The sequence below is a fragment of the Aquarana catesbeiana genome, linkage group LG01, assembly GCF_042186555.1.
Source record: "Aquarana catesbeiana isolate 2022-GZ linkage group LG01, ASM4218655v1, whole genome shotgun sequence".
Taxonomy (NCBI): domain Eukaryota; kingdom Metazoa; phylum Chordata; class Amphibia; order Anura; family Ranidae; genus Aquarana; species Aquarana catesbeiana.
The window spans coordinates 803,924,664-803,996,752 of NC_133324.1; the positions used below are offsets into that span (position 1 = coordinate 803,924,664).

The 72,089-nt window shown below is 42.0% G+C and overlaps 1 pseudogene; it reads left to right on the forward strand.

Moving 5' to 3' along the window:
• The first annotated feature begins 37,218 nt into the window (after positions 1 to 37,218).
• LOC141124355 (U2 spliceosomal RNA) lies at positions 37,219 to 37,321 on the forward strand (annotated as a pseudogene).
• The last annotated feature ends 34,768 nt before the right edge of the window (positions 37,322 to 72,089 follow it).

Here is a 72,089-nt window from a genome sequence, read left to right on the forward strand (position 1 = left end):
CAGGAGTAAGCTGGGTCAGCAACCAAGGAAACACATTGGAAGAACACAGAACTCAGGGAACAGCTGAAGACCAGTCAGCATTAAAGCACAGACAGAGTCCTACTTCAATAGTCCACCTGGTGCCAAGATACCTCGTGCATGCGCCCATTTGTGTGAGTGCATTCCTGCGCACCCTTCTGCGAAGATTTGTGTGCGCATGCGCATATCTGTTAGCCAAACGTCTTACAGGAATTCCTTGACAGTAAGAAAGCAGTCGACAATGAATGTGAATTTCCAGACTTGTGATGTCACCCATAGGTTCCCATGGGTCAGCAAGTGTCAGTGGTCTCTCCACTCTCCTGTACCAGCCACCCAGGACCTAACTTCAAATATTTTGTAAGACTAATTCCAAACGAAGTCCATTTAGTTATTTATTTATCTATTTTTCTGTTGTATTGCCCAGGCGGCTACACTTGGGAGATATATGGAGATTTTGGGGTGCAATTTGAGTGTCTGTGTTTGCGTGTGTGTTCCAGGCAATGCACTAATTCTTGGAGTGCACATCCACATGTTTTTTTAGTCTCACCTAGTCTGTACTTTACTCTCTTATACAGGTAATCATTTTACTCACACATACAGTTCTCAGTGCTGTAATTCAGTTCCTTCTTGCCACTTCTTGAAAAGTACATGATTGCTGAAATTCAGTAAGCATTTGTAGGCTATGTTCACATGGGTCATACTACAGTGTATGCCCATGTTAGGGCTGTGTTTACCAACAGGGGGATGCAAAGGAGTCCTTGCACCTACATGGATATCAAATTGGGAGCAGTGGCTGTGTCCATCTCAATGGATATACATTAGATTGCCTCCACAAGGATCCATGAAACACATGCGCATCCCCATGCAAGTAAACTTTGTCCTCACACAGGTATATGCTTTAGTACACCCAATGTGAACAAGGTCTTACCATCTTCCTTGTTTCTTAGACATCTGACATAGCTGACAAAGGCTTTGGAAACTGGTCTTACAGTGCAGTTTTGCATGTCCACACCAATAGTCTAAAAAGCACATCTATTCAACACATTTTGGACTGCTCATTACCCTTTCAAGCAGAAGACTAACTAATTATTTTCTTTTTATTATCATAATAGAAATAAAAATCCTTACTCTTTTATAAGTAATGCAACACACATACACACAGATATAGGCATGATATACCTCTTATAAAAAAACAACTATGTGTTTATCCTAAAACATTTATCTTTAAATAGATCTGGATAAACTAGGGAATGCACAGAAAAATGAAACTGAAGAAATCTCCTCAAAGTGTGGGAAAATCCCTTTTCTAGAAATTTGGTACTAAAACTGGTCTCCCCATAGGAAGATTTCCCTTCTAGTGACTGACAACCATAACATTTTTTATCCCCTATAATTTTTTTATCCCAGGAACAATGACAACTATGACAAATAGAGAGGGTGAATATCCCTAACTGGCACGCAGACAGCAATACACTCAGACAGATTCTGAACCTTTCCCACTCTATCCAAGAGTAACTAAAATTTCTATTCCTAAAAGTTCATAAAAGATTTGCCTAAAGGAGCCCAAGCTTTCAACTCATTGCAAAATGTTATTCTGTCTCCAAAACTCCTGTTTGAATCATAGTGTTGTTTAAACAAATCTGCTACAAGGTTCTGGGAAATGTGTTTTTTTCCAATGATAACTGGTATTATTCCATGTAGCAGGTACCTCTCCAGGCTGATTGAATCTACGAGGGTAAGGGCTGCCTGCTAGCAGCTGCATGGGTCCCCCCCCCCCCCTTTCCTCTCCTCTCAGACACACAGAACTGTTTACTTTGTAGCCTCCCTATTGGAAGAGACTGAGAGCCAATTATCAGGGAACAGCAGCAAAGAACTGTGGAATATGAAGTCCCAGCACAAGGCAGCCTGACTGAATGTGTGAGGGGGCAGGACTGCAAATCCCAGGCTGCACTGCAGAGAGTCAAGAGGATTGTGGAAGAGACTATAAAAAGCTGATAGGCCTTGTTTCCTGGATCCCATCGGGAGAGCAACCCTCTGTTGCTGTGTGAGGGGATTGCGGCCTACCAAGGGGCACAAAGTCTGCAGCTCCAGCCCATAGGAACAGAACCCGCATGCTTCCAGAAGGACGTGGAATGTCACGGAATCGGACGATTCAACAGGTTAAGCCATCGCAACACATCTGCAGCCAGGAGAATCGGTTGATCTCTCTTTGGAGGACCGCTGAATGCATAAAGGATTGGAGAGGGGGCTTTGCCCAGGAATCGTATTGCCTTCCATAAAACACCACACCTGAATACTGTGCACAGACACCTGTTACCTGGCTCATGTAGAGGAGTGCTATATCACAGCACCAGCTATTTTACATTCCTTCTCCTTACCCTGTTACCCTGTTTGTTGAACAAACGCAAAGCTTTGCTCCTAGAACATTATTATTGTTGCTCTTAAAGGGGACACGCCACTGGTGTTTGTATTACTTCATTGTGTGTGTATTGGAGGTACTATAGGCCGGCCATGGGGTTCCCCTTTAGCCATAGTATTCTACATTAATCAATAGCTTGTTTGGGGAGTTCATTTATTCTGTGTATGTTGTTGTTATTCTTTTATTGTTGCATAGTGTTATTGACTGTTTTGAGAACTGTTTCTACCAAATCCTGGCTACTTATACAGGACTTGGCTGACTAATATTACTTTAAACTTTTCTCTGGTCCAAGTAAACTTGGGAGAGCAAAACTGAGTTTGTATGTTATTACTGGGTTATTCCATTAATCACATTGCTAGGTGTGCCAGAGGGGCTGGGACAGTTCTTTGGATTTGAGAGGCAGAGTAACAAACTGAACAAACAAAAGCAGCTCCTTCGGGGGTATCACTATATGATAATATTCCTTAATTAAACAATGGATTGTTTTAATCTTTATTCGTGGTCTATATTAGTATTTAATGATTTCATGTTACAGGAAAAAAAATAGTTTTCTGCCAACTAAGTGGGCTTAGAAAGGATAAAACATCCAGTTTGTCATAACAATATGACAGCAATTTCTGCAGAGATGTCTAAAGATATAGGTCCACTAATTCAGGTAATTTCGAAGTCAAAGTGATTGATTTAACCTTTTGCCTACCGCTCCATGTACATTCCTGCGGGGCGGTGGCTCCTCTGCGCAAAATCACGTGCAGGTACATGATGTTGCACTTCCGGGTCTGGCGAAAGCAATTGGACACAGCGGGAGCCAATCAGCGGATCTGGCAGACCCGATGTCCGCTGGGACCCACCGATCATTCCCAACAGAGGCAGAACAGTGGTCTGCCTATGTAAACAAGGCAGATTGCCGCTCTGTTAGTAGAGAAAACAGAGATCCTGTGTTTCTGCTAACTGCTTCCCACAGTTAAAGCATCCCCACACAGTTACAAAGCACTTCCTATGAACACATTTAATCCTTTGATCGCCTCTAATGTTAACCCTTTCCCTGCCAGTGTCATTAGTACAGTGACAGTGCATATTTTTTAGCACTGATCACTTTATTGGTGTCACTGGTCCCCAAAAGTGTCACTTAGTGTCTGATTTGTCCGCCACAATGTCGCAGTCCTGCTATACATCGGTGATCACCGCCATTACTAGTAAAAAAATAAATAAATAGCAATTGCATGAAAAAAAACATAGTTTGTAGACCCTATAACTTTTGTGCAACCCAATCAATATACGCTTATTTCTTTACCAAAAATATGTAGCAGAATACATTTTGGCCTAAATTGATGAAGACATTGATTTTTTACATTTTTTTATTAGATATGCTTTATAGCAGACTGTAAATTTTTTTTTTTTTTTCAAAATTGTAGGTCTTTTTTTGTTTATAGCGCAAAAAATAAAAACTGCATAGGTGATCAAATACCATCAAAAGAAAGCTATATTTGTGTGAAAAAAAAAGACATCAATTTTATTTGGGTACAGCATTGCACAATTGTCAGTTAAAGTAACCTAGTGCCGTAGATCAAAAAATGTCCCAGTCATGAAGGGGGTAAACCTTCCTGAGGGCAAGTAATGCAAATAGGCTGTTCACTTTGCAAGAGAATTTCCTTTGGAGTAGTGACTATGGTGAATATGTACTTTGCAAAAAATACCCAATCATGTGCAAAGAAAAAAAAACAGTATAATTATTTGCACATGATGAGATGATGAAAGAGCTTCATCAGAGCTTTACCTTATTCACTAGGTTAAGAGAAATTCTCTGGCAAAGTGAAACACCGATGTGTTTTAGTAAATCAGCCTCACAGAGTCTAAGCCTAACAAAACTGTAATGCCCCGTACAAATGATCGGACATTGATCGGACATTCCAACATCAAAATCCATGGATCCATGGATTTTTTCCGACGGATGTTGGCTTAAACTTGTCTTGCATACACACGGTCACACAAAGTTGTCGGAAAATCCGATCGTCCTGAACGTAGTGACATAAAACACGTACGTCAGGACTATAAACGAGGCAGTAGCCAATAGCTTTCATCTCTTAATTTATTCTGAGCATGCGTGTGTGTCGGATTTGTGTACACACGGTTGGAATTTCCGACAACGGATTTTGTTGTCGGAAAATTTTATAGCAAGCTCTCAAACTTTGTGTGTCGGAAATTCCTATGGAAAATGTGTGATGGAGCCTACACACGGTCGGAATTTCCGACAACAAGGTCCTTTCACACATTTTCCATCGGAAAATCCTATCATGTGTACAGGGCATAATACAGTTTACCATATTCTATGCTGCTCTCTTAACTGCTTGTTGCCCATCCACAGTACATTTACTGTGGACAGGTGGCACAACCAGGCTAGGTGTCATACTGGTACATCAACTAGCACATGCGCACTAGACGCAATAGGCATGATCCAGTGACTGCTGTGTCCAGTGGACTCAGCAGATCACAGCGCTCGGGTATCATGTGATTGCTATGGTTGGTCATAATGATCGCATGATTACAATCTGAACAAAACAGCCCTGAATGGATTAAATTCATGGCTGTTTTGATTACTATTGTGATGCTATGATTGGCTCATAGCTATCACCTGGTACCTGGGCCAATTACAGCACCCTGTACCATGTGATTAGCCAGTCACAGCATGACAACAATAAGCAAGCTGCCATGAATTTCCATTCATAATTTAACTACTGCTTATAACATTATATAAGCAATATCAGTGTAAAAAAATAATTCCTTGATCACCCTCCTGAGAGTAGTACAGTGCCACCATGGTGACAATTAGGGATGAGCCAAACACCCCTCGGTTCGGTTCGCATCCAGAACATGCGAACAGGCAAAAACATGCGAACACCGTTAAAGTCTATGGGACACGAACATGAAAAGTGCTCATTTTAAAGGCTTATATGCAAGTTATTGTCATAAAAAGTGTTTGGAGACCTGGGTCCTGCCCCAGGGGACATGTATCAATCCGGCAACACACATAAAAGTTAATTGATAAAAACGGCATGGAATTTCCCCACAGGGGAACCCCCCACCAGAATTTAAAAAAAATGATAGGAAGATCCGACATTGAAGGATCAAAAAGCGACGTCGCCAAGAACGCTTGGCCGCCACGAGCCAGTTATCCCTGTTTTTTTTATTTTGGCACAGGGTTCCCCTTAAAATCCATACCAGACCTGAAGGGCCTGGTATGGAATTTAGGGGGACCCCATGCATTTTTTTTTTTTAATCTTGGTTTGGGGTTCCCCTGTGGGGAAATTCCATGCCATTTTTATCAACTTTTATGTGTATTGCCGGACCGACAATTCATTATAGCCAGCGCTAGCGATAGTTTTACATGACTTTTTTTCCTTTAGAAATGTAATTTTGCTGTCAGACTGTTGTAAACACGGGAAACATGTGCCCCTTTACAGGCATACTATAGACACCCCCCAGGTACAAAATTTAAAGGAATATTACACCTTTATTGTTTCACTTTAAGCATTATTAAAATCACTGCTCCTGAAAAAACAACCGTTTTTAAAACTTTTTTTGTATTGATACATATCCCCTGGGGCAGGACCCAGGTCCCCAAACACTTTTTATGACAATACCATGCATATAAGCCTTTAAAATTAGCACTTTTGATTTCTCCCATAGACTTTTAAAGGGTGTTCCGCGGCTTTCGAATTTGCCGTGAACACCCCAAATTGTTCGCTGTTCGACGAACGGGCGAACAGCCAATGTTCGTGTTGAACTCATGTTCAACCAGAATATAAAGCCCATCCCTAGTGACAATGAACTACTCTGATGAAAGTATGTAAAAAAAAATTTTGAAAAAATGTAATAAAAAAGGATAATTTGGATGGTATTTGTACAGTTCTGGTATTTTAGGGCCACAAGAAATGGCATAGGTCAGCCGAACTTAAAGTGATTGTAAATGATCACCTTGTAAAACAACCCATTTAGTTTAAAATATAAATGAAAGGCAAAACATTTGGGTAGAGATATATAAAAAAACCATTATCAATACCTTTTTTTCCTTTTTTTTATGTGATCACATTTCCTCTAGTCTCAGCTGCATACAAGCTGGGGGGTGGAGAAGCAGCAGCACACTGAGCTTGCCAGTGAATGGCTGTGCAACAGGTGCATGTCAGTACAAGTCTGATGATTGGAGGGGGGTACACTGAGTTCCCAGCACAGCTAGAGTACTGACCACGTTGTGCTATCCATCTTAGTGTGGTCAGTTTTTTTATAGTAAAGCAAAAGGACTATCAGGAACACTGGGGATGTCACATAAAGGCAGCAATACAAAAAAAACAGAATATTTTCTCATGCAAGTACAAGGTACAGCAGGCACATATCAGGAATATGAAGTGTTGGGGCAACAAACGCTTTAAAAGAGAAGTATAGGGTATGGATTTTTTTTCTGAATCATACTTACCTAGGTGGATGCAGCATCGGTCCGATGTGTTGATAGGTGTGCTGGAGTACATTATTATTTTTTTAATTCTTAGCAGACATATCCTAATGATTATTTCTCTACATACATCCATATTTGTTTTAAAATCATAATATGATTTTACAGTACAGAAACTAAGCATCCGTTGCTTACAAGGTGATGTGTTTTTTAGAATTTAAATCTGTTTTTGCCACCAGCTTGAACATTCTTGAGGAATGGGGGTGGCACTGCGTTCAGTACAAGTTGCCTATTCTCTCCACACAATTCATATTTCATCAGACCTCATTATTGTCAAAAAGAGGACATGAAGAACCTATTTTGCTTTGTTCATTTCATTTTTACATTCCACTTTTTGAGGTAATCTAGTTAATTTTACAGTGAAAGTCTGTAAGACACACCTAGTTTAATAATGTATCATGGAAATAATAGACATCCAGAATTTTAACGTATCTTCAGTTCCCTGACATAATCTGTATTCTCTTAAATATGCTTTTTCAAGTGTGTCACCTTCTCTGGCTGACACCATGAAAATGACATTTAAGTCAGACTGTTTTACCACTGATTGTCAGTTTTTGAAGAAATTAGTGTGGTACAGTGTTCAGTATAACCTCCCCCCATTCCCACCTTACAGCTTAGAGTTCATCAGGCTTCATTATCATCAAAACTAGCACATGAGGAACCTACTTTGCTTTGTTCATTTCATTTATACATTTCACTGAATTGGGTTGATTATATACTTTGAAGGGGTGAATCTTTATAAGACTCACCAGGTTAATAATGCATTGTGGCAGTAAAATACATACAGTACAGATGTTTAACTCTTCTTCAGTTCTTAGCCTTAATATAAATGTGCAGAAAGACATTATATCCAGTAAAATAGAAATACAAAGTGGTATCAAAAAGTTTCAAGACTAGCTCTGTTTACAATAAATAACTTTATTCATCTATGTTTACACTCCATCACTTTCAAAATAGTCCCCTTGCACAGCAATACAGCTCTCCCAGCATTCCTGCCACTTCTGGAATGTGTCCTGGAAGTCTTCTTTTCGAAGCGTGTCAAGAACCTTCTGCTATTAGCGCTGTATCTCTGCAATGGTGTCAAAATGGCAACCTTTGAGCTTGGTCTTCAACTCATTGCAGCATTGCCATAAACTTTCCGAATCATGTCATATGTCTCTGTGGCAGATTTGCCCAGTTTCATGCAGAATTTCCCCTTGTTTTTTGTTCTAACTTGCTGTCCATGATGAAATAGCAGAAGTGGTAATGCACATGGTCAGAATAGCACAAATTTCAGTGCTCCCGATGTACACAGGACGAAATCTTTTGGCACACTGACTTATGAAGGTCCTGTGACTGTACATGCAGCCTTGTGCTGCCATCTGTTGGCGTGTTACAAAACTTTTGATACCACCTCATAAAAAAATTACTGAACACTATTAGTACCTATATTAACTCTTTTACTGCCAGGTCCATACGGCGTATGGACCTACAGCACTGCTTTCAGCTGGCCAGGTCAGTACGCTGTACGGACCTCATTCCTCCTACTGCTAAAAGCTCATGGACACTTGTTTAACCACTTAAGCCCTGGACCATTTGGCTGCCCAAAGACCAGAGCACTTTTGCGATTCGGCACTGCGTCATGTTAGCTGACAATTGCGTGTGTGACGTGGCTCCCAAACAAAACTAACGTCCTTTTCTCCCTTCAAATAGAGCTTTCTTTTGGTGGTATTTGATCACCTCTGTGGTTTTTATTCTTTGCACTATAAACAAAAAAATAGCGACAATTTTGAAAAAAAAACACATTATTTTTTACTTTTTGCTATAATAAATATCCCCCAAAAATATATAAAAAACATTTTTTTTCCTCAGTTTAGGTCGATACATATTCTTCTACATATTTTTGGTTAAAAAAAATTGCAACAAGCATTTATTGATTGGTTTGTGCAAAAGTTATAGCGTTTACAAAATAGGGGATAGTTTTATGGCATTTTTATTAATATATATTTTTTTGCTAGTAATGGTATTACTAGCAATTTTTATCATGACTGTGACCTTATGGCAGACAGATCGGACACTTTTGGTGTGATTTTGGTACCATTAACATTTATACAGCGATCAGTGCAATTAAAAATGCATTGATTACTGTGTAAATGTGACTGGCAGTGAAGGGGTTAACCACTAGGTGGTGCTGTAGGGATTAAGTGTGTCCTAGGGAGTGATTCTAACTGTAGGGGGGAGGGGCTATGTGTGACATGACACTGATCACTCCACCTGATTACAGGAAGCTGTGATCAGTGTCAGTGTCACTAAGCAGAACAGGGAAATGCTTGTTTACATCAGCATTTCCTCGTTCTTCCTCTCTGTGAGAAGATCGCAGGTATCCCCGTGGACATCGAGTCCGCAGGACCCGCGATCACACTCACGGAGGTCGTGACAGGTGCACACGCGCCCACAAAAAGCTTCTTAAAGGGCAATGTGCAGGTACGTTAATCTGCCTGTATGTGCCCTTCTGCCGACGTATATCGGCGTGAGCTGGTCGGCAAGCGATTAAAATTTATAACAGATTTGTTCAGCAGACTCTGCTGAACAATCCCAAATCTCTGATCAGTGTATGAAGCCCCATACACACTATCAGATTTTCAGCTGATTTTTGTCTTCAGATTTACCAAAACCATGTAGTGCAAGGGCCTGCCTGATTGCATACAAATTGCTTGACCTCATATTATATGGTTTTGGTAAATCTGAAGGAAATAATCAGCAGAAAATCTGATAGTGTGTATGGGGCTTTACAGTCCGTTGATCAGAGTTATTCACCTCAAATGTGACTGCCTACCCTACCCCATGCTGCCACTTCCCTGTATAAATTCCTCTCCACCTCCCATCACTCCCCTTCCTCTACAAAGGCTCACCCCCTTCTTTTCTATGTCCTTTATCCCCCTTCTTTCCTGCTTGTCGCATCTCTAATCCCCCTCTGCTCTGAGCGGCATTCTTCCTTCCCCCTTCTGCCGCTTGCAGCTGCTGCCCGTCACTCAGCTCCGGCCAGCTGTCAGGCTGGAGCGGGGGGGGGGGCTGGAGGCGGCAGGTGAGGTTGGGGCTGGGGGGGCTTGGTAAACATGTGTTTACCAGCACCCTTCCTGTACTACAATGGACCCAGCCAGCGATCACTACAGGTGGCTCCTGTGTTCATTTATAACTGAGCATAGTAAACCGAGCTTACTATGTGTCAGTTTATGAATTAATAAGAAGTCTCTATACAGGCTCCTTATTTATGTAATGTGCTGCGGAGAAAGGGACTATCTTCAGTCCCTTTTTCTGTCTCAAAAATAAGACATCAGGTGTTTGTTTAGACCTCTGGTATCTTACCAAAGACAAAAAAAGTACAAAATAATAAAAATATAATTTTTTAAAAAATGTAAAAGGTTAAAAAATATAATAAAAAAAACATAGTAAGGCCCCTTTCACATGGACCAGACTCCATCAAGCAGATCCACCTGCTCAGCAGGGGATCTGTTTGCTGATGCCTGCTAAGCACGTGGATGACAGGTCTGTGCCTGCTCGGCTGATGCAGAGCGGACACAGCCCACTGTTTTGTGTGGGGCGGTCGGATGGAAACAGACTGCCTGTCCATTTTCATAGGATTGACATCCGATGCGATCTGCTGACATCCCATCCATCTGTTTTTGGCAGACCAGGTCAAATGCAGTCACATGTCTATTTACATCCGCCCCTCCATAGAGAACAATTGGTGGTCCGATTAGATCCACCTGAAAAAACAGGCAGGTGGACTCGATCGGTCTGGTTGCATGAAAGGGGCCTAAGGCCTTGTTCACACAGGACATACACAGTGTACACATCTGCAAGGCCGTGTTTACCTGTACACGAATGCACAATTGTTCCAGAGTTCTGTGCCTCTCTGTGCAGGCAGTCCCTGGTGGCCACTCCATAAGGCGCACAGGGGCGCCACCCCCCATCCATGCGTCCACCCCCCTCATCTACATGCAGGGCATGGACGCATGAATTCCAATGTGTTTTTTTAAGCACTTGATTAGAGCTCTAATAGGCTTGAAATAAGAGTGGGCTCAGATGCAGTGCTCACTTGTGTGACAATAGAGGATGAATATTCGCTATTGCCACACTGATCCTCCTCCTAGCCAATCAGGAAGCCTGTATTGCCTGGCCAGTCGTGTCTCAGGACATACTTCCTGAGGCCAGGATGAGAATGTCCCACTATGTGCTCGCTAGAGTCGTCCCAGCTCTTTCTTCCCCCTAGTCCATATGGTAAGGCAGCATTCACAGTGTCTAGTGTCTTGTATTCCCCTTCCCCTGCAGGGGGTGGTGGGTAATTGCCGCCATTCATCTCCTGCAACAGGGGGTGGCCGGGGGTGGGTCATTGCTGCTGTTTGTCTCCTGCGAGGTGGGGGGAGGTGACGGGTCATGACCGCCGTGTGTCTGCCGGGGGGTGATGTTTGTTAGTGCCGCCCCCCTGAAATTTTGAGCACCAGCTACCATTGGGGTGCATTTCCATGAGTTCACACTGTCTGCGTTCGGAGTCGTGCACCAACACCTACACAGATGTCAGATTGGGAGCAGCAGCTATGTCTGTGCAGCCATTGCATCCCAATTGAAATAAATGGGACTGCCTGTACAGGAATGCACGGAACACCTGTGCATACCCATGCAAGTAAACATTGCCCTCCAAGGGCATACACTTTAGTATGCCTCATATGAACAATGCTTTAGTAGCAATTTAGCAGGAATTTTGTAAGTTATGTTGTGTTTGTGTGCACTAATAATGATTTTAGTGTATTTTTAGTGAAAATAGGGATTTGATGAACATTTGCACAATTATTGTGGGGCCCAAAAAATCAGTAGCACTTTTTTTTTATTCTATAGGTCACGTGTTTTCAGAAAATCTATGGTTTGAGGGGTCTTTCACAAATTCTGAAAGCTGTAAGTGAAAAATGGTAACCTCCAACTTTTTTTTGTTTTTATTTACTGTTTTGCGCACCTTTAGTTTTCACCATTTCACAAAAAGGTGCAATTTAAAATGTACAAATATTTGTTATTTATTAACACAATACAGTTTTAACTTTTATATTTAGTAGGAAATTAGCAGGAATTTGGTCATTTTTGCCATGTATGAATCCATTAATAATGATTTTAGTGTATTTTCAGCAAAAATATTGTTTTGGTAAACATTTGTGCTAATATCACGGGGCCTTAAAAATCAGTAGCATCTTTTTTTTCTACTGGCCTACTGGCCATGTGCTTTTAAAAAATATATGGTTTGGGTTTTTTTTTTTACAAAACCTCCAGATTTCTAGGAGAAAGTTTTGCATATGTCCGATCTTCACCATTTCTCAAAAATTTAAATTTACAAATATTTTGTTATTTGTTAACTCTATACTGGTTTAGCTTTTATATTTAGACAGGATTTTGTAACATTTGCTGTGTTTGTATCTGCTAATAATGATTTTAGTGCATTTTGGTGAAAATATTGTTTTGGTAAACATTTGCGCAAATATCGTGGGGCCTTAAAAATCAGTAGCACCTTCTTTTTATTCTACTGGTCCTATGCTTTCATAAGATGTTTAATTTGGGGGGTCTTTTACAAACTCTGAAAGCTGTAAGTGAAAAATGAAAACCTCCAGATTTTTAGAGAAAATTGGTTATTTATAGTTTTGTGTGTTTCATTTTGACTATTTAGCAAAAAGGCGTAATTTAACATTTACAAATATTTGTTATTTATTGACTCAATACAGGTTAAGCTTTTATATTTATTAGGATTTTTTTTTGTTTAATATCTTTATTAATTTCAGTATATATCAGATAAAAATTTGATTTAATGAACTATTTATACCATGGAATAAACATACCCATGGGTCTTCTAGCACCTCAATATTTTTAATTTATTTTATTTGTTCAAGTACTTCCTTCCAATTTTTGTTTTAATTTTTGGGCACTCCCACCATATATGGAACACATTTCCAACTACCTTACAACCTCTCCAACAGTATGGTGAATTCCCAATTTGATATTAATGTGCTTTATCTGGTGTTATATACCATCTTGTTAAGCATTTATAGTTAATTTCTATGGTTTCATTTTCCCATTTACCTATAGATGGCGGCACCTCTGGTTTGGCCACTGTCACAAGTATCTTGTAAATCCGGGAGATACCATGATCTATATTTGTTATTGTATACAGTTTCTCAAAAGGTAATAAATTTTCTCTGGTTCTTATTGGTTGTAGTAATGTTGTGACAAAATGCCTCATCTGAAAATACCGCCATTCATCTATCACCAACATATCTTCCTTGTGTTTAATTCTTGTAGTTGTACAAATCTTCCCTTTTTTCACTATATCTTTCCTTTGTGCATTTTCATCTTTTATCCAGTCACCAAGTGTACCTTTCCCTGGTGAAAAATAATTTGTTTCTCTTAACGGTATTATAATTATATTTCCATTTTGCTTTTTTATGAATTAAATCCAATATTCATAAAGCATTTAGTGTGAATTAATGCCTAACATTCTATATTGTGTCAGTATTCATATAATTTTACTGAACGGTGCATTAATAAATGTGTTATCTATTTTCAGCCCCTCTTGTGGCTTTTTTTTACTTAAAACCGAGAACTGTAATCTCTGCTTTTTATTTTGCCATATATATTTTGATATCATTGCTTTTAATGTTTGAAATTATGTCTGTGGTAAAGAGATCTTTAACATTTGAAATTTGTACATACTTTTTGGTAATATCACTATTTTACCATATTTACCTGCCCTATCCAAGAGAGGGGTCTGGTTGTTCTTTTTATTTCCATTTTTATTTCATTTGATAAAGGTATATAATTTCTTTGATAGATCTTCCCCAGGGATGGTGTTAGTCTTAATCCTAGGTATTTTAGTTCTGTTTTCCTCCATATAAAAGGGAATTCCTGTTGTAGATTCTGTTCTTCTTGCTTACTCACGTTTATATTCAAAATCTCTGACTTTGATCAATTTAATTTTTAGATTTGATAATTCTCCATAATTTTTCATTTTCATTACATTTGGCAATGTTCTAGCATTGGAGATGTAGAACAAGACATCATCCGCATATGCAGCTACCTTATGCTCCTCATCAACAACTCTAATGCCTTTTATATCTATACTATTTTCCTTGTCAAAAGAAGTTTATTGAGTATACAATGTTATAAAGATACATAAAGTAAGTTTACAAGGATCTATAAAGTAAGCTCATTGTTTTACAGTAGGGTTTATATAGGTAAATATCATGAAATTTCAAATATTAAACATTGGGTTCATGTAAACCTAAATTAAAGATATATATCATTTCCTTAGTTACTTTTGTAGGTATTTAAATGATTTATACCTACTATACATATTGGTTACAAGTAGAGTGTATATAGGTCAAATAAATTCTGATAATGAGCTTTAATCGTAAGGTGGAGAAAAGGAAAGAGAAAGAAGAAAAAGGGTTGAAAGGTAGAGGTATGGTCCACAAGGTTGTCCCGCTCGTCAGTTTATTATTCTTTTTAGTTCTCTTTGAAGCCTTAGAATGGGTGTCTCTGTAAGTCATTTAATCTGTTACCATGGCAACAGGACAGAGTCATTGAAATTTGACAGGAACTGTTGTTTTATCCAAGGATGCCAAAGTTTTTCAAATTTTGGAATTTGATTTTGATCGATGGCTACCATCTTAGCATGGGACATTGTATTATTCATTCTGTGAATTGTTTCTGCTAGTACCAATGTAGGAGATTTCCATGCCTTGGCCACTGTTTGTTTTGCAGCCGTTATTAGTTGGATCATAAGTTTGAATTGAGAGAGTGTTAACCATTCCGGTTTTAGATTAAGTAAAGTTAAATATGGATCTGGTTGTATTATTTTTTTAAATATTTTAGATGCAATCACGAAGACTTCCTTCCAGAAGGTTTGGATTACTGGGCACGTCCACCATATGTGTAAATATGTGCCTATTTCTGGGCATCCTCGAAAACAAAGAGTTGAGGTATTAGGTGAATATTTTGCCACTCTAGCGGGTACAAGGTACCAGCGAGTTAGGACTTTATAATTTCTCTCCAGTGCTAAGATGTTGGGTGAAGATGACTTAGATGTGAGCCATATATTAGACCAGTCCGTGTCTTCTAAAGTTCGTCCCAGGTCCTCCTCCCACCTCTGAACGTAAGAGGGTCTATTAAGATTTGCTACTCCATATAATTGATTATAAAGTGATGAAATTGTACCTTTAGCAAATGGATCTTTTGTACAGATTGATTCAAAAATGGATAATTGGGATAATGGTGTATCCCCCTTTAGGAATGGTGTATAGAAATTTTTGATTTGGAGATATCTAAATATCTCAGAGTTTGGTAGATCATATTTTTCTCTAAGCGATGGGAATGAAAGGAATGATTTAGATGCTATGAAGTCATTTAGTGTCTGAATGCCTGATGTTGTCCAAGCTTTAAAAGAATTTGGGTAGATCCATGCCGGATAAAAGGCCGGATTTCTGATAAAAGAAAGGAGAGGATTGTGTGGAGATTGTAACTGATATTTGGTTTTTAGTTTATCCCAGAGAGATAAGAAGTGTTTAGTTATGGGATTATGAATTTTAAAGCGGTCTTTAGGATCAAGCCATAATGAATTTGATATTAATAGAGGGTCATTTTCTGAAGCCTCTATAAATACCCATAATGGGATTTCCTGTTTTGCATGGTATTTGGACAGACTGGCCAAATGTGCTGCTCTGTAGTAGTTAGTAAAATTAGGGTATCCCAGGCCTCCTTTATTTTTGGGAAGATGTAGTGTGTGTATAGGTATACGTGGTTTAGAAGAGCCCCATATAAACGAAGTTGCTCTTTTTTGTACTATTCTCAAAAAATAGGAAGGGATTGGAATAGGGAGGACTCTGAATAGATAAAGCAATTTGGGTAGAATAGTCATTTTGATTACATTAATCTTCCCTATCCAGGATAAAGGAAGTTGCGACCATTGTTTTATTAGATTTGTGATCTGTCTTAATACAGGAGGATAATTGGTTGAGAATAAGTCAGAATGAGATGCTGTTAAATGAATTCCAAGATATGGGATTGATTTTTCTGCCCATGTGAATGGGAGTGCAGCCCTAGCCGGGATCAATTCCATGTTTGTGAGTGAAATATTAAGCACTAGGCATTTCTTAGGATTAATCATAAGGCCGGATAGGGCTGCAAATCCATCAAGAGCTGGTATTAAGTTAGGACCAGAGACCTGTGGTGATGATAGAAAAAGTAATATATCGTCTGCAAATATACATAATTTGTGTGTAATACCTCCTACTTCAATGCCAGTTATAGTTTGGTTTGTTCTGATGTATTGGGCCATGGGTTCGAGTATAAGGGCAAATAATAAGGGAGATAATCGGCAACCCTGTCGGGTACCTCTTTCGATATTAAAGGCTTCATATTTGTATCCAGCATATTTTATATAGGCTTTGGGTTTAATATATAATGCTTTGATCCATGTTAAAAAGTAGGGTCCAAAACCCCATTTTTGTAATGAATATTGCATATATTGCCAGGATACTGTGTCAAATGCCCTCTTAATATCGAGAGATAGAAAACATAAAGGGATTTTCCGTTTTTTAGCAATATGTGCCAATAACACTGCCCTGCGTATATTATCGCCTGCCTGTCTATTTGGCATGAAGCCTACTTGATCTCTATGTATTAATTTTCCTATAATGCTATTGAGGCGTTTTGCTATTATTTTTGCTAATAATTTAATATTGAGGTTTAACAGAGAGATAGGCCGATAATTCACACAGGAAGTATCATCAGAAAGGGGTTTTGGGATCATACAAACAATTGCCATTAGTGTTTCTTGCCGAAAAGAATGTCCATCTAGAAGTTTGTTAAAAGTTTCAGTGAGAATGGGAGAGAGTATTTCTGAGAATGTTTTATAGTATAAAGCCGAGTAGCCGTCTGGGCCTGGTCTTTTGTTAAGTTTTAGGTCTTTTATGGCGTTAGCAACTTCATCTATAGTTATAGGCTCATCCAAACTGCTTTTTTGATTCTGAGATAACTCAGGTAAGGTTATTTTTGAGAAGAAGGATTCCGCCTCTGTAGGATTAAATTCATTGTTTGTCTTGTATAAAGTTGCGAGATGTGAGTGAAATTTATGGACTATTTTAACTGGATTACAAGTGTAAACATTTTTTGATAATTTCAAACGTATTGGTTTGAAAGATTTGTTAGTTGAATTTAATGCCCGAGCTAAATATGTACCTGGTTTGTTTGTATTCATGTAGAAATTGTGTTTGGAGCGTTTGAGGGATTTATCAACTGACTCAGTGAGAAATAGATCGTATTCCAATCTAGATTTTTCCAGATGAGATTTTGTACTCTGGGATGGATTATCTTGAAATGATATGTAGGCTGCATTAAAATTGAGTTCTAGTTTTTTTGCTAGATTTTTGCGTTCCCGTTTAAATAGTGCCATTTGTCTTTGTATTGTACCACGCAAGACAGGCTTATGAGCTTCCCACAGTGTTATTGGGGAGATGTCTGTTGTATTATTAATTGATATGTATTCCTTTAAAGCTTGTTCAATGGCCATCTGATGTAGTGGGTGTTTGAGCATTATGTCCGGTAAGTACCACGTTGGGTCATACGCTTTTGGTATGGCTGAGGCTATAGTAGTGTATACTGCATTATGGTCAGACCACGGAATCGGAATTATATCTGATGCAATAATTTCTGGTATCATTCCTATTGTTAGAAAAATATGATCTATTCTGGTGAAGGTTTGATGAGGGTGCGAGAAATAAGTGAATTTCTTTTTCATTGGGTTACTTTCTCTCCATGAATCTACCAGATTGTATTTGGAAAGAAGTTGAGAAAAAGGTAATCTAGAGGTTATTTTGGATGGTGTAAAAGGTGATTTATCTAGAAATGGGAGGAGGACCTGGTTCGAATCCCCACACATTATCACTGTTCCTATTTTGTGTGTATTAATCACTTGTAATATATGTGAGAGGAATGGTGTAGGTTGTTTGTTAGGAGCGTAGTAGGAAATCACCGTGATTGCTGTATCCATTATATAACCCATGAGTATCAGGTATCTACCTTCTGGGTCTTTAATTTCTGATGATAAGGTGAATGGTGTGGATCGGTGAAATGCAATTAGAGTTCCCCTTTGCTTGGTACAGGCAGAAGCCGTGTAAATTTGTTGATAAAAAGGAGAAATATATTTTGGAGTAGAATCTTTGAGGAAGTGTGTTTCTTGGAGGCATACTATGTGAGCCTTCTTGTTATGGAAAGTACGGAAGGCTTTGGTCCTTTTTTGAGGGACAGTTATTCCCTGAACATTCAGGGAAAGTATATTCAGTGGTGCCATGGCAATAGATCAAATAGTTTTGACTTACTTTTTGTTATGCAGAGCTGACTGCGCAGATCAACCTGTGTGGACTGAAGAGATGAATAGATAGAAAAGAAACCAGTGAATTCTGGAGTAAAGAGTAAACAAAAAACATATGAGATTAGATGATACATTGTATAAATTATTTTTTGCAAGTAATCACAATTTACCCATGAAAGAGAATAAATATCTCTCTCAGGGGAATAAGTGCCTTTGTCACACTCCCACATAATATGGTTGGGAGAATGAGGAGGGCTAATGGGGGTACACGGATCTTCCGCTTACAGGAGAGAAGTGCTATGTCAAAAGACATCAAAATGATGTTTCATTAATTGGAGTGCAGAATATAGTTTTTGTTGAAATTATTTATTCCAGGGTGGTTGTATATGGTTAGTCTTGCACTAGGCTAAATAATTCAGTTAGAAAGGTACTGTTAATAACTTTGGTATTGATGAAGATAGTTTGAATTATTTTGGGATTTTAACCCTTTTAGAGTAAACAATTACATATTTTATTCATATGTAACTGTTTAGATATGTTAACTCATAAAATTGAGGTTGTATTGCTTCAGATTAGAATAAACAAAAACATAATTCTAGGAACTAGTTAGGTAATAATATATTTGTTTTAAGAAAAGAAAGAAAAAGCTTCCATTACTTCTGGATTATTGAACATATTTGTCCTAAAAAGTAATACATCTATTGTTATTACCTGATAATATATAACTGAACAAGAATTTCCTTATTTCACTTATATATTCTAAGGCTATATGAATCAGAAGTAAGAAGAAATATAACTGGAATGTAACATGATCCCACACAGTGTGTGACTATCAGAATGCAGTTACATTCAGTTATAAATACAGGTTTTTTATAGAGAACCATCTCTTAGTATAATAAATGAAGAGATATCAGGAATTAGGATGTCAGTCCATTGAATCTTCTTGGTCCATGGATGATGTGGCATAACGGCCTCTTTTGTGAGAATGATGATTCCTATTTTGTTCTGAAATTTTCTGGGTGCTGCCTGAAGGTGAGGATGACGCCATTCTTCTGCGTGTGGGAGTGTTGCTGCTTGTGGGTTCTGTCAGATTTAATTTTAAAAGGGTTTGTTGTAGTTCATCTGCTGATCTGCTTCTGTAAATTGTACCTTGGTAGTTAAATCTGACTGAAAAGGGGAAGCCCCATTGATACATAATGTTGTGGCGTTGCAGTTCCATTAGTTGGGGTTTCATGGATCGTCTTTTAGTAATAGTAAGTTGGGATAGGTCAGCAAAAATTTGATAATTGTGTCCTTGAAAATTAAGTTCCTTTTTTTCTCTTGCAGCAATTAGTATTTGTTCTTTCGTTCTGTAATAATGAAATTTTGTGATTATATCACGTGGGGGTCCATCTTTCTTTTTGGCTGTGAGGACTCTGTGTACTCTGTCCAGTTCTAAACGTTCAATAGGGATATCTGGCTTTAGTTCTTGTAATAGAGCAGTAATAGTAGATTGCAGGTCTGTCACAGTTTCAGGTATTCCCCTTATGCGCAAGTTTGAACGTCTGGCTCTATTTTCGTAATTCTCGAGCTTAGTTTGAAGTATTAAATTCTCTTTTTTTAATTGTTCCAATTCTGTTATATTTTCTAGGGTTGTCATTTCAATTTCATCCATTTTTATTTCTAAGGCTGCGGTGCGGTTTCCCAGCTCTCTTATTTCTTTGGTTAGGCTTTTTGTTATTTGGTCTGAGGTTTGTTTTAAAGCCTTATGAAGCATCTTTTCAAATTGTAATAATATTACTGGGGATACTGAGGAGGCTTGTGGAGAAGTTTGTGAGAGGATTTGTTCTGTATCTGACTCAAATGGAGAGTCTTGCTGTGACATTTTCTGTCTGTGAGAGCGCCCTGATGCTGTATCTTGTGAGGTGACTGGAGCTGCTTCAGCTGCAGTGAGTGCCTGTGAGCTCTTTGTGAGGTGATTTTTATTTCTACCACGGTTTCCTCCCAGTACCATATTTCCTGCCCAAACTTTCACAGTTTGTTCCCTGGGGCAAAAAGGTTCAAATGGATACCTTTTGAGCCTGCAGGCTCCGCTTTGTCCTTCTCTTCTCTCCTCAGCGGTGTGGAGCTCTAACAATGCATGTCTGCTCTGCTAGGCTCCGCCTCCTGCCCCCCATCTATACTATTTTCAAATGGTTGCCAATAGAGGTTCTAACTTTAGAACAAATAACAGGGGTGAAAGCAGACACCACTGTCTTGTTCCGTTGAAAATTTCAAATGGTGTAAATGAGGTCCCGTTAATCTTCATTATTGCAAAGGAGTGATTGTATAACATTTTGACCCACTGAACCATCCTTGGGCCTATTCCCAACGTCTCTAATGTACTCATCATAAATCCCCAGTCTACCCTGTCAAATGCCTTTTCGGCATCTATTGACAGGAGTAGAACTGGGGATCTTCCTTTGTTAAGTTTGTGCAGCAGGAGTAATGTTCTCACTCCATTATCTCTTCCGTCTCTTCCAGGGATGAACCCAATCTGATCTGCATGCTCCTATTCAGTGCCCTCCTGGACAATTCACACTCCCTGCCTTGCTCTATATTTTTGTAAAAATGTTAAAGGTGTGTATATACACCCTCTTCTTCCTCTGTTCCTTTGTTCCTTACTTCTATATTATCCTTTATATATGGAAATGTTTTGCTATTGATTATGATGGGAGTGGTTGAGAGGTAATCTCATCTCCGCCCTAGAAACACCCAATTTTGGGAATTAGTTCAAATATTGTTCCCTTTCTATATATATTTTTTTCTCTTTTTGAAATAGTGTTTTACACATCTTTATTTTACCTGGTTCCCACACTCACCTGGGAGATTGCCTTTACAAGCTTTGTGATGCCTAAGCATCTTGGTGCTGGCTATTTGGATGAGTCTTTTTTTGCTCCCACAATTGCATTCCTTTTGGGCCTTATCTATACTAATGGGGGGGTTCTAGGGGGGTTATCATGATCTCTATATATACTTCAGGTCACGGATATATGACGTCTCACTATGCTGGTTGGTGACCCGTTATTTGATTATTATATTTCTTTACATGTTGGTTTATTTTATGTTTTCTTGTAGATCATTATCTGACAGGTATACTCCTGAGGAAGCGGGTCACCACAAAACATGTAGAGTTTGCAACTGAAGAATTGTTTCCATTGAAATTATTGTGCAATTTGTTTGATCTTTCTTTTCCCAGATTGTGTCAGAGAATTGGGTGCCTCTAATGAGTAGCATCTGGTGTTTAGTATACACTTGTCTATGTTTTTAACCAAATATTTTTTGTATAATAAATTTATATTTTTCTAAATCCATTTTGTAAGTCTATACTGTACCATGAAAGTCCATATTGCCTCCACTTTCTTTGGTTTTTCTAACTTAGGCTTTAGAATTTATCAGAATACATATGATACAATTTGCACAGCATACTTTCTTATGGCAGACTTACTTACTAGTGTAATCTCCTCCAGTAATGCAATATCTGTAATCCCCTTCTCATCATTCCCTCTACCACAGCTGCCTTTCTCCTGCATCTGGAGTCTTCTCACTTTGGTCATTGGGCAGCAACTAGCACTGTAGCTCCTGCACATGCAAGCTGGAGTAATATCATCCCTGCACCCAGTCCATTCGCCAACAGATGCATAGAATTGGTTATGAGTGTACACTGCACTGTGAAAGTACCACTGGCACTGTAAGAAAATTTTTCATAACAGACTGGTGAATAATTTTTTTGCAAAAGAGTTATAGCGTCTTTCCTGAAAAAAAAAAAGTTTGTTTACTTCAGCTTTAATGTGGACCTTTTAATTCCCCAACATGCTTGAGGAAACAAAATATCACTGTTCCAGTATTGTGAAAACATTTCCTGTTTTCTACTTAGTTTATACATGTTTAGTTGCCAAAAGTTTCATTACACACCACCGTTTTTATAAATAATGCATACATTTTTATTAGCTTTACTCAGAATGTGATAAAAATGGATCTTGAAGTACTGAAGATGTTTGAAGGTTTATGTCCCCATGTGCTTAATAGTCAGTAGAAATATGTGTCATGTTTTAAGTACATAACTGCCAAAAGAAATTAACGCCATGTAACAAACTCAACTTTCCTGATACTTTTGCTAGTTATTTTTGTAACTCATTATAATATTAATGGACCTATTTATAAGTAAAAAGCTATTTGCTATTTATGTCATTGCTAGAGATGAGCCGAACACCCCCCCGGTTCGGTTCGCATCCAGAACACGCAAACGGACCGAAGGTTCGCGCAAACTTTCGAACACCATTAAAGTCTATGGTACTCGAACGTGAGAAATCAAAAGTGTGAATTTTAAAGGCTAATATGCATGTTATTGTCCTAAAAAGGGTTTGGGGACCCGGGTCCTCCCCCAGGGGAAATGCATCAATGCAAAAAAAGTTTTAAAAACGGCAGTTTTTTCAGGAGCAGTCATTATAATGATGCTTAACCACTTCAGCCCCGGAAGGATTTACCCCCTTCCTGACCAGAGCACTTTTTACAATTCGGCACTGCGTCGCTTTAACTGCTAATTGCGCGGTCATGCAATGCTCTACCCGAACGAAATTTGCGTCCTTTTCTTCCCACAAATAGAGCTTTCTTTTGATGGTATTTGATCACCTCTGCCGTTTTTATTTTTTGCGCTATAAACGGAAAAAGACTGAAAATTTAAAAAAAAAATGATATTTTCTACTTTTTGTTATAAAAAAATCCAATAAACTAAATTTTAGTCATACATTTAGGCCAAAATGTATTCGGCCACATGTCTTTGGTAAAAAAAATGTCAATAAGCGTATATTTATTGGTTTGCGCAAAAGTTATAGCGTCTACAAACTAGGGTACATTTTCTGGAATTTACACAGCTTTTAGTTTATGACTGCCTATGTCATTTCTTGAGGTGCTAAAATGGCAGGGCAGTACAAACCCCCCCAAATGACCCCATTTTGGAAAGTAGACACCCCAAGGAAATTGCTGAGAGGCATGTTGAGCCCATTGAATATTTATTTTTTTTGTCCCAAGTGATTGAATAATGACAAAAAAAAAAAAAAAATTTACAAAAAGTTGTCACTAAATGATATATTGCTCACATAGGCCATGGGCATATGTGGAATTGCACCCCAAAATACATTCAGCTGCTTCTCCTGAGTATGGGAATACCACATGTGTGGCACTTTTTGGGAGCCTAGCCGCGTACGGGGCCCCGAAAACCCAGCACCACCTTCAGGATTTCTAAGGGCATACATTTTTGATTTCACTCCTCACTACCTATCACAGTTTTGAAGGCCATAAAATACCAAGATGGCACAACCCCCCCCAAATGACCCCATTTTGGAAAGTAGACACCCCAAGCTATTTGCTGAGAGGTATGGTGAGTATTTTGCAGCTCTCATTTGTTTTTGAAAATGAAGAAAGACCAGAAAAATTTTTTTTTTTTTTTCTTTTTTCAATTTTCAAAACCTTGTGACAAAAAGTGAGGTCTGCAATATACTCACTATACCTCTCAGCAAATAGCTTGGGGTGTCTACTTTCCAAAATTGGGTCATTTGGGGGGGTTTTGTGCCACCTGGGCTTTCCATGGCCTCCGAAACTGTGATAGGCAGTGAAGAGTGAAATCAAAAATTTACGGCCTTAGAAAGCCTGAAGGCGGTTCTTGGTTTTCGGGGTCCCGTACGCGGCTAGGCTCCCAAAAAGTCCCACACATGTGGTATCCCCGTACTCAGGAGAAGCAACAGAATTTATTTTGGGGTGTAATTTCACAAATCCCCATGGCATGTTTGAGCAATATAACATTTAGTGACAACTTTGTGCAAAAAAAAAAAAAAAAATTTGTCTCTTTCCCGCAACTTGTGTCACAATATAAAATATTCCATGGACTCGACATGCCTCTCAGCAAATAGCTTGGGGTGTCTACTTTCCAAAATGGGGTCATTTGGGGGGGTTTGAACTGTCCTGGCATTTTATGCACAACATTTAGAAGCTTACGTCACACATCACCCACTCTTCTAACCACTTGAAGACAAAGCCCTTTCTGACACTTTTTGATTACATGAAAAAATTATTTTTTTTTGCAAGAAAATTACTTTGAACCCCCAAACATTATATATTATTTTAAAGCAAATGCCCTACAGATTAAAATGGTGGGTGTTTCATTTTTTTTTTTCACACAGTAATTGCGCAGCGATTTTTCAAACACATTTTTTGTGGAAAAAACACACTTTTTTAAATTTTAATGCACTAAAACACACTATATTGCCCAAATGTTTGATGAAATAAAAAAGATGATCTTAGGCCGAGTACATGGATACCAAACATGACATGCTTTACAATTGCGCACAAACGTGCAGTGGCAACAAAATTAATACATTTTTAAAAGCCTTTAAAAGCCTTTACAGGTTACCACTTTAGATTTACAAAGGAGGTCTACTGCTAAAATTACTGCCCTCGATCTGACCTTCGTGGTGATACCTCACATGCATGGTGCAATTGCTGTTTACATTTGACGCCAGACCGACGCTTGCGTTCGCCTTAGCGCGAGAGCAGGGGGGACAGGGGTGCTTTTTTTTTTTTTTTTTTTTTTTTTTCTTTATTATTTTTTTGCTTTTTTATCTTATTTTTAAACTGTTCCTTTCATATTTTTTTTTAAATCATTTTTATTGTTATCTCAGGGAATGTAAATATCCCCTATGATAGCAATAGGTAGTGACAGGTACTCTTTTTTGAAAAAATTGGGGTCTATTAGACCCTAGATTTCTCCTCTGCCCTCAAAGCATCTGACCACACCAAGATCGGTGTGATAAAATGCTTTCCCAATTTCCCAATGGCGCTGTTTACATCCGGCGAAATCTAAGTCCTAAAATGCTCGTAGCTTCCGGTTTCTTAGGCCATAGAGATGTTTGGAGCCACTCTGGTCTCTGATCAGCTCTATGGTCAGCTGGCTGAATCACCGGCTGCATTCTCAGGTTCCCTGTTGAGACAGGAGAGCCAGAGAAAAACACGGAAGACGGTGGGGGGGGCATTCCCTCCCACAGCTTGTAAAAGCAGTCTAGAGGCTAATTAGCCGCTAGGATTGCTTTTACATGAAAGCCGACCGCTGGCTGAAAAGAATGATACCAAGATGATACCTAAACCTGCAGGCATCATTCTGGTATAACCACTCAAAGTCGTGAATGGCGTACCTGAAGACAAAAAAATGGTTAACAATAAAGCACAGTAAACGGTAAAGTATAAAAAATTGCATACCTGAAAAGCAAACATGATAAAACATAATAACAATAAAACATTGCAGAATAGAATACAGTAAAAAAGAGCAGAACACCAGAGAGAGAATAGAGAGAGAGAGAACAATAAAACGACAACTATTTTTTTTTATTTTTGTTTGTGTTTTTTTTTTTTTTTACACTTTTTTTTTGTAACTGTAACTTTTATAACTGTAACCGGTTCCAGGTTCGGGTCTCTCAAAATGCGATGGCATCTTGGGAGACCCTGTGAAAGTGTGCCTAGTCTGTGCAATGCTGTACCCTACGCTAATACTCAACTAGTGTATGGTAGCGTTCAAAACATTCACCAATGCAAAGACCAGGATTATCAGGACAGGAGGGACAATAATAGAGGGTGTCACGCCTATATCCGCGCTTGCTGCAGACACAACATCTTTTTTGGGGGGGTTCGTTGGGTAGGGGTACTTGGGAGGACATAAAGAAAATGCCGCTCATGCAGCCGACTGCATTTGGTTGGGGATGTGAATGAGGGAAGTACGGGCGCTGCAGAAGTGGTGGGTTCCCAATTAGGATTGGCGAATGCAGCAGGAAGGGCATTATGGGCACGACGGGCCTGTTTGTCTTCTTCTTGGTGGCAGCGGGACACTACTTGTGCTTGCCACCTCACCAGCTTGAACTGCACTTATGGGACTCGCCACGTCACCAAGTGTTACTGCAGTGCTGGTATGACTACGACCGGGGTGTACTAGGCCGCTGGCGCTTGCCAGTTCACCAAAACGCTACAAAAAAAAGTGACAGTGATCGATCGATACTGCACTTGGGTGGGCTGGGCTGGGCCGGGCGGAGGGGCAAAACGCAGGTGCTAGCAGGTATCTGGGCTGATCCCACTAACACTGCGTTTTTGGGAACGCTAAACTGCTGGGGACGCTAGTATAGATCTGATCGGATCAGATATTGATCCGATCAGATACTATACCACTAAGGGAGGCGTACGGTGCGTGCGTGGGTGTTAGTGGTACTGGCGCTAATCTGACGCTGCTTGGGGCTGGTGCTTGCCAGTTCACCAAAATGCTACCAAAAAAACTGTTAGCGATCGCAGGGATCAGGCCTGACTCTGCGAACGCTGCAGTTATGCGTTTAGTGTTTTGTAAGTGACAGTGATCGATCGATACTGCACTTGGGTGGGCTGGGCGGAGGGGCAAAACGCAGGTGCTAGCAGGTATCTGGGCTGATCCCGCTAACACTGCGTTTTTGGGAACCCTAAACTGCTGGGGACGCTAGTATAGATCTGATCGGATCAGATATTGATGCGTTCAGATACTATACCACTAAGGGAGGTGTGCGGTGCGTGTACGGTGCGTGCGTGGGTGTTCGCGGTACTGGCGCTAATCTGACGCTGCCTGGGGCGACGCATATCACCGCCGGGCGATCAGGGGGCTAAACCTTTATTCGGTAATAAACGGCGGGTGCCCTGACACTATAAAAAATAAACGAACTAACCAGCGTCACCCGTAACGGTTATACGGTGATCAGTGGTGAAAGGGTTAACTAGGGGGCAATCAAGGGGTTAAAACATTTATTAGGTAGTATATGGGGGTCCCTGTCGCTATAAAACGCTGACAGCGAACCTAAATATTTACGTTCCTAACTAGCGTCACCAGCGACACTAATACAGCGATCAGAAAAATGATCGCTTAGCGACACTGGTGACAGGGGGTGATCAAGGGGTTAAAACTTTATTAGGGGGGGTTAGGGGGGTACCCTAGACCTAAAGGGGGGTAATACTAACTGTCCCAACACTGCTAACTGTCACAAACTGACACTATGCAGTAATCAGGAAAAAAACAAAACAAAACAAAAAAACCTGCTTGGTGTCAGTTTGTGACAGGGGGGGGGTGATCGGGGGGGGATCGGGGGGCGATCGGGGGGGGATCGGGGGTGTTTAGTGTGCCTGGCATGTTCTACTGTGTTGTGTGTGTGTGTTGGTGCACTTACATGTCTTCTCTCCTCGGTGCTGGAACGGAAACTGGCCAGCCGAGGAGAGATGACATCACATCCTCTGCCTCTGTGTACTATACAGAGGCAGGGGATGTTTCTCATTGGCTGGGAGCGATCGCGAGGGGGGGGCCACGATCGGATGGCCTCCCCCTCGTCTCTCAACTCTCCCAGCCAAACGTCGACCGCCGATGGCACCGGGGGGGGGTCCGATCGGACCCCCCGCCCGCGGGAAGGCAATCACGTACCAGGTACGTGATTTTGCCTGCCCGTGCCGCTCTGCTCACGTATATATGCGTGAGGCGGTCGGCAAGTGGTTAAAGTGAAAAAATAAAAGTGAAATATTCCTTTAAATATCGTACCTGGGGGGTGTCTATAGTATGCCTGTAAAGTGGCGCATGTTTCCCGTGTTTAGAACAGTCCCTGCACAAAATGACATTTCTAAAGGAATAAAAGTAATTTAAAACTGCTTGCGGCTGTAATGTAATGTCGGGTCCCGGCAATATGGATGAAAATTATTGAGAAAAACGGCATGGGTAACCCCCCAGCCCATTACCAGGCCCTTTGGGTCTTGTATGAATAATAAGGGGAACCCCCCACCCAAATTAAAAAAAGAAAAGGTGTGGGGCCCCCAGGCCCTATATACTCTGAACACCAGTATACAGGTGGTTCCAAGAAAGACAGGGACGGTAGGTTTGTTCTTAAGTTGAATCTGTTTGTAATTTGGAACAGGTACACTTTGTAAGTGTAGCTTCAGCCAAAAAATCTATTTTTAAGCTTTTTGGAAAACATAGGGAAGGGTTATTACCCCTGTAACATTTGTTTTGCTGTCTGTGCCCCATATTCAGAAGATTTCCTCACTTTCTGTCTCAATGACAATTGGATTTTGAAAATTTGGGGTTTTTAGGGAAACAAGGATTTGTGATAAAGCATCAGTGAAGGAGACACCTTTTTCCTATATTAACTCTTACAGGAGAGAATTTCCCTTCCTAGGGGTAGGTTTCCTCTCACTTCTTGTTGTCTCCCTCCGTTTGTAAGTAGGAGTCGTTTGTAAGTCGGATGTTTGAAAGTAGGGGCCGGACCTATATACTCTGCTGAAATTTGGGCCTTAGGTGTTGGTGGTACCAGAACACTGTAAGCCCTCACAGTTACTCTTGGTGGGCTCTGGAATGGGCCCTGCTGTGAAATATTATATCAAGAATTGTAATTACATGCCCCTGTTGAACAGGATCAGAAAAATTGGGCCTTTGGTGGTGGTGTTGCCACAACACTGTAAGCCCTCACAATTACTCTTGGTGGGAGTGGGAACAGGCCCTGCTGTGAAATATTAGATCAAAAATTGTAATTACACACCCCTGTTAAACAGGGGCAGAAAAATTGTGCCTTAGGCACTGGTGGTGGTGCCACAACACTGCAACCCCTCACAAATACTCTAGTTGACCGCAGGAACAAGCCCTGCTGCAAAATATTACAGCAAAAATTGTAATTACACGCCCCTGTTAAACAGGGGCAGAAAAATTGGGCTTTAGCCACTTGTGGTGGTGCCCAGAACCAATAATGTTCTTCCAAGCTATCAACATGAACATTGAGGATAAATAGGATAGTCACTCAGCATAACAGGATAGTCACTCAGCATCAGTATAGGCAGTCTTCAAGGGATCTCACATTCATAAAAAAGTTAGTCGGTTACATCAGTAGCTGGTGATCCATGACTGATTCATTTTTATGAAGATGAGCTGATCAACCAAGTCAGTGGACAGATGCACTCTGTGATCGGTCACAAAGCCTCCAGAAGCACTGAATGTGCGTTTCGAAAGAACGCTGGATGCAGGACAGGCCAGTAGCTCACTTGCATACTGTGCAAGCTCTGGCCAGTGATCCATCCTCAAGACCCAGTAACCCAGAAGATTTTCGGTTGGAAAGGTCTCCAAGTCTTATCTTGCCCCTAGGTATTCTTGCACCATGTAAATCAGATGATGGCGATGGTTGCTGGAACCGATCAGACCTTGGGGCTGCGGACTAAAAAGTTGTCTGAACGCATCTGTTAGACGGCCACCTTCTCCACCGCTCCTTTTGTGACTGACCGAAGCCTCAGCAACACGTTGTCCAGGACCAGGAATTTGTAACCTCCCAGGCTCTGGAAACGTGTTGCACAAATCTTTCTGCAAGGCCTCCTGAAGATGTTTCATCCTCTACACCCTCTGCGACAGCTGGATATGTTCCGCAACCTTACCCTTGTAACGTGGATCAAGGAGGGTTGCCAGCCAATACTGATCCCTCTCCTTGATACCATGAATCTGAGGGTGTTTTCGCAGGCTTTGCAGGATCAGGGAGGCCATGCAGCATAGGTTTGCTGAGGCACTTGGTCTGGAGTCCTCTGGGTCACTAAGGATGACCTGATCCGCAGCCACCTCCTCCCAGCCACGTACAAGTCCATGAGTCTCTGGGGACTGTAAACGATCCCTTTAAAACTGCTGCTGATGCTGAGTGCTAGGCTCCATCTCCATGCTGACACAATCCTCCTCCTCCTCTTACTCTGTGATTGGCAGGCCTGCAGAAACACTGTCTGGATAAAGGGGGCCTTGAGAGGTAAGGAAGTCCTCCTCTTCCTCCCTCTCTTCTGCCTCAAGTGCCCATTATTCCACGCAGCGTGTGCTCCAACAGGTAGACAAGAGGGACAGTATCACTGATGCATGCACTGTCACTGCTCACCATCCTAGTGGCCTCCTCAAATGGTGACAGGACAGTGCATGTATCCTTGATCATGAGCCACTGGCATGGCGAAAAAGCCAAGCTCCCCTGGCCCTGTCCTGGTGCCATAGTTGCACAGGTACTCATTGATGGCCCACTGCTGCGTGTGCAGCCGCTGCAGCATAGCCAATGTTGAGTTTCATCTGGTGGGTATGTCACAGATTAGGCGGTTCTTGGGCAGGTTGTATTCCTTTTGGAGGTCAGCCAGCCAAGCACTGGCATTATATGACTGGCGGAAATGCACGCAGACTTTCCTGGCCTGCCTCAGGAGATCCTGTAAGCTTGGGTACCTGCACAAGAACCGCTGCACCACCAAATTAGGGACGTGAGCCAAACAGGGAACATGGGTCAAGTGTCCCTGTCGGAAGGCAGAGAGGAGGTTGGTGCCATTGTCGCAAACCACCATTCCTGCCTGAAGCTGGTGTGGCATCAACCACCTCCGAGCCTGCCCCTTCAGAGCTGACAGAATCTTTGCCCCAGTGTGGCTCCTGTTCCCTAAGCACACCAGCTCAAGCACTGCGTGGCATCTTTTTGCCTGAGTGCTTGCGTAGCCCCTTGAACGCCTACGGAGCACCGCTGGTTCCGAGGACAAATCTTTAGAGGAGGAGACAATAGAGGAAGAAGAAGAGGAGGGGGTGGAGAAGAGAGGTGTGTCGGAATCACTACTAGTAGCATTTTGGAGGAATGGTGGTAGAACAAGCTCCAACAATAGTGCACTCTGTCCTGCATCCTTCCCAGCTGCCAGCAGGGTCACCCAGTGTGCCGTGAAAAATAGGTAACGTCCCTGTCCATGCCTGCTGGACCATGAGTCAGTGGTAATATGCACCTTACCGCTGACCGCCCTGTCCAGCGAGGCCAAGACATTGCCTTCCACATGCCTGTAGAGAGCCAGAATCGCCTTCCGTGAAAAAAAGTGGTGTTTGGGAACCTGCCACAAATTCACGAAAGGGGGCAGAGTCTACCAGCTGAAAAGGCAGCAGTGGGAGTGCTAGCAATTTAACCAAGCTAGCATTCAGCCACTGGGCATGTGAATGGCTGGGACCAAATTTCTTTCACCGGTTTAGCAACTGGGGTGGGGAAATTTGCCTGCTACAATCGGACGTTGGTGTAGTGATAGCAGATTGCCCGCAAGTACAGGTTTCTGACAGAACTGAAGGTATAGTGGGGTTGGAGATCCCAGCTGATGAGGAGAAAGGAGAAGTCCGCCTTGTTCTTTGGTGTGGGTCTTTTAAGTACGCTTGCCAACGGACTGCATGGGAGTTCGACATATGTCTGGTCAAGCAAGTGGTGCCCAAGCGGCTGCTGTTTTGGCCACGCTTGATACGCTTCAGACATATGTTGCAAACAGCAATGGTGCGATTTGTTGCACACATCTCAAAAAAGGCCCACACCAAAGAACTTTTGGAGAAACGTGCGGAGTCAGCAGCACCCTGCACATGCGGAGCTCTGCGGTGTGATGCAGTCGGTTGGCTGCCCTTAATCTGGCCCCTGGAGGGCATCCTGCCTCATTGGAGATGTGCCTCCTCCTCCTCCCCCTCTTCTCTCCTATCAGGCACCCACGTAGAGTCAGTGACCTCATCACCCCCTCCCTCCTCGTCACTGGAGCAAACCTGTCAGTAAGCTGCAGCTGGGGGAACATGACTGCCAGTTTGTTGTCCTTTTTGGGCACCCCCTCTCTCTGAGTTCACGTTACTGCCTCCCTCAATCTGGGTACCATCATCGGAGCCTTCAAAACGCTGCACATCCTCCTGCAGCATGTACCCAACACTGTGGTTAAACAAATCGGGGGACTCCTCAGGGCATGATGGTGGGGCTAGGGAAGGAGTGACTGATGACATTGAGCCGATGGAAGAGGCCACTTTGGCAGCTGCATTGGCAGCCAAAGTACACTGAGCCTGGGTGACAGAGGATGAGGAGGATGAGGACAGCTTGGTCATCCACTGTACCAACTCTTCTGCATGTCGTGGCTCAACACGGCCAGCTGCTGAAAAAAAGAACAACCGTGCCCCATGGCCACGTGCTGAGGATGCACCGTGTCCACGACCAGAAATGTTGGCTGTAGAAACAGAGCCTGCTTGCCCTCTTTTAGTGGCCTGTGAGTGTCTGCCTCTCCTTGTTGGCCTTCCAGACATACTGTATTTGATGTATTTGTAATGTATTTGAATAGGTACACCAGGAATGGCCCACAGTGAGATGTAGCTGCACAAAGCTGAGATGTATATATATATATATATATACTGAATATACTGCAGCTAACTGAATCAACTGCCTGCCTGTATTATATTAGGATGAGAACAACAGGAATGGTCTGCAGTGAGATCTAGCTGCACAGGATACAGTACTGAATATACTGCAGCTAACTGAGTGAACTGCCTGCCTGTAGTATATTAGGAAGAGAACAACAGGAATGGTCTGCAACAAGATCTAGCTGCACAGGATACAGTACTGAATATACTGCAGTTAACAATGAATTTGCTTGCCTGTAGTATATTAGGAACATAACAACAGGAACGGTCTGCAGCGAGATCTAGCTAAACTGGATACAGTACTGAATATACTGCAGCTAACTGAATGAACTGCCTGCCTGTAGTATATTAGAAAGAGAACAACAGGAATGGTCTGCAGCGAGATCTATCTGCACAGGATACAGTACTGAATATACTCCAGCTAACTGAATCAACTGCCTGCCTGTAGTATATTAGGAAGAGAACAACAGGAATGGTCTGCAGTGAGATCTAGCTGTACAGGATACAGTACTGAATATACTGCAGCTAACTGAATGAACTTGCCTGCCTGTAGTAAATTAGGAAGAGAACAACAGGAACAGTTTGCAGCGAGATCTAGCTGCACAGAATACAGTACTGAATATACTGCAGCTAACTGAATGAACTGGCTGCCTGTAGTATAATAGGAAGAGAACAACAGGAATGGTCTGCAGCGAGATCTAGCTGCACAGGATACAGTACTGAATATACTACAGCTAACAATGAACTTGCTTGCCTGTAGTATATTAGGAACAGAACAACAGGAACAGTCTGCAGCGAGATCTAGCTAAACTGGATACAGTACTGAATATACTGCAGCTAACTGAATGAACTGCCTGCCTGTAGTATATTAGGAAGAGAACAACAGGAACGGTCTGCAGCAAGATCTAGCTGCACAGGATACAGTACTGAATATACTGCAGCTAACTGAATGAACTGCCTGCCTGTAGTATATTAGGAAGAGAACAACAGGAATGGTCTGCAGAGAGATCTATCTGCATAGGATACAGTACTGAATATACTGCAGCTAACTGAATGAACTTGCCTGCCTGTGGTATATTAGGAACAGAACAACAGGAATGGTCTGCAGCGAGATCCAGATAAACTGGATACAGTACTGAATATACTGCAGCTAACTGAATGAACTGCCTGCCTTCAGTATATTAGGAACAGAACAACAGGAACGGTCTGCAGCGAGATCTAGCTGCACAGGATACAGTACTGAATATACTGAAGCTAACTGAATGAACTGCCTACCTGTAGTAAATTAGGAAGAGAACAACAGGAATGGTCTGCAGCAAGACCTAGCTGCACAGGATACAGTACTGAATATACTGCAGCTAACTGAATGAACTGCCTGCTGTAGTATATTAGGAAGAGAATAACAGGAACGATCTGCAAAGAGATCTAGCTGCACAGGATACGGTACTGAATATACTGCAGCCAACTGAATGAACTGCCTGCCTGTAGTATATTAGGAAGAGAACAATAGGAATAGTCTACAGCTAGATCTAGCTGCACAGGATACAGTACTGAATATACTGCAGCTAACTGAATGAACTTGCCTGCCTGTAGTATATTAGGAACAGAACAACAGGAATGGTCTGCAGCGAGATCTAGCTAAACTGGATACAGTACTGAATATACTGCAGCTAACTGAATGAACTGCCTGCCTGTAGTATATTAGGAACAGAACAACAGGAACGGTCTGCAGCGAGATCTAGCTGCACAGGATAGGGTACTGAATATACTGAAGCTAACTGAATGAACTGCCTGCCTTCAGTATATTAGGAACAGAACAACAGGAACGGTCTGCAGTGAGATCTAGCTGCACAGGATACAGTACTGAATATACTGAAGCTAACTGAATGAACTGCCTACCTGTAGTAAATAAGGAAGAGAACAACAGGAATGGTCTGCAGCAAAACCTAGCTGCACGGGATACAGTACTGAATATACTGCAGCTAACTGAATGAACTGCCTGCCTGTAGTATATTAGGAAGAGAATAACAGGAACGGTCTGCACAGAGATCTAGCTGCACAGGATACAGTACTGGATATACTGCAGCCAACTGAATGAACTGCCTACCTGTAGTATATTAGGAAGAGAACAACAGGAATAGTCTACAGCTAGATCTAGCTAAACTGGATACAGTACTGAATATACTGCAGCTAACTGAATGAACTGCCTGCCTATAGTATATTAGGAACAGAACAACAGGAATGGTCTGCAGCAAGATTTATCTGCACAGGATACAGTACTGAATATACTGCAGCTAACTGAATGAACTTGCCTGCCTGTAGTATATTAGGAACCGAACAATAGGAACTGTCTGCAGCAAGATCTAGCTGCACAGGATAGAGTACTGAATATACTGCAGCTAACTGAATGAACTGCCTGCCTGTAGTATATTAGGAAGAGAATAACAGGAACGGTCTGTAGTGAGATCTAGCTGCACAGGATACAGTACTGAATACACTGCAGCTCACTGAATGAACTGCCTGCCTGTAGTATATTAGGAAGAGAACAACAGGAATGGTCTGCAGCGAGATTTAGCTGCACAGGATACAGTACTGAATATACTGCAGCTAACTGAATGAACTTGCCTGCCTGTAGTATATTAGGAACCGAACAACAGGAATGGTCTGCAGTGAGATCTAGCTAAACTGGATACAGTATTGAATATACTGCAGCTAACTGAATGAACTGCCTGCCTGTAGTATATTAGGAAGAGAACAACAGGAATGGTCTGCAGCAAGATCTAGCTGCACAGGATACAGTACTGAATATACTGCAGCTAACTGAATGAACTTGCCTGCCTGTAGTATATTAGGAACCGAACAACAGGAATGGTCTGCAGCGAGATCTAGCTAAACTGGATACAGTATTGAATATACTGCAGCTAACTGAATGAACTGCCTGCCTATAGTATATTACGAAGAGAACAACAGGAACGGTCTACAGAGAGATCTAGCTAAGCTGGATACAGTATATATAGATATATACAAAGCCTGGAATGTATATATATATATATATATATATATATATATATATATATATTAGATATACTGGAGCTAACTGAATCAACTGTCTTCGCAATCTATCTAAATGAAATTAAATGTCTCTCTCTCTCTCTCTGAATGTCGGAACACACTACACAAGGCCGACGTGTAGTTGGCCTTATATAATGTGGGGCATGTACTTAATCCCCTGAGCCATAATTGGCCAAAGGCGCCCTGCCTTTGGCCAATTATGGCTCTGTTTGCTTATGGCGCTGTGATTGGCCAAAGCATGCGGGTCATAGTGCATGCTTGGCCAATCATCAGACAGCAAACCGCTGTGATGACGCTGTGCATTGTGGGCCATGACGCGCCGCTCAAATTTGGCGCGAACGGCCCATAATGTTCGATCTTTGTCGAGCGATTGAACAGCCGATGTTCGAGTCGCACTCATGTTCAACTTGAACTCGAAGCTCATCCCTAGTCATTGCTAATGTAGGCCCACTACAAACACAAAATTAACAAATTAAGCTGTATTCATACCATACTCTAACATGGCTTCTTATTATTTGGTGATATTTATTCTACATAAAATGTATCATAACTTCCCTTTTTTATTGAAGGGAAGGATACAAAATATTAGTATAAAAAGCTGTTTACCTATTTTAAGAGAGGCATAGAGAACAATTTGATTTGTTATTAGTACATACTACAATATACAGTCTTTATTTTATGCAGATCATTGCATGGTCATGCAACACTGTACCCATATGGCATTTTTTTTCACACAAATAGAGCTTTGTTTTGGTGGTATTAAATCACCACTGTTTTTTTTTTTTTGCTAAATAAACGAAAAAAGACAGAACATTTGGGAAAAAAACAATAATTTTTTTCATAGTTTGTTATAAAATTTTGCAAACAGGTAATTTTTCTCCTTCATTGATGTGCACTGATAGGTACTGATAAGCTGCACTGATAAGGCGGCACTGAAGGGCACTGATAGGAGGCACTGATAGGCACCAGTAGGCGGCACTGATGGACACTGATAAGCATCACTGATAGGTGACACTGATGAGGAGTCACTGGTGGGCACTGATTGTCAGCACTAGTGGGCACTGATTGTCAGCACTGGTAGGCACTGTTGTGACTGTGCTCATAATCAGGACACTGATAACCAGTGCCCTGATCATTAGTGTAGATGACCCTTTCACACAAGCTGCTGTGATTGTCCATTTACCCTGATCTGTGATCAACTGTGTCCTAAGGATACAGCAATCAGAGTGTGTTGCCCCCACACTGCAGTGGGCATGCGGCTGGTGCAATCATGGGAGGACGTCATATGACGGCATCCCAGAACTGGATGACCACACTGTAGCCGTCATTCGGCTATAGCATAGTCGGAAAGTGGTTAATAAATGCTAACATAAAATGCCCATCTCACCCCAACCCCACCACCCTTCCTTATACGGCACATTTAGAGCCTGGAGCCTTTAGATGAAGATTTGAAACTTTCTGATATTTAAAGTAAAAGTTGGGTCATAATATTCTGAACTAGTTTCAGCCTTGTCATTACATCATTATTTAAACAAAAAACACTCTGGTAAAGGTAAATGAAATTATGTTTCCCACTGCTGAATCCTTCTTGGCCTTTTGGCTAAGATCAAGTGTAGTATCTGTTCTTATCAGTTTCCAGAGGAGGCGCTGTGCTACTCTTAAAGGGGAGAGCCAGCAATTCCAATGGTGTTATAGTGCCTGGAAAGGTGGTTTCAGCAGGGACTATGCCACGCTGCCCGACAGATACTGGGGGCTGGCCGATGGTTGAGTCTGAGCCATCCGGAAGGGTGCTCCTGGTGAGGATGAGTGCTGCATCTGGGTCTGGCTGGAGGGTCAGGTCCCTGGCCTTCTGGCCTAGATTGTGGTAGCTCTAGCTAAGGACAGTTATTTAGGAGAGAACACTTACTCCCTTTTTGAGGGAGGGAGTGGTTAGTATTTCCCGAATGTAATTAGGAGGGAGTGATGGGAGCGACGGTGGAGCCTGATGGTAAAGGGCTCTCAGCAAGCTCCCTGAACTTCATGCCTTTCTGCTTGGAGTGGGGGCGGCTGTGGTCTGGGCCATTGGTCAGGGTTGGTCCTGAAAGCCTATGGAGTATGTGCCCCTGGAGTGGCAGTCCAGGGGTGCCAAAAAATCACTGTGAGTGAGAGTAACTTTGGTTTGAGGCACCACGGTCACTGCACCATAGAACACACTTTTTTTAGCACCTGCCTCTTGGGCCGGGCCTTTTGGCTGGGACCAAAGGAATTTTTCATTCCTGGCTGGAGGGCCTGATCATTGTTTAACACAATGGCCACTTTTTCACTCTCCTCTTCACTTATTCCTTTCCCATTTTATTTATTAAGCTTGTGTTTGTCACTTTTTGTATTTTTATGTTTGTTGCACTGTGTGATGAGTAGGGTTGCAGGTCCTCGGGCCAGCCCTGAAAATCTTGGGAGGGGGTGGATAATAGGCCTTTTGCTTGGTTCACCCTCTCTCATGGGGTCTCCCTTCGGGGGAGCCTCACCTAGTACTTGGGTGGGTCTGTTTCTGCAGGCCCTCCAGAGAATGGGGTCCATCTGGTTTTGGCCAGATGGACCAATTGTAAGTACTCTTGTCACTGCGTGATGAGTAGGGTTGCAGGTCCTCAGGCCAGCCCTGAAAGTCTTGGGAGGGGGTGGATAATAGACCTTTTGGCTTGGTTCAACCTCTCTCATGGGGTCTCCCTTCGGGGGAGCCTCATGGACCAATTGTAAGTACCCTTGTCACTGTCTGGAGCCTAACGCCCCAGGGGGATTCAGGGCAAGGCACACTTGTGTACCCGTTTGCTCTTTTTTGTGTTATGCACGCCATAGGCTTTCAAAAATTCTCTCTACCTCTCCCCCCTCCTCTCCTCCCACCTCTTCCCCCTTTCCCTTCCTCCTACTTTCCCATCTATCTTTCCCTCCTATTCCTATCTCTCCTCCCCCTTCTGTCTCTCTCCCTCCAACCCTCTTCCTATCTTAGTTTCTAATAGGAGTTTCTGTCATTATTCAGGTTATCAATAAAAAGGTTTTCTGTGGGTAGATTTTTAATGTTTTGGCATAAAAAATGGGAAGTTTGATACCCTATCAGGAAGGAGCCGCGTGGGAGCCAAACGGCCACACAAGGCAATTAACCTCTCAGTTATCGGCATCTTTACTGTACTATGTAACCTGCAGGCACTACCTACAGCCCCCAAAAACCACATCCAAAGTTTGCTGCAGTGCGCTGTGTGCACCGCACTCCTTTCTCTGGTAATAGGACCCAAATTATGATCTCGCACACTGGCCGACTGCTTTCATTGCTTGCTTGCCTGCGTCATAAAAATAGCTGCCACAGGGAAAGAAGTCAGGAACTTCCATGCAAGCTATGCTGCGGTAGATATTTTAAATTACCCCTCTATTCAACTGAGCTGCAATATGTAGGTGTAGCTTGGTGTGGGTGTGTCTTGAGTATGGACACAGAGGGCCCCATTATCTCCCTTTGCCCAGGGGCCCCATGGGTTGTCAGTCTGCCAGTGGGAAGGGCCATACATTTTGCACAGACACACTTCACATTATTTATGCAGTTTTACTGGGCTGAAATGGCAAAGGGAGAGACAAGGCAGTTTTTATCATGAAATAAAGATAATAATTTATTATGTCAGGGACAAGATCCAGAAATATTGAACAGACATGCTGCACATCATACAAGTGGTTTACTAGGCCACAACAAAGGAGGGTGAGATGAGGCAGTTTTTATGAAGAAACACAAAATGACAGGGTTTTATTAGACAAGAGCCAGACATTTTACATAGATAAGGTTTTTTAGCCAAAACAATCAACATCTAAGTGTATAAATATCAAAGAAAAAGGGAAGAAATAGTGTACAGACTACATACTGTAGACAACATTGCAGCTGCATTTTTAAACTGACACAATGCATGCAGATGTTCAGGCCCACTTTACACAATAAGGTTTAGTTCACACCTGTGACATTTATTGTGCATTTGCTTTGATTTTGACAAAGTAGCAAGCACTTTATTTGTTGAAAAGTTGTGTGATTTGGGGTCAATAGACTTTAATGGAAGCATGCCAAAAATGCATGCATATGTGTTTTTATGTTATGTGTGCTCTAACAACATCTACTTTACAGGCTTTGCCTAACAAGGAAGTTAGGCCACATCATTTTTGATACAGAAGAGCTAATCTAGCTGGAAGGGCAAAACCTTTCCTGTATAATCCCACAATGCCCACAAAGGTCACACCAAGCATAAGAGGACATGGGGTGTATGAGGACTGGGGCAGTTACTTGACCAGACAGAAGGAAAGCAAACCTAAATTCTTCTAAATGCGTAAACTAATGTATGCTTATTAAAATGAAACTTTTTATACAAACATTCTTGCACTATTGTCACTATGCAAAATAACCTTTTGTGCAGCACTGCAGTGTCTTGCATGGCAAGGGCAGGAAGTCTAGAATGTAGCTATAGGGCAAACTAGAGTATTGTAAAAAAAAGAACTTTATTGCATATACAACCCCAAGACAAAAATTGATAATACTGCAGCTTACTGGTCATTAGATGTGATGGCTGCATTAATTTTCTTTTTTTACACACCTATTTATTTTATTTTCACCAAGCATTCCTGACATTAACATACTTCCTGTTCTAGGGTTACAACCGAACTGAGCAGTTTTGTCACCCTAATACATAGAGTGTGTTAGGACTATATAACAACTCCATATCCTCTCCCTAACAGGGAGAGGTGTTTTGTAGTCCACAGAGATAGCAGGGAACATTACTAACTGGTTACTTGTCTAAGCAAAAATTTGCCAACATTTTGGTCAGACTACAAAAAAAGTCCCAAAACAACAGGGACAAATGAGGGCTCTGATTATCCAGTATGTTGTTTGTTTATTACCCCTTCTCTACCATCTGACACACCTGCTTCTGTAGCTTCTCCATTCAAGCCTGTATCTCTCTCCCATGCTGCCCTTTATGTCTCCCAATCAGCTCCTCCTATTCCATTTTTAAAGGAATACCATTTTTTTTGCAACATGCACTACATCCTCCTACATGCATAGCTCCCAACTGTCCCTGATTTTGAGGGACTGTCCCTGATTTGGAGCAATGTCCCTCTGTCCCTCCTCCCCCCTCATTTTTCCCTCATTTTGGTCTGATCTCTATAGTTGTATATAAAATGCACTACTTATTTATCAGAAAGTGTTTCCCAGTGCTAACCCTTTTATCCAAATTCTAAATTGCTGCATTTGTCAATTTTAAAAGCTAATATAAAGGAATAGTAGTGGTAAAAAAAAGCCCTTGTGGATTTTTTTTTTCCAATAGATTTTATTGAAAGAAAGTGCAATACAAGGTATCACAATAGTTGGTATACAAAATTTTTGAACATTTTACATAGTAGCCTATGCGCATTTATATATGGGTGAAGAACCATTATAACCAGGGTGTGGTATATGGTGAGACTTTTAGATAGATATATCATGACAATATAACTGGATGGATCAACAGGGTGGGTCCTTCGGGAGCTACTGGTATCAAAAACAAAAAAGGAGGGGGGGGGATAGAATGGGGGGGAGTGTAAGCATACACCAGTCAGTTAAAGTATTAAGTAGTGAGAGATTGCAGGGAAAAAAAAGAACGGGAGTGTCTTCCTCCTCAGGAGTGGTAATGGGAGTATCATAGTAAGCGAATGAAGTATTTTCGAAGTTCTGTAGTTCCTCTTGGGACAGAGTTGATTGCATGAAGGCCCATCATCTTGAGTAGAAACGTGTGTTGGAGAGTTCTTTTTTGAAGTCGGTGTTGAGTTTGTCTCTGTGAAGCAAGGTTAGAAGCTCCCTTTTGAGTTGCGAGATCTGTGGGCAAAGAGAGGAGGTCCAGTTTTGTAGAATTAGTCTTCTAGCCAGTAAGAGACTGATCAAGGCCCAGTCCTTATATGTAGGGTGGGTGGTTGGGGACCACGGGAGCAGTTGGTCGTCACAGTATCCGAAGATGAGGAGTAGGGGTTTTTAGCAGTTTTAGCAGCGTTATTTTGTAGATGTAGGAGATGACTTGGCTCCAGAAGGCGGAGATGGAAGGGCATGTCCAGAAACGGTGGGAAAGTGATGGTTTTGGCTGGCGGCACATGGGGCAATTGGCTGCACCTTGGACAGTCTTGTCCAAGATAAAGGGTATGTAGGCATGGTGCATAATCTTTAATTGAGTTTCTCTCCATACCTCATTGGGGGTCAGCTGAAGTGTTTACTTGTACCCTTGAAGAACCTTTTCCACTATGTCTGAGTCAGGAAAGTCCTTTCCCCAGTTTGCTACCAATGAGGAAGCAAGTGAGGGAGTGGTCTTTATCAGGAAAGGTTTATAGATATCCGAGATTTTATAAGAGTCACTTTGGAGTAGTAGGTCCATGATGGATGGCTGAAATCTCTTGCTTTCCTCTCTGCATGAGTCTTTTATAAAGCTGACGCATTGTGCGTAGTGTAAAGCATGAGATTGAGGGAGGGAGAAAGTTTCTGCAATGACAGAGAAGTTATGAGGGCGTCCTGTTTCCAGATCACATAGGGTAGAAAAATTTGTGAGGCCTTTTTGTTGCCAAATAGTGAAGGGTTTGTATTCTAAACCCGGTGAGAAGCTGGGATTTCCTTGAATCGGGAGATGTCTGGACATAAAGGGTGAAAGTTTCAGTGCTTTCCGTACTTCCCTCCAAGCTATGGCTGTGTCTCTAAGGAGAAGATTGTGTTGTATGGGTGGGGGAGTAGATTTCCACCTGCAATGAAGTAATGCCACCAGGGAGTAAGGTTAGGCCATTGAAGATTCCATGGAGTAATTAGAGCAGCGAGAAAGTTGCGATATCCAGTCTAGGCCTATCCTGAGTGGGCAAGAGAGGTTGTATGCTCTGATATTTGGGAGACTAATCCCTCCTTCGCGTCTGGGACGATACAATTTAGCAAAGGCTATACGTGGTCTTTTGTTTCGCCACAGAAATTTGGAGATGGCTTTGTTTAAGTTTTTGATATCTGCGTGTTTAAGAAGTAGGGGTATCATTTGGAGAGGGTAAAGTAATCGAGCGAAACTGACCATTTTTATTAGGTGACATCTTCCCAGGAGCGAGAGGGGCAGATCCATCCAGTTACCCAATTCTTGAGAAATTTTTTTTAACAGTGGGGGATAGTTTAGATGGTATATAGAATGGGGCAATCTTCCTATCGTAATGCCTAGATAAGTTATGTGTGACTTGGCTACTGGAAAGGGTGAGTGTTGCGCCCAGCGAGGGACAGATAAAGTGCCTATGGGGAGAATTTCGCTCTTGCTGTAATTTATGCGGAGACCTGAGCAGAGTTTGAATTCATCAAAGATTGTTTTGATGGTGGACATGTCAGAAGAGGGATTGGTCGAGAAAATTAGGATGTCATCGGCGAAGAGTGATGTGCGGAGTTCTTGGGATCCTATTTTGATGCCGTGTAATGGGGCCTCTAGAGTAAGGTATCTAGAGAGGGGTTCTAAGGCGATGTTAAAGAGGAGTGGGGATAGGGGGCAGCCTTGTCTCGTGCAGTTGTAAAGGCGGAATTCATCCGAGAGAAGGTTTGCCGCCACCAATCTGGCCTGCGGGGGAGGCATACATGGCATGTACGAGGTGTTGGAAAGGACCCGTAAAACCCATTTTCGATAGGGCCAGTGATAGCCATTCAAAGCTAACATTATCGAAGGCTTTTTCCGCGTATTTTCCAGAGTGATGATGGCATGGCCCCCCCTGGGCTGATTTTGGCTTGTTCCAGAGCCATCATCACCTTACGGATGTTCATAGTGGCTGTTCTCCCCTTCACAAAACCTGATTGGGCTGGGTGAATCAGAGAGGGAATGATGGTGGCAAGTCTGGAAGCTACTATTTTTGAGAGAATTTTGACATCTAAATTTAGGAGTGAGTTGGGTCGGTACGAATCCGGTTCTTGGGGGTCTTTACCTTTTTTTGATTCCCAGTTGGTAAGTAGGGGCGCCAGTCCATATAACATTATAGACTGCGAAGAGAGCGGGTTCGGTAATAGTTTGTAGGGCCTTATAGAATTCTCCTGTAAACCCATCTGGGCCCGGGGCTTTAGAGGGCGCTAGGTTTCGGATGACATTAGATATTTCTTGTAAGGAGATAGGTGCATTGAGGACTTCAAGTTGGGAGGGAGAAACCGTGGGTAGAGACAGTCTGTCTAGGAAGAATTTGGCTGTGTTCATGTCGATGGGGTCGGTGGCGTATAGCAAGGAATAGTATTGTAACATAATTTTGTTAATGTCCTGTTGTGAGGTTTTTATGTCGCCTGCGGTGTCCCGAAGGGAGGTGATGTGTGTCGTGCGGAAAGGGCCTTTGCAGAGTCTTTCTAACAGTTTGCCAGCTTTGTTGCCAAATTTATGAAGGGTGGCTACCATATGTGCCCTGTGTGTCCGCTCAAGGGTATCTGCCCAGGTATCAAAAGCCCTTATTGCTACCTGCCAGTGTAGCCTGTTGTCAGGGGTGTCCCTAGTATAGAGAGAGCATTGTGCCAAGCGCAGGTTGGCATTGGCCATCTTATAATTTGCCAAAGTGTTTCTCTTGTGAGAGGCAGCGTAGGATATGATTCGGCCTCTGAGGAAGGCCTTCCCAGCTTCCCAGAAAAGGTTCGGGTTGTCTGCATGGGGGGAATTAGTCTCGGAGAATTCAGACCAAGCTTTCTCCATGTAGCATTGAAAGTCTGAGTTATTTTGGAGATAAGCGGGGAAACGCCAAAGTTTGGGAGTAGGATGTAAGTCAGGGGTATCTAGCGAGAAAGAGATGGGGGCGTGGTCAGATATGGCTATGTCATGGATATCAGAATTCGAGATCATTGGGATAAGACTGTCAGTGCAGAAGAGGTAATCGATTCTAGTGAAGATGTTGTGAGGGTTGGAGTAAAAGGTGTAGTCTCTATCTGCTGGGTGGAAAAGTCACCAGATGTCATGCAGGTGGAGAGATTCCATAGTGGATGCGAAGTGTGTGAGATCAGATGACGTGGGAGATAAACGCGTTCGTTTGGAAGAGGATCTGTCATCTATCGGGTGCAGGATGGTGTTAAAATCTCCCCCACCTATATGTGGTAGGTGCGGAGAGCTTAGAATCCAGGAGGACATCTCATTAAGAAATTTTTTGCCGGGATTATTTGGGGCATATATGTTAGAAATCACTAGATTGCTGTTACCTAGTTTTATGTGTGTGGAGAGGAAACGGTCCTGGCTATCTGTTTCCACGGACAGTACCTCGCAGGGAAGGTTTTTGTGGATTAATATGATAACCCCTGCTTTGCGATTGAGTGCACTTGAGCCTAGGACAGTACCCACCCAAAGTTTTTTCATTCGGTGGAGGTCAGAGGAGGTTAGGTGGGTTTTCTGGAGCAGGGCGATATCGGTTTTTAGTCTCTTGAGGTGACGAAGAATTTTAAGTCTCTTAACGGGGGACCTAAGCCCTTTCACGTTCCAAGAGGTGACTTTCATGTGAGTAAGGTCGAAGGTAGGTTATGTGCCGGTAAACTGTTAACAATATATGTAGACCTGAGGAGAGGAGTTGAACTGGTAGTGCTAACTAGGGTGGACTGGCTATGAGGAAGGAGTTGTGGCTGAGAGTCTAGTGACAGATGGGTGTTGCTGGGGACCAATAATGGGGAGGGATAAGGAGGGGTAGGAGCAAGAAATAAAAACATCTCATAACAATAGAAGAACTTCTCTTTTTTCCGCATAGAGTCACTGTGCAGGCCAGCTCCCCTAACAATCCAGTCGCTGTAGTGGGTGCGTGCCCTGGATGACTCGGTGTCAACGGCCGTGACGGAGGACCTCTCATGGGCGCAGGATCAGGAGGAGGCCATACAAAGTGAGGCTATAGGAGGTGAAGTAGTGCAAAAGGAAGAAAAACCTGTGCCATAATGAAAAGAAAACAGTCAAACTTAAACAAGCCATATACCTGAGTGTACAGACATTGGAGTCTTTAAAACCGAGGAGCAAGCAAAACATATGCTCCTAAAGAAAATATGGTAAGGTATCAAATCTTCTCGCCAGCGGGGGGTGTTACGGTGGGTAGGCCCGGAGGAACTGAAGCGTTTTGGGGAATCTTTCCTTGGGCTTCGCTGGTCCAGAGGGCGATTGCTTGGAGAGGCCCTGAGCGGGGAATCGGAGTATGATTCAGCGCGTAGTGAACACAAGAAGGCTTCCGCCTCAGAGGTGTCCTGAAAGGAAAGCTGGTCTCCGTTGGGAGCTTTGAGGCGGAGAGTTGCGGGGAAGGCCAAGGTGAACTTCATCTGTCGCTGGTGTAGCTCTGTGCAGATGTGTTGGAATGCTTTCCTCTTTTTAGAGACTTCTATGGAATAGTCCGCGAAGATCAGGATTTTGATTCCATCAATTTGCAGAGATCTGGTTTGCCGAAACTTTTGTAGGATGACAGTCTTGTCATTGTAGTTTAGGTACTTCGCTATGATTGGGCGAGGGGACTTGCGATCAGGGGCGAATGTTCCCACTCGGTGGGCCCGTTCTACTGTAAAAGGGCCGGGGAGGCCTAATGCCTCCGGGATGCGTCTGGCGCAGAATTCTGCAATAGCTGAGGACTGTAGTGATTCTGGGATCCCCACGAATCGCAGATTGCTCCTTCTGGATCTGTTCTCTAAATCGTCCAGTTTTTGTAGTATGTACTTTTCATCTGTGCTTGTTCGGTAACTTGTGCCTGATATACTTCTTCTTCCAGGCTTGAAAGGCGGTGTTCCACCTCATGAAGTCTAGTTGAATGTTCTCCTAGTTGTGCCTTGATTTACCTCATTCCCGCATCCACCGCCTTTTCCACGGAGGCGGTTATCATGGGGGATAGGAGGGCTGCGACAGCTTGAGCTATACGGTCCGTATTGTTATCCCCCTGGTATGGGGAGGAAGAGGCAGGATGCAGGGAGAGAAGAGATTGGAGTGAGGAGGGGGGTGCTGTAGGACCGCACACCTCCATGTCTGGTTCGTCAGGCGCGGTGTTCGGGAGGGCCGAGACCGGAGCCTCGAGTTGCGTCTGGGCCGGTTGCATCATTGCGGCTGCGTAAGAGTGCGCGCCGGTTTTCTCCACAAAACGGTACATAGGGTAGCTTGTGGGGGCCTCGGTGTGACTTCTGGCAGCAGGAGGGGGGTGAGCACTCGATATTGAAGTCCTGTTGTTGTGCCTCAATGCCGTGAAGGCCTAGACCAGGGCCTCAATTTGCAGCTGGGCCAGGCATGTGTAGGCTGTTCTTTTGATTGCCAACAGTCGGCCCGTAAGGGAGTGTGGGGTCCCCTATGAGGTGGCAGGCGACAGGAGGGGGGTCAGGCGGCTGTATTTGAGTCCTTTCTTGTGCCACGAGGGCCGCGTAGGCTGAGACCGGGGCCTCAATTTGGAGCTGGGCTGGGCGAATCTGGCGGCCGAGTGTGGACCCGAGCCGTTCCTTTGGTTAGATTATGATCGGACCGTGGGGAGTGAGGGGTCCCTGATGAGGTTGCAGGCGGCAGGAGGGGGGTCGGGCGGTTGTTTTAAAGCCCTAGTTCGTGTTAAGGCCGCCTAGGCCGAGACCGGGGCCTCGATTTGCAGCTGGGCTGGGGGAGGTCGTCGCGGTCCTAGTAGGAGGCCGGTATCTGGAGATCTGGAGACCGTAGGGGAGTGAGGGGTCCCCGATTAGGTTGCAGGCAGCAGGAGGGGGGGTCGGGCGGTTGTTTTAAAGCCCCAATTCGTGAAGTGAAGGCCGCGTAGGCCGAGACCGGGGCCTTGATTTACGGCCGGGCCGGGTGAGGTCGTCGCGGCCTAGTAGGAAGCCGGTATCTGGAGCTCTGGAGGTTGGCAGGAGAGCGGGGAACACCCGCGGAGAGATTGGGCAGGTATTTTTAAGCCGATTATCGGATCGTGGTGTGGGAGCTGTGAGGAGGCTCAGCTACTCCATACGGCGCCGGAACCGGAAGTTCTCCCCTTGTGGATTTAATTAACCCATACCTGCCAACATTTTGAGATGGGAATGAGGGACACCTACTACCAAATGTATGTAGGCATAGGAAACGCCCCCTGCCACACTCCCTTAAAGGAGAATTAACCTCAAGAAAAAGGTTAATTAAATCCACAAGGGCTTTTTTTTTTTTACCACTACTATTCCTTTATATTGGCTTTTAAAATGTACAAATACAGCAATTTAGAATTTGGATGAAAGGTTTAGCACTGAGAAACACTATATATACATATATATATATATATATATATATATATATATATATATATATATATGTATTTGGAGCAATGTCCCTGATTTGGAGCAATGTCCCTCTTTCCTCCTCATTTGCCCCTCATTTTGGTCTGATCCATATAGAATATATATGGATATATACGTGGATATATATATATATATATATATATATATATATATATATATATATATATATATATACATAGATATAGATATTCTATATGGATCAGACCAAAATGAGGGACAAATGAGGAGGAAAGAGGGACATTGCTCCAAATCAGGGACATTGCTCCAAATCAAGGACAGTTGGGATCTATAAATTAACCCTTTTTTTGGATATGCCCCCTTTAAGGGGCATGACAGGGGGCATGTCCTATGCCCACATATGTTTGCTAGTAGGTGTCCCTCATTCCCATCCCAAAACGTTGGGAGGTATGTACATGTATTCTCCCACCCATTACCAAAATGTCCCCTAGCTCAACAATCAACATTGTATCACATCTCACCTTGTTTTCCATCTACATTTGGCCCCATACATCTCAGCACCCCTATAACCCAGCAGCCCCACTTACCCACTTAAAGTACCACAACATCCTCTGAAAGCCAGTTCCAGAGACTGATACATTCTCCTTTTCTTCCCACTACCACCAAATCATTCCCTGCCTATGAAACCAGGCCATAACATGAGCCCTCCCAAGCTGAATATACTCACCAGAGCCTATAATGTCTTAAAAATGTTGTTCATTGGTTAATGTTGTTTGTATTGGTGCACATTGTTTCAAGTATTTGTCATATATTTTTGTACCTTTTTGTTCCTATTTTTGCCCCCATAAACCTCTACTGCAGTGCACATCTGTCAGTGTCCCATCACATCTGTGCCAGTGCAAAAAAACATCTGTCAGTGTCCCATCACATCTGTACCAGTACACAAACATATGTCACATTGTCCCCATAAACAGTTGTAAAGTGCGCAAAAAACATCTGCAACAATGTTACGAAAAAATCTGTTAGTGTACCAGTGTCCCACCAATAAATAAATAAAACATTTAAAGCTCCCCTGTGCCCCCCGTGCTTGCGCACACGTTGGTCCTGTACACATACATAAACAGCAATTGCACCACACATGAGAGGTATCACCGCCAACATCAGAGCAAGAGCAATAATTTTAGCACAAGACCTCCGTGTAACTTTAAACTGGCAACCAATAAAGGCTTATAAAGCATCGCCTATGGAGATTTTTAAATACAGAAGTTTGGCGCCATTTCACAAGTGTGCCCAATTTTAAAGCATGATATGTTTGGTATCTATTTACCTGGTGCAACACCATATTTTATATTTTACCAAAATGTGGGTATTATATTGTCTCTGTGTGCATTGGAATTCATTAAAATGTATTTATGCGTTAGTGTGTAAAACTGCGTTCGAAAAACTGCTGTGCAAATACCGTGTGACATAAACATTTTTGAAACCCACCATTTTAATCTCTAGGGCCCCTGCTACAAAAATGTTGGGGGTAATATTTTAGTAAAAATACAAATTTTTACTTGTAAACAAAAAGTGTCAGAATAAGGTCTGGTCTTAAAGTGAATAATGCCTGAAGGTGCTCCTTGAATGTTGCACTTCCCTATGTGGCCAGGCTGTGAAAAAGTCTCACACATATGGTATCACCATACTCAGGACGAGTACCAGAATGTGTTTTTATGGATAAATAATTAGCCGCGTAGAGCTATACATAGCTATATACACATACATGTATAGGTCAGATGGACTCACTTGTAACTGTGGGTATGAGATGAACTTCAAATAGCTCCCATAAGATAAAATGTGAAGTACTAAAGAACTGATATGATAAACCCATGTGAACTATCCCTTCATGAAAAAACAGCTGCAACCAATATAAGTGCTCCCACACTGGGAAATTAAGTAAAAATTGTGAACGATTAGTGCGCTATTTACAGAGAACAAAAGTAAAATAAAAAATTCACTGTGTTAGACAGTGTTAGAATACATTAATAGGTATAGTGTGAATGTGCATGCCAGAAATATACATGCATATATTGAGTTAAATGAACACCTCCATGTGTAACTTTTAAATGAAAAAAATTACAAAAAAATGAGTATTGATCTCCTAAAATACCCACTGGTTAAATATTGGATTCAAAATGCACTGCTGATGGATGTTAAAAAGATCTTGGTACAGGAAATCTCTATATAGGAGAAACTCTGTGAAACTGCACATACATATGCCGATCAGTTAATTCAATCAGTGGTTTAGATAATGAAAAAAACTCCACCCTTCAAGTTCCTTGTTCGCTCCTAGAGTATCCTTTTCTCACTCCCCAAGATTTGGTAGCTGTTACTGTTGTCCCAGAATATTGATCTCGAACAAGAAGAAAGGAAACAAACTCATCGCGCAACACTGTGGCAAACAAACTATTCGGATAAGTATCAACAAGTACACTCACATGTATCCAGCTATAACTGAGTGTGTATAATCAGTCAGGCTCGTAAGCTCAAGTGTACTCCTCCTCACTTCACCCCCGTGCTGTTCAGAGCATCAGAGTGACGTCACTGGCTCTTCCTCCCCACGCATTGCATCACAGGTCACGTGACTTTCTGAGGGTAAAGGTGCTGAGGCTAAAGGTTATGGACTGACCAAGCATGTTTCCAGACCTAAACCCTATTGAGCATCTCTGGGGCATCCTCAAACGGAAGGTGGACGAGCGCAAGGTCTCTAACATTCACCATGGCTCAGTGATGTCGTCATGGAGGAGCGGAAGAGGACTCCAGTAGCAACTCGTGAAGCTCTGGTGAACTCCATGCCCAAGAGGGTTAAGGCAGTGCTGGAAAATAATGGTGGCCACACAAAATATTGACACCTTGGGCCCAATTTGGACATTTTCACTTAAGGGGTGTACTCACTTTTTGTTGCCAGCAGTTGTGTGTTGAGTTATTTTGAGGGGACAGCAAATTTATACTGTTATACAAGCTGTACACTCACTAATTTACATTGTAGCAAAGTGTAATTTCTTCAGTGTTGTCACATGAAAAGATATAATAAAATATTTACAAAAATGTGAGGGGTGTACTCACTTTTGTGATATACTGTAGGCTATCAGTACATCAGGTGTGATCAATTTTCAATGATTTGTACCATAGCTTGTAGACTCTATAACTTTCACACAGACTAAATAATATACACTGATTTGGAATATTTTTACCAAAAAAATGTAGCAGTATAAAATTTGGTAACCATTTAGGAAGAAAAATGACTTATTTGCAAAATTTTATAACAGAAACTAAGAAAATTGCATTTTTTTTTACCAAAATTTTCTGTCTTTTTTATTTGTAGCACAAAAAATAAAAACTCCAGCGGTGATTAAATAGCACCAAAAGAAAGCTCTATTTGTTTGAACAAAATGATAAAAGTTTCATTTGGTTACAGTGTTGCATGACTGAGTAATTCTCATTCAAAATGTGAGAGTGCTGAAAGTTGAATATTGGTCTGGGTAAGAAGGGGGTGAAAGTGCCCAGTACTGAGGTGGTTAAAAACACCCCCAAAATTACATTTGGTTACTCCCAGTCCATAAAGTATATCAATATTATATAAGAACCCTCATATCCTTAAAAGTACAACTAAAGGCAAAGCTTTTTTTTTAGTTTTGAACAGAGTGAAGATGGATTAGAACACCCACCAGTTTTTATTGCTGTCTAGGATAATGTTTACCATTATCATTGAAAGTGAAAGTAAAAAAAATCCACATTTTGGGTTATCCCCAAAAAAGTAACGGATGGAAAATCTTTTTTAGCTTCTTTTTTAAAACTGTTTTTATTGGAACAATTCCACTTAAACCACTTCCGGACCGCCCCACGTATATATACTGCAGCAGGGTGGCCCGGATGCGCAAAATCACGTACAGGTTCGTGATTTGCGCTCATGGCTAGGGGATGCGGGGGCACCCGCTGTCCCCGTGCCGATCAAATTTGATTCAGAACCGATCAGTCATCAGGTCCAGGCCAATGATTTATGGCCTGGACCTGCTGATTGGTTCTGACCACAGGAAGAACCCCCTGTGCCTGTATAATGTAAACACAGGTACAGGAAATTATATAATCTCCCCTCCTGGAGCCTTTTTCGGTTCCAACATGCAAGGAAAGAACATTTACCATAAGTACACAACACTGACACCAGTACACGTAGGCACATATTTCACCCTACGGTCACCCCCCAATTAACCCTTTCACTCCCTGTCACAGTGTCACCAAGTACAATGTACAGATTTTTTACTGATGATCACCGTATTGGTGTCACTTGTGAAGCTAAACAATATTAGGGGCAGTTAGCGGTAGTTAGCATTAGTCCCAGATAGGTTTAATAAAGGTTTAACCCCTTAATCACCCCAGTTAACCCTTTCACTCACTGTTAGTACAGTGCCATTAGTACAGTGTACAGATTTATTTCCTGATCACTGTATTACTGTCACGGGAGATGCTAGTTAGCTAGATAGTGTCAGTATCAGTCTTATATAGTGTCAGGGTCCCACCACATAGTCACATATAATAAACAACATTACAGTTTTAAACCCCTGATCGCACCCCAGTTAACCCTTTCACTCCCTGTCACATTGTACAGTGTACAGATCTTTTTTTCTGATCACTGTATTAGTGTCACGGGAGACGACAGTTAGCATCAGCTTCAGTTAGCTTAAATCCCTGACAGCATCAGATTGTCACCCTTTGATTGCCAGTAACACTAACACACACACCTCCATTACTAGTATGGTGATTGAACGGATCAATGTCTTTAATCTGATCATAACTATACTAGTGTCCCCAATAGTATAGTGTTCCCAAAAGGTGGCATTAGCAGGATCAGCCCCGACAACTGCCAGCACCTGCGTTTAGCCCCTCCGCCCAACCCACCCAAACAAGTGCAGTATCAATAGATCCACATCACTTCCTATACACACTACACAAAACCAAAGCTTTCGCAGAGTCAGGCCTGATCTCTGCTAGCACAAGCAGTTCAATTTTTTTATATGTTCAAACAGTCCTCGACAATCAGGTGCTTTTTTTTACCTGTGAGTCAGACTAGGTACCTATAAATGTATTGGCCAAAATGTCAAAGGAAAGGTACTCTAGCAAAGAGGCCTACAGGATACTGAGTTTGACAGATGAGAGCGCAGGGGAGTCCTCACTGTCAAATTCAGGCTCAGTATTTGAACCTGTAGAGAGCAGCGGCACCCTGACAGATAGCTCTGACAATGAAGTAGAGGTCTCTGCTAAGGTCAGGCGTGCCCGACCCCATTCTTCTGTTGCTGAGGTGCTACAACCACATGAGTCTCGTATGCAGCAGAGTGTTGATACTAGTGCCCCTCTACCTTCTGGTAAACTGGCGAGCACCAGCAGCCTAGTACACACTCGTCATAGACAAACCAGCACTGCAGTAACACTTGGTGATGTGGCGAGTCCCATAGGTGCAGTTCAACGAACGCAGGCCCGTAGAGCCCATAGTGTCTTTCCTGATGCGCTTTGATTGGCAGCCCACAGATTCTGCAGCGCCTGTACTTCCACCATTCACTGGCCAACCCAGAATTCAGGTGGAAACAGCAGACTTAATGCCCCTTGATTTATTTGAGCTGTTTTTCATGGAAGATTTGTACGGATCTACTGTGGACAAAAGCAATTTGTATGCTAATAAATTTATTGCCGCAAACCCAAATTTGACCCTTGCCAGACAATTTGGCTGGGAACCTATCACAGTTCCTGATTTTAAGACCTTTCTAGGCCTATCCCTTAACCTGGACATTACTAAAAAGAATAAATTGCGGTCATATTGGTCCACTGACCCAATTCATCATATGCCCGTGTTCTCTGCTGCCATGGCCAGGGCTAGATACGAGCAAATATTGCAGTTCATGCACTTCAACGACAATGAACTCTCTCGTCCTCGGGGTGACCCTGAATATGATTGGTTCCACAAAATTAGGCCCCTCGTAAACCACTTCAACCAAAAATTTGCAGCCTTGTACATCCCCGAACAAGATGTCTGGGTTGAGTCCCTGATTATGTTTTCTGTCTGCCTTGTTTTCAAACAGTTTCTCCCCAGCAAGCGTGCCAGATATGAGGTCAAAATGTATATGCTCTGTGACAGGGCAACAGGCTATACATGGAGTTTCCTGGTTTATGAGGGAAAAGACAGCAGTGTGGAACCCCCCGACTGCCCAGACTACATAGGGAGCAGCGGCAAAATTGTTTGGGACTTGGTGTCACCCTTATTTGAAAAGGGGTGCCATTTATACGTGGACAATTTCTACACAAGCCTGTTGCTTTTTAGACACCTTTTTCAATTAGGAATTGGCGCATGTGGTGCCGTGCGATCTAATCGCCGGAGCTTCCCAAAATGGCTTGTAAATGCCCCACTTAGTCAGGGGGAGATAGCCTGCTTGAGGTGCAATGAATTGCTTTCAGTGAGGTGGAAGGACAAACGGAACACTTTGGTTCTGCCTTCCACTCATGCACATACGGCAGTCTAAATTACAATGACTGGTGTTGTTGAGAAGCCCCTCTGTGTCCACGGCTACAACCATAAAATGGGAGGGGTGGATGTCAATGACCAGATGATGGGGCCGTACTTAGTTGCCTATAAGACCAGATGCTGGTACAAAAAGTACCTGTATACTTATTCCAATTGGCTCTATTCAACGCTTATGTACTATACAAAATGTCAGGAAGAAGTGGATCATTCCTAAAATTCCAGGAAGAGATCATTACAGCCCTTTTGTGTCCAGAAGGTGCTGTGGCCCAGTTTCACAATCAAGATGCAGTGGGCTGGCAGCTATTTTTGTCCCTTCTGTTTTGGCCAACCTGGTTTCTGCATCGGGGACTATTTATGGCGCCACCACACACTAGTGGAGTATTATTATAGGGTACAGCATGGCACAGTCTAGGTCACACTTTCAGACAGGGTCTCGAAAGATGTTAGATGGCAATCGCATTTTGAGAGACCCTAACCTGACACATTTATAGTTACAAAAAAAGTGTAAAAAAAAAAGCCAGAAATAGTTGTTATTTTATTGTTCATACTGTTTTACTGTATTTTATTCCATACTGTAATGTTTTATTGTTACTGTGTTATATTGTTAACCATATTTTCCTAGCAGGTATGTCATTCTACTGTTTTACTGTACTGTTGCTGTGTTTTATTGTTAATCATTGTTTGCTTTGCAGGTATGTCATTCTACTGTTTTACTGTGTTTTATTGTTAACCATTGTTTGCTTTGCAGGTACCCCATTTAGCTGCAGCACTGATTTGTTTATTTTGACAGCAACAGGGTTTGCTCTCGCAATACATAAAATCAGTGACTCCAGCGCTGTAGAAGATGAATTCACCACCACAGGAAAAAAAAAGAGCATAGGGGCTGGGGTAAACATCAGGACGGGTTGCCCCTTTGCTTCACCATATATTTTTTACTCTTTTATCGGCACAGGTTGCAATAAAAAAATAAGTTGCTTTATTCAGTTAATGTTTTATTGATACTGTGTTTTATTGTTAACTGTTGTTTGCTTTGCAGGTACACCATTCAGCTGCAGCACTGATTTGTTTATTTTGACAGCAACAGGGTTTGCTCTCATGATACATAAATCCATGACTCCAGCGCTGTAGGATGTGGTTTCACCATTGCAGTTAAAAAAAAAGCATATGTGTTGAAGCATAGGCTTCGGCATATATTTTTATTCACTTTTCTTGGCAGAGATTTTTTCATCCATGTCTATCGATGTGAATGGAGGAATCCGTTAGGTTCTTTTTTTCATTCAGCCTATCATTAGAAGTGGCTGGATGCAGGGCAGTATTCTAATGGTGGGCATACTACCGATCCATCAATGTGAATGGAGGAATCTGTTAGGTTCTCTTTTTTCATTCAGCCCACAGGCTGCACAAAAAAAAACATTACAATACAGTATATGCCCAAATGCCTGCAGGATTAGGCATCATCTTGGTATCATTCTTTTCAGCTTGTGGTCAGCTTTCATGTAAAAGCAATCCTAGTGGCTGCTAGACTGCTTTTGCAAGCAGCAGTGGGACGCAGCCTCCCCACCCCCTCTCACCTCCTTCCGTGGTTTTCTTGGGCTCTCCTGCTTCACTGAGGAACCCGAGAATGCAGACAGTGGTTCCGCCAGCTGATCAGAGACCAGAATGGCTCCAATAATCTGTATGGACTAAGAAACCAGAAGCTATGAGCATTTTATTACTTTGGTTTCACCGGACATAAACAACGTCATTGGGAAATTGGGAAAGCCTATCTTGGTGTGGTCAGATGCTTTAAGGGCAGAGGAGAGACCTAGAGTCTAATAGACCCCAGATTTTTCAAAAAAGAGTACCTGTCACTACCTATTGCTATCATAGGGAATATTTACATTCCCTGTAATAACAATAAACATTATTAAAAAATTTAAAATAAAAAAATGAAAGGGACAGTGTAAAAATAAAATAAAAAAGCAAAACAAATAATAAAAAAAAAAAAAATTAAAGCATCCCTGTCCCCCTGTGCTTGCTCCGTGAAAACAAGCATCAGTCTCGTGTCATATGTAAACAGCAATTGCACCATTCATAAGGTATCACCATGAACATCAGATTGAGGGCAGTAATTCTATCAGTAGACCTTCTCAGTAAATCTGTAAAAACTTTTAAAAACATATGTAGTTTGTCACCACTGCATGGGCATGCACAATTTTAAAGCATATCGTGTTTGATATCTATGTACTCAGCATAGGATTATCTTTTACAATTTACCAAACATTTGGGTAATATAGTATGTTTTGTGCATTAAAATTGTGTTTGGAAAATCACAGGGCACTTATACCCCCTTCCTGCCCAGACCAATTTTCAACTTTCAGTGCTCTCACATTTTGAATGACAAGTACTCAGTCATGCTACAATGTACCCAAACACAAATGTTATCATTTTTTTCCACACAAATCGAGCTTTCTTTTGTTTGTATTTAACCACTTCAGCCCCGAAAGGATTTACCCCCTTCCTGACCAAAGGACTTTTTACAATTTGGCACTGTGTCGCTTTAACTGCTAATTGCGCGGTCATGCAATGCTGTACCCAAACAAAATTTGCGTCCTTTTCTTCCCACAAATAGAGATTTCTTTTGATGGTATTTGATCACCTCTGCCATTTTTATTTTTTGCGCTATACACGGAAAAAGACCGAAAATTTTGAAAAAAAATGATATTTTCTACTTTTTGTTATAAACAAAATCCAATAAACTCAATTTTAGTCATACATTGAGGCCAAAATGTATTCAGCCACATGTCTTTGGTAAAAAAAATGTCAATAAGTGTATATTTATTGGTTTGCGCAAAAGTTATAGCACCTATAAACTAGGGTACAATTTCTGGAATTTACACAGCCTTTAATTTATGACTGCCTATGTCATTTCTTGAGGTGGTGCTAAAATGGCAGGGCAGTACAAACCCCCCCAAATGACCCCATTTTGGAAAGTAGACACCCCAAGAAAATTGCTGAGAGGCATGTTGAGCCCATTGAATATTATTTTTTTTGTCCCAAGTGATTGAATAATGACAAAAAAAAAAAAAATTACAAATAGTTGTCACTAAATGATATATTGCTCACACAGGCCATGGGCATATGTGGAATTGCACCCCAAAATACATTCAGCTGCTTCTCCTGAGTACAGGGATACCACATGTGTGGGACTTTTTGGGAACCTAGCCATGTACGGGGCCCCGAAAACCAATCACTGCCTTCAGGATTTCTAAGAGCGTAAATTTTTGATTTCACTCCTCACTACCTATCACAGTTTTGAAGGCCATAAAATGCCCAGATGGCACAACCCCCCCCCCAATGACCCCATTTTGGAAAGTAGACACCCAAAGATATTTGCTGAGGGGAATGTTGAGTCCATGGAATATTTTATATTTTGACACAAGTTGCGGGAATGTGACAAATTTTTTTTTTTTTTGCACAAAGTTGTCACTAAATGATATATTGCTCACACAGGCCATGGTCATATGTGGAATTGCACCCCAAAATACATTTAGCTGCTTCTCCTGAGTATGGGGATACCACATGTGTGGGACTTTTTGGGAGCCTAGCCGCGTACGGGGCCCCAAAAACCAATCACCGCCTTCAGGCTTTCTAAGGGCGTAAATTTTTGATTTCACTCTTCACTGCCTATCACAGTTTCGGAGGCCATGGAATGCCCAGGTGGCACAAACCCCCCCCAAATAACCCCATTTTGGAAAGTAGACACCCCAAGCTATTTGCTGAGAGGCATGGTGATTAGGGGGTGATCAGGGGGGTATCGGGGGTAAAGGGGGGTGTAATGTGTGCCTGGCATGTTCTACTGTGTGTGTGTTTTACACTCACTCAGATGTCTTCTCTCCTCGGCGCCGGAATGGAAAATACCAAGCCGAGGAGCGATGACATCACTTCCTCTGCCTCTGTTTACTATACAGAGGCAGAGGAAGATTCTCATTGGCTGGGAGCGATCGCGAGGGGGGCCATGAATGGATGGCCTCCCCCTCATGTCTGATCGCTCCCAGATAGAAGCCGCCTGCCTCGGGCACCAGGGGGGTCCGATCGGACCCCCGTCCGCGGGGGACAGATCACGTACAGGTACGTGATTCTGCCTGCCCGTGCCATTCTGCCAACGTATATCGTCGTGAGGCGGTCGGCAACTGGTTATTCACTACTGTTTTTTATTTTTGTGCTATAAATAAAAAAAGACCAAACATTTTGTGAAAAAATGCCTTTTTCTTTGTTTTTGTCATTAAATTTTGCAAATTAGTAATTTTTTTTCATAAATTTTGGCTAAAATGTATACTTCTACATATATTTGGTAAAATTAACCCAAATTAGTGAATATTATTTGGTCTTTGTAAAAGTTATAGAGTCTACAAGCTATGGTGCCAATCATTGAAAATTGATCACACCTGCTCACACCTGATGTACTAAAGGCCTATCTAATTTCTTGAGACACTAAGGCCTGATTCACACCTATGCATTTTTAGTGCATTTTGCATTTTGCAGATTTGCACTACAGTCCGTTTAATATGGTTTCCCATTGAACATGTTCTGTAGTGCAAATCTGCAAAATGCAAAAAGCACTAAAAATGCATAGCTGTGAATCAAGCCTAACAAGCCAGGAAAGTAGAAATACCCTCCAAATTACCCCTTTTTGGAAAGTAAACAATCCAAGGTATTTAGTAAGTCACATGGTGAGTTTTTTGAAGTTGTAATTTTTTCCCAAAATTGTCATCTTAACAGGTTATTTCTCTCACACAGCATATATACACTTGCAACTACACTCCAAAACACATTCTGCTACTCCTCCTGAGTATGGCGATACCACATGTGTGAGACTTTTTCACAGCTTAGCCACATACAGAGGCTCAACATGCAGGGAGCATCGGCAGGTGTTCTAGGGGCATAAATTACACATATAATTTCATGATGACCTATCACAATTTTGAAGGCCCTGGAGCACCACCCCAATGTATATTCTATGAGGCATTGAGTCTTTTGAACGGTTCATTTTTTCCACAAGTTTTTGGAAAATTTGGAAATAAAATAAAATGCATTTTACACAAAGTTGTCCATTTATACAATATACAATATTTCTAACACATAGCATGTACATCACAAAAATTGCATCCCAAAATAGATTCTCCTACTCCTCCTGAGTATGGCAATACCACATGTGGGAGACTTTTACACAGCCTGTCCACATACAGAGGCGCAACATCCAAGTAGCACCTCCAGGCATTCTAGGATCATAAATTGCACACATAATTTCATGATGACCTATCACACTTTTGAAGGCCCTGGAGCACCAGGATAATGGAAATGCCCACAAAATGACCCTATTTTGGAAAGAAAACACCCCAACATATATTCTGTGAGACATTATGAGTCTTTTGAACAGTTCATTTTTTTTCCACAGTTTTTCGGAAAATGTGGAAAGAAAATGAAAACACATTTTTTTTAAACAAAGTTGTCCATTTATACAGTATTTCTAACACATAGCATGTACATAGCAAACATTTCACCCCAAAATAGATTCCTCTACTCCTCCTGAGTATGGAGATACCACATGTGTGAGACTTTTAAACAGCCTGGCCACATAGAGAGGCCCAACATTCAAGTGGCACCTTCAGGTGATCTAAGAGCATAAATTACACATCTAATTTCCTTGACAACCTATCATTTTTGAAGGCCCTTCATATTTCAAACACATATAATGTACATACCAAGAAGTACACTCTAAAATAAATTCTATTGAGGAAAGGGTAAAAAAAAAAGGTATTACCTGTGGTTTTAGTTGTGTCCACATAGGAGAGCATTGGTCCAGGCAGCAGGCAGGGATGTGCTTAGTGACAACAATAGTAATTATCCAGGCAGCATGCAGAAATATTTTCTATAGTCAGTATAGGGATATTGTCAGCTCAGCCAAATAATTTGTCCAAAGGAATTGTCTAGGCAGAGACAGCCAGCACAGCCATAATATTGTACAGTATTTCATAAACTGTTACCTAGAGACACTCATTATTGTACCGCTCTCCAGCCCTTCATAAACATACTGCCTCTTGCTACAGCTAATTATTTCTATAGCAGAGGTAGTAGGCAGAGTTGTGGTCAGTTCATGCGGCAGGCAGAAGCATGATGGCAGTAAGTCAGCAGCAGCCTGAGGGCCCCAGTCAGGTAAGACCTGGGCACAGGGGCACAGGGTAGAGGCTTCTCCTGCCCAAATCTCTATGAAGCCTCTGGACTCCAGACCCTAATCTGTAAATTATGAAATCCAGAGAAAAAAAAATAAATTTTCTCCTTCGGGAAAAACAATTCTGGAGACCCTCACATATATGTCACATATGGTAATATGTACTACAGTAGCAGGGCAACAGATCAGTCCAAGTGGTCGGCAAAAGCATAGTCGATAAAACAGGCAGGGTCAGTTCACGTGCAAGCAGTCCAAGTGGTGGGCAGAAGCGTAGTCGATAAAACAGGCCAGGGTCAGTTCACGTGGAAGCAGTCCAAATGGTGGGCCAGTTCACATGGAAGGCAATGGCATAGTTATTTGAGGAAGCATGGAAAATGGTCAGCTCAGATGATGAAAATGGTTAAAAATATGGGCTAATATTTTAGGCATGTATGAAAAAGTCGGAAGCATTCTCCAATGCATAGGCTGGGTTGGGAGGGACACGGGGGACAATGGTAGCTGGTATCTTCTTGAAATCCTCTTTTGCTGCATACGCAACATCTTTTTTGACGTCTTCAGCCTGCTTCAGATGGTGGAATGTTGTCTGGGAAATGGAGTGAAGTCAGCCAAAAGCATCAGAGAGAAGGTTTTCTGGGGGAGGGTCTTTGTTGATAGATGAGGGATGTGACAACTGCTGATGATTTTTAAGGAAGGGGGTGGGGCTTTCCGTGGATTTGGTGTAGATGATATATGCATTATAAATGGCCAAATGAATGAGATAAATCGATACTTTCTTGTACCAATGTTATATTCTTTATATTCAAAATTTCATTTGGTTTTAAAAAAATATATATCTGAGGAGTTCCCCTGTAAAAAAGTGTGTATGTGAAGTCTTCTGAGTTAATAACCTACAGATGGTGGCATTTCAAGAAGTTGTCAGATTATTTTTGATATTTGATATAACTGCTATGTTATAGATACCTTGTTTAAAAAAAACAAACATATGGCATAGTCAATTAGTCCATGACAGACAAACCCCCCTCATTTCCTGAGTCTGTATTTAATTAGACATGCTGGTCAAATGTTACATTTCTTAACTCCCACCCTTGGAAGGGAGAAGAAGGGAGAGAAAGGGGAGCGATATGGGAGTGTGTATTTTTCGGCGCAAATTTTAACAAAGAAAGCAATTTTATTTAAGTTAAGGACAGTTTGAAAAAGGGCTCTTACACACTTCTTCTAATGCCGTGTACACACGAGCGGACTTTTCAGCATCAAAGGTCCAATGGTCTTTCCGACGGACTTTCGATGGAGTTACGATGGACTTTCGAACGACCGGACTTGCCCACACACGAACGGACTAAAGTTTGTTCGAAAGTCCGTTGGTTTGAACGTGATGACGTAAGAAGGGACTAGAATAAGGAAGTTCATAGCCAGTAGCCAATAGCTGCCCTTGCGTCCTTTTTTGTCCATCGGACTAGCATACAGACGAACAGATTTTTCGACTGGACTCAAGTCCGTCGGAAAGATTTGAAACATGTTCCAAATCTAAAGTCCGTCTGATTTTTGACAGAAAAAGTCAGCTGAAGGTCTGATGAAGCCCACACACGGTTGGATTGGATTCATTCTGTCAGACCAGCCCGGTCAAAAAGTCCGGTCCTGTGTACACGGCTTTACACTGCTAACTACTACAGGACTCAGCATACAGACAATTTTACACATGCTTTCAGGACAAAGGAAACAGCAGCCATCTTAAAGCACATCTTTAACTTATTTTTTGAAACAAACAACTTTATCTTTTATATTTGAAGCAACACTAATTTTGAATGTGAATGTTCAACTATTGAAAGTATTTTTTGTATCTTTTGTGTGAAAATAAATCACACAGTTTGATTCAAGCTGACTCAGTCATATAATTCAGAAATTTGTTGCACAATCATTATAAAAAGACAGAAGAGTCTTTTTCAGCTAAAACCTACTTATTACAACCAGAAACCGGTCCTCCTTATTGCCACATAGGGCTAAAGCATTTGGTCATTGAAATCCACCCCCCCCATGTAGAGATTATATTCTTGGACGCATGTTGGCTTTTCAATGGGACCTCTTCTTCTGGTGGACATCATGTACACATTCCTGCTATATTTCCACCTTAAGGCCAGCACTTTGTTGCTTCTCAAAGTTGCTTCCCCCCTCTAAGTTTTTTGTTAATTATCAATTGTGTGAAGCCCTTCCTGTTCTTTCTGGAGGTTCCGCAGGCCAGGTTTTTGCAATGTATAGGTGTTTGAAAAGGGGCAGGTTGGTATAATAGTTACATAGTTACATAGTAGGTGAGGTCGAAAAAAGACACAAGTCCATCAAGTCCAACCTATGTGTGTGATTATATGTCAGTATTATATTGTATATCCCTGTATGTTGTGGTCGTTCAGGTGCTTATCTAATAGTTTCTTGAAACTATTGATGCCCCCCCGCTGAGACCACTGCCTGTGGAAGGGAATTCCACATTCTTGCCGCTCTTACAGTAAAGAACCCTCTACGTAGTTTAAGATTAAACCTCTTTTCTTCTAATTTTAATGAGTGGTCACGAGTCTTGATAAACTCCCTTCCACGAAAAAGTTTTATCCCTTAAGTTTTAAACACCAGTATGGTATTTGTATATTGAAATCATATCCTCTCAAGCATCTCTTCTCCAGAGAGAATAAGTTCAATGCTCACAACCTTTCCTCATAACTAATATCCTCCAGACCCTTTATTAGCTTTGTTGCCCTTCTTTGTACTCGCTCCATTTCCAGTACATTCTTCCTGAGGACTGGTGCCCAGAACTGTACAGCATACTCTAGGTGCGCCCGGACCAGAGTCTTATGGAAGGGGACAATTAACGTTTTATCTCTGGAATTAATCCCCTTTTTAATGCATGCCAATATTCTGTTTGCTTTGTTAGCAGCAGCTTGACATTGCATGCCATTGCTGAGCCTATCATCTACTATCATCCTATCAGCCTATCATCTACTAGGACCCAGAGGTCCTTTTCCATTCTAGATTCCCCCAGAGGTTCTCCCCCCAGTGTATAGATTGCATTCATATTTTTGCCACCCAAATGCATTATTTAACATTTTAATACATTAAACTTCATTTGCCATGTAGTTGCCCACCCCATTAATTTGTTCAGATATTTTTGCAAGGTTTCCACATCCTGCAGAGAAGTTATTGCACTGATGGGTGACTGATGACAGTCACTGATGACGGTCACAAAAAAAAACAAGGAAAGGGGCACCTCTGAGAATATATCAAAACACTTTATTAAAATTAACAATATCCACTCACATGGAAGTAAGAGACTTTTGGTGCATCACTGGGATGAACAGGAGGAACTACAGGTAGCAGAAGGTCCTTATCACTGGCAGGAAGCAGCATATCCAATCCCAGGGATGTAGAGGGCAGTGAGTCATCAAGTCCTGGTGGAAGTTCGCCGCTGTAGCATTGGATCTCACGTCTGGTCACCTCTAAAGCTGGAGGATGGCCATGCAGTGTTGAAGCCAAAACGAGGCTTGGATCCCAAACAGCGTGGCACAGGGTGATGACGTCACAATAATGCAATGCACTTCTGAGCGTGCGTGCTACAAGTGGAATAGTAGCCCGTTCCTTTGTCAAGCATGATGGACAGGTGAGGAAGGAGGTTATATAGTGTTGCAGGGGGTGGGGACATGGGGCAGGGATCGGACAGGGATACAATACAATGCAATGCAAGAAAATAATGACAGTGATGATTTATAAAAAGAAGAGGGTCATATGTAATGATAATAACAATAATTGCTTAAAGTTAAATTAAAGATAAATATAACGTAAAGAATTATATTAAAATTAATTAATATTGACCCAGGAGAAAAATAAATACATAGAAAATACACAATAGATATATAAAAATAAAAATAAATATAAAAAAAAAAGTTTAGATAATAAAGACAACAAAATTAATGATGTTATAGGGTGGAGGTATACTTAGGTGGTATTTATATATATATATATATATATATATACATATATACATATATACATACAGACTGAATAAACAGTACAATCATCATAAATAAAGGAGAAAATGAATTGGTTATATTTCCCTATTCTGACATTGCACAAATATAACAATCCTCATTACCCTCCTCCCTCTCCTGCCTCCCCACCCTCCATCAGCAGCCAACTAATCTCAGCATATATATATATATATATATATATATATATATATATATATATATATATATATATATATATATATATATATATATATATATATATATATATATATATATATATATATATATATATATATATATATACATATATATATATATATACATATATATATATATATATACATAATATATATATGTATATATATACATATATATATATATATATATATACATATATATATATATATATATATATATATATATATATATATATATACATATATATATATATACATATATATATATACATATATATATATATATATATATATATACATATATATATATATATATATATATATACATATATATATATATATATATATATATGTGTGTATATATATCTTTCTTAACTATTTCGCTCGCTAATTTCTTTCAGTTCACATATTTTCTCTTAGCTTTAAATTTCAACACGGTATATTAAGACGTTCCTATACTGAGTTGTCTAGTATATAGATTCCATATTTTACCCTTTACTTTGAGTGGTTCTCTAGTCTTACTTTTATCTTCTTACCTCTAAGGGGGAAATCCCATTTTTCCAACCAGGGCCTCCACATCCTATCATATTCCTTGAGATTTCCTCTTTTTATATAAACTACTTTTTCCTTGCATATAGTTTCATTTATTACACTAATCCAGTCCCTCACAGCCAGAGGTGTCCTCGACCGCCATCTCATCGCTATGATTTTTCTGGCTTGGAATAAACATCTTAATATTGCGACTGTGATACTCTTCCTCTCCTCCAATTCCTTCCTATATCCTAGTACACAGAGTTCGGCCTTCATCTCCAAAGTTGTCCCATATATCTCACCAATAGAGTTAAGAACCCCCTCCCAGTATCGGAACAGCTTCAGGCACCTCCACACCATGTGTATAAGGTCTCCAGTCTCCTGGAATCTAGGGCTTTCATCATCTGATCTACTACCATATTTAAACAGTCTCTTAGGAGTATAATAAGTTCTATATATCAGCATCAGATGGGATACTTTCTGCGAAGGCGAGACCAAAATCATTGGTCCCATCTCCAATATCCTTCTCCAGTGCTCTTGTGATATTTCCCCTATATCCTCTTCCCATCTCTCTTTGTCCTTATGAGATTCCAATCCAATATAAACTCCTTTACACAACTGTCCAAATAGTTTGGAGATAAGTCCCTTAGTTGTACCTGTTTGGAGTATATTTTGGAATAGAGGGGTTTTATTCCATTCTAATGCTTGTGTCCTAAATTGGGCTTCGAGGGCATGCCGGATCTGTAAATATCTAAAGAACGAGTATTGTGATATGTTAAATTCTCGTCTCAAATCCAAGAAGTTTTTAAGCGTGTTGCCATCATACAACTGTCTCAGCCTATTAATACCCTGTATTTCCCAATCGTTAACTTTTCCTATCTGGAGCACTTCCTGCAGATTCCTGTTGTTCCAAAGGGGGGTATATTCAGCTATACCAGTATAACCCAGTTGTTTTTTAACCATTTTCCATATTTTTGTTGACATTTGTATTATCGAATTTTTACAGCAAAAAGAGTCCGCCTCTAATGCTTCGATAATTGTATTGTGCAAAGCTCCTGTTAGCATTATTCTCCCATTAGGGGTACCGCCTCCCGGAATCCCACGACCCATTAGATGTTGCAACTGTGCTGACAAGTAGTAACCTTTGGGATGGGGTACCGCCAAGCCCCCCTCACCAATCGGAAGCTGCATAGTTCGGAGTCGGATCCTAGCTTGTCCCCCATTACAAATTAACTCTCTGAAGAGAGTTTCAACTTTTTGAACCATTTCTTACATATCCAGACTGGAGAGTTATGTAATAGATACAGTCATTGTGGCATCCAGATCATTTTAACTTTTTTTTTTAAATTTAGTCTGTAATGGAATTAAATTTTTGCTAATGTACTGGTTATGATCATTTGTCACGAGTATCCCCAATTATCTCAGTGTATCCACCACCGTCAGTTGTGACATTCCTGGTATAGTTGGGCCACTCATAGGATCCACTGGTAGAAGTTCCAATTTCACCCAATTTATCACTAATCCTGTAAATTTTCCAAATTCCTCCACTATATTCATTGCTTTTACTAAAGATTGTCCTGTGTCCCCCAGAAAAAGCAAGACATCGTCCGCATATAGGGCAATTCTCTCTTTTCCTGTCTCCCTCAGGAATCCGCTCATCTCAAGGCATGTTCTTATGGAAATGGCCAATGGCTCCATTGCAAGGGTGAAGAGCAGGGGTGATAATGGACACCCCTGTCTCGTCCCCCTCCCCAACCGGATCTTATTCGAGAGTTCATTATTAATTCTTATCCAGCCAATAAAGGAAGGACCAAACCCAAACCTTTCACATCCAGTGACAACACAGCTCTTGATCCCTCATTCTCCGATGGGGTCTGTAAATTCAACAATGTCCTTCTAACATTCATACTGGTGGACCTATTAGCAATGAATCCCATCTGATCAGGGTGGATCAATTTTGGGTTGATTTTATTCAGCTTAGTAGCCAGTACCTTAGCTAATATTTTAGCATCCGAACATAGGAAAGAAATTGGTCTATATGAGGCAGTATCCAGTGGATCTTTCCCCTTTTTATGTATCACTATGATAGTTGCTTCCAGCATCGAGGCAGGCAATCTTCCCTCCATAGTCGCTTCCCTCAACGCAACGGGAATCCTGCATTGCATCAGAGGGGGGCGGGGTCACCTGTACATGTCACTTGGAAACCCCAGTGTTTCCCCTTGTCAGAGGGGGCGGGGACACATGACAGGTGGCCCCATCCTCAGCTACATAAGAGCTGTCAAGCTAGCACCGCATCATTGGCTGAGTGCCTCCAGTGGAGGCAGGATCCTGTGCGTGTTCCTTGCTGGAGTCGCTGGAGATCATCCATTGCTGGAGATCGAGGATTGGATTAAATCGCTGGAGTAGGAGCATGGATTTATTGGATTACATCGCTGGAATCTCTTTTTTATTTTTTATTTTTTTATTTTTAATAAAGGACTTGTCCCAAGCCGTCTCCTGTGGTTTTTTAACATTTTGACACTTTCTTTTTGTGAAATGGTAGGGGTACAATGTACCCCATACCAATTCACAAAGGGGGTCGGGATCTGGGTGTCCCCTTTGTTAAAGGGGGCTTCCAGATTCTGATAAGCCCCCCGCCCGCAGACCCCCACAACCACTGGGCAAGGGTTGTGAGGATGAGACCCTTGTCCCCATCGACATGGGGACATCCTCCCCATGTTGAGGGCATGTGGCCTGGTACTGTTCAGGAGGGGGGGGCGCTCTCTCGTCCGCCCATCTTTTCCTGCGGCCTGCCAGGTTGCGTGCTCGGATAAGAGTCTGGTGTGGATCTTTGGGGAAACCCCACGCCATTTAAAAAAAAAAAATTTGCGCAGAGTTCCCCTTAAATCCATACCAGACCCTTCAGGTCTGGTATAATTTTTTTGGGGAAACCCACGCCATTTTTTTTTACATTTTGGCGTGGCATTCCCCTTAATATCCATACCAGACCTGAAGGGCCTGGCAATGGAATTTTGGCACGCATTTTTTTTTTCAATTACTTTTATGTGTATTGTCGGGACCGACAATTCTTTAATAGCCGACACTAGCGCTAAAACTTTAAAATGACTTTTTTTCCTTTAGAAATGTAATTTTGCTCTCGGACTGTTATAAGCACGGGAAACATGCGCTACTTTACAGGCATACTATAGACACCCCCCAGGTACGAATTTTAAAGGAATGTTTTAATTTTATTTTAGTTTTTAAAACTTTTTTTTGCATTGATACATGTCCCCTGGGGCATGACCCAGGTCCCCAAACACTTTTTATGACAATAACTTGCATATTAACCTTTAAAATTAGCACTTTTGATTTTTCATGTTCATGTCCCATAGACTTTAAGCCCGGTTTCACACATGTGTGGTGCAAATTGAAGCTCAGGTTTCACTGGAAAGATAAAAATCTGTTGTTCAAAGGCTTCTCTGCATTCTAGCTGCGGATCAGTGAGCAGGGAGAGGGGGAGGGAGGGGGGGGGGGAGGGGGAGGTGTAGTGAGAAGAAGGAGAAAATCCTTGTTCAGAACGCAATGCATCTGAGAATCAGATGCGTTCCCATAGGAGGTAATGGGCTTGTAATTCGCACAGCAATGCCCAAAAATGCACACGTTTTTTGTGCAATGCGCAGTACAAATGCAACGCACATATGTGAACCAGATACATTCAAATGAATGTATTTTAAAATGTCCTGCGAATTGGATGCGGTGTAAGCCGCATCTAATTCGCATAGGTGTGAACCTGGGCTCATGTTGTTCGCGTGTTCGAACAAATTTTTTGCCTGTTCGCATGTTCTGGATGCGAACCAAACAGGGGGGTGTTCGGCTGATCCCTAATGGTCGGTATCTCCAGAAACCCAAGAAACCATCCATTACTCCCTCTCCCCCCTCCCCTTGCGAGATATAACATTTTTCATAGTAGTCCCTAAATGTATCTGTTATCTCTGAGGTAAGAGAAGTAATCTCTCCTCCTATTGTCCTAATAGTAGAAATAGTGGAGGGGGGAGAATTAGACTTCACCAATTGCGCCAACATTCTTCCCACACTTTCTCCCTCCCCAAAGGCACATTGCTTCTGAAAGAGTCGTTAGTTCTCAACCTTCCGTGTAATTACTGTTTTATATTTTTGTTGTTTACCTAACCATATGTATTTTTTTTCAATTACATACCTGTAGTTATTTTCAGCCACTATGAGCTCAATCCGAATATTTTTCTCCCATTCCCTAGATTCTTTATCAAATTTAGCAACCTGCTGGATCAGAATGCCTCTAAGCAGTGCTGGGACAAGGCCATCTGGTGCCCAGGGCGAAGATGGCAAACTGCGCCCCCCCTGGGTATAAAGAAAGAGTCAGTGTCCTTTCAAAACCAGAAAACAATGCAACACTACAATACAATACTGTAGCTGCAGCCCCGTCGCAGTATATGTACTGCGGCTTGTCGGCAAATGGTTAAATTGTAAGTTCATCTTAAAGAAAATCTGTAAGGTGAACTTACATTGGACCCCCTCCCCACCCCCCCAGTCCTGCTAACCTGGAGTCCAGCGATCCCCCGCACTGACAGATCGTATCACCGCTGTCCCATCCAAGGATTTAAAATCCCCAGGGCTTTCTCTCCTTTTTGCCTGCAGTGACAGGACGGGCTACATGGGTACTGACTGATCGGCGCTGCCCATGTGACGGCGCCGACCAATTAGAATGCCCCTGAACGTACCTGCTGACGACGTACATTTTGTAGATTAAGCTGCAGGGATTTCTAAGCCCCGGACCGGTGATGCAGCGACACAATGTCTCATAGCGGGTGATTGCCACGCTCTAGGTCAGCGGGACCGGGGGGGGTGTCGAGGAGAGCTTCCTGTGTAAGTTCACTTTACAGATTTTTCTGTAAAGGTGAACTTACCCTTTAATTACCAATGGTATTTGTAATATGCAGCATGAGGGGGTTCATGTATTGCCACTGGTCACTAATGCATTAATGACCAATGTCAGTTAGACCCCTTTCACACAGAGGTGTTTTTCAGGCGCTAAGGGGCTAAAAAATAGCGCCTATAAAGCACCTGAAAAATGCTTCCCCTGCAGCCCCAGTGTGAGAGCCCAATTGCTTTCACACTGGGGCGCTGCACTGACAGGACATTAAAAAAAGTCCTGCAAGCATCTTTGGAGTGGTTACACCGCTCCTAAACCACCCCTGCCCACTGAAATGAATGGGCACCACTGCCAAAATGCCTGCAAAGTGCTTTGGCAGCGGCGCTTTTAGGGCGTATTTAACCCTTTCTTTGGCCAGTAGCGGCCGAATAGCGGCACTAAAATGATGGTAAAGCGTTACTAAAACTAGTGGCGCTTTACAGCGAAAGCTGCCTGCGGCTCAGTGTGAAAGGCGTCTTAATTAACCCCGTTGTGCTGCATTAGTGGCAGTGGTGGCAGTGTTATGCTGCAGCATGAAGGGGTTAATGAACACTGATACTGATGCCACTAATGCAGCCCAAAGGGGTTAATTAACTGACGCTGGTCATTAATGCATATTGCAAATACCATTGGAAAATTATTATTCTCACCTCCCCCCCCCCCCCCACCACCACCACCAGTGTTAGCCAATTCTGTCATTCATAGATGCCCATCTGCTTACTTTGTTCCTGCCTGGTTGTCTCCTCCTCTTGCCTGGCAGCTCTCTATGGTCCTCTCTCTCCTCTCCCGGCTGGCCTCTTGGTGATGTCACATCATGCCTCCCCGAGACTCAGATGCCCCTGTCGGGCGGAGATTACTCTGCTCCTCCATCTAACAGGGAAGGGAGACCCAGGTCATTTGCTTGTGCCAGGTGCAGGAGCACCTGGCACATATTTGCAAGCAGGTGCAGTTCTGCAGTGTTGTAGGGGCGGCCGGTGGTAGTCAGTCACTTGTTTCCCAGAAAGTTTAACAGCACACTGCCACTTCCTACAATAAATTGCTCCGCCCAGGGCATCTGTCCCTTCCACCCACCTCTTGTACTGGCCCTGCCTCTAAGGTAGACCTTCAAGGTATCCCAAAGAATTCCAGCCACCACCGTACCTTCATTAAACTCTAATGCTGCCTACACATGAGCGGACTTTCTGGCAGACTTTGCCAGGCGGACTTTTCGACGTACTTTACGACGGACTTTCTGAATGAACGGACTTACCTATACACAATCCACCAAAGTCCGCCGAATTTGTACATGATGATGTACGACTGGACTAAAACAAGGAAGTTCATAGCCAGTAGCCAATAGCTGCCCTAGTGTGGCTTTTTGTCCGTCGAACTAGCATACAGAGGAGCGGACTTTTCGACCGGACTCGATTTCAACGGATTGATTTTAAACATGTTTCAAATCTAAGTCCGTCCAACTTTTAAGCAAACAAAGTCCACTGGAGCCCACACACGATCGAATTGTCCGACGAAATCCAGTACTCCGGACCAAGTCTGCCGTAAAGTCCACTCGTGTGTATGCGGCATAAGAACTCTCTCAGCTTAGGCAGGACCTCATCTGTTTTCTTTATTGATTCAAATCAGAATAAACCCTGTTCCTTCCACATTCATCAAAGAACGAACCACTACACACTCATCATGTGTGCGTGTCCCCCTCCCCCCCCCCGTGAGAAAAAAAAACATAGGTAATTCAAACATTTTAACCTTTTCCCTCTGTTCCCCTCCCCCCCAGTTTTTTGCAGCTTCTCCTTATTCTCTTCCAGCCATATCCCCACTCTAGCCGGGGAGTTGAA